The sequence below is a fragment of the Odontesthes bonariensis genome, chromosome 11 (assembly GCF_027942865.1).
Source record: "Odontesthes bonariensis isolate fOdoBon6 chromosome 11, fOdoBon6.hap1, whole genome shotgun sequence".
NCBI lineage: Eukaryota > Metazoa > Chordata > Actinopteri > Atheriniformes > Atherinopsidae > Odontesthes > Odontesthes bonariensis.
In genome coordinates, this window is record NC_134516.1 from 24,294,100 (window position 1) to 24,366,188 (window position 72,089).

At 43.1% G+C, this 72,089-nt stretch overlaps 2 protein-coding genes and 2 long non-coding RNA genes across 4 annotated transcripts; 3 read left to right on the top strand and 1 right to left on the bottom strand.

The window, feature by feature from the left end:
* The first annotated feature begins 32,030 nt into the window (after nt 1–32,030).
* Nucleotides 32,031–32,794, top strand: LOC142391880 (uncharacterized). The gene is made up of 3 exons (XR_012770614.1): nt 32,031–32,087; nt 32,357–32,630; nt 32,718–32,794. It is a non-coding gene; the product is annotated as an uncharacterized LOC142391880 (long non-coding RNA).
* Nucleotides 32,795–33,173: 379 nt separating this feature from the next.
* LOC142391877 (uncharacterized) lies at nt 33,174–35,423 on the top strand. Its single transcript, XM_075478065.1, has 6 exons — nt 33,174–33,273; nt 33,379–33,559; nt 34,040–34,288; nt 34,412–34,583; nt 34,672–34,820; nt 34,967–35,423. Exons 1-6 carry the CDS (start codon nt 33,226–33,228, stop codon nt 35,143–35,145), a joined length of 978 nt encoding a protein of 325 aa, XP_075334180.1. The 5' UTR covers nt 33,174–33,225; the 3' UTR covers nt 35,146–35,423.
* LOC142391879 (uncharacterized) lies at nt 33,998–36,552 on the bottom strand. The gene is made up of 3 exons (XR_012770613.1): nt 35,758–36,552; nt 35,505–35,659; nt 33,998–35,288 (listed from the first exon to the last, which is right to left on the bottom strand). It is a non-coding gene; the product is annotated as an uncharacterized LOC142391879 (long non-coding RNA).
* A 17,207-nt stretch (nt 36,553–53,759) lies between these two features.
* LOC142391217 (cystatin-C-like) lies at nt 53,760–58,067 on the top strand. The gene is made up of 4 exons (XM_075476993.1): nt 53,760–53,917; nt 54,218–54,341; nt 57,385–57,495; nt 57,690–58,067. The coding sequence occupies exons 1-4, from the start codon at nt 53,760–53,762 to the stop codon at nt 57,762–57,764; spliced, it is 468 nt and encodes a 155-aa protein (XP_075333108.1). The 3' UTR covers nt 57,765–58,067.
* Nucleotides 58,068–72,089: the final 14,022 nt, after the last annotated feature.

The window sequence follows — 72,089 nt, forward strand, 5'->3', positions numbered from 1 at the left end:
GGATAGCAGCACACCCACTATGCGCTTGGTAATCACAAAGAGTGACGCCACACTTGTGCTGACAGAGGAAGTGTGCTTATGGAAGATGAGCCAGATGCAGACAGATGTTTTCTACCTGTGGACACGTAATCAGAACCAGAATTTATTGCCAAGTAGGTTTGCACTTACAAGGAATCTGACTTGGTGTCGTTGGTGCAGACGATATAGATATATATACAGAATCTATCTATCTATCTATCTATCTATCTATCTATCTATCTATCTATCTATCTATCTAGATCTATATAAAAGGTTGGACCTCCCAAAACCTGCTCTCCAGTCATCGACCCACACAAACCCCTGATCAAGGATCTGTCGATGCTACTGCTACATGCTAAGTCATGGACAGAAACTGCGACATTTTTCAGTAAAACTGACCAACATGAATAACGGATTCATTCTCTGGAAAATCAATAACGGAGTGAAATAATGTTTTCAGTTCCACAATTGTGTGATGACAACAGCACAGAAATCTTATGACATCACAAAAGCAATATTCACAAGATGGAATGTCATAGATGACATCACAGCGATGTCATCAGTGACATCAATGTGATGTTATCATAGATGACATCACTGTGATGTTATCATAGATGACATCACAAAATGATATCTCCAGAGTTTATAAATAGAACCCCCTCCTCAAGATGTATACTAGCTTGCCTGCTTGCTTGCCCGCTTGTTCGCCCGCTTAGTTGTAGCTTGCTCGCACGCTTGAGCTTGCCCGCTTGCTCGCCCGCTTGCTCGCCCGCTTGCTCGCCCGCTTGCTCGCCCGCATGGTCGCCCGCTTGAGCTCGCCCGCTTGGTTGCCCGCTTGCTCGCCCGCTTGTTCGCCTGCTTTGCTCGCACGCTTTGCCGCTTGTTCGCCCGCTTGCTCGCTCGCTCGCTCACTACTTGTTAGTAATTTGTCCTAACAAGTAGACGTTACGTGATCGAGATTCATGCTGCACAATCTTTCCAACAGTCATGGTATCTCTTTTGTTAGTAACAGTTAGTAAGATGGCGCCAGTGTGTGAGGCGCTCTGTCAGCCGTTCCGACTTTTGTGTGTTTTTATACTGTTTGTACTATGTGTTACACATCATGTTGACTGCCTGACGGTGTATAGTCGCCAAACGTTGCTTGAACTGAGAATTTCCGCCAAAGATTGGCGCAATTCAGATCGCGATGGCCATCAAAATCTGCCTCCTTTCCATTCCATTAAAAAGCAGGCAGCATAAAGTTAAACCAGAGCCCTGGTTGAATGAAACAACTCGCAATGCGAGACAGGTGTGTCGCAGAGCTGAGCGCAAGTGGAATAAGGATAAACTGGAAGTGTCTCTGCAAATATTGGGTGACTGTTGGCGTCGATATCAGTCCTCTGTGAAAGAGGCCAAAAGAAAATATTTCTCTGATCTTATTGCTTCAAATTCCCACAAACCTCTTGTGTTTTTTAAAGTTTTAAATTCTGAGTTTTCTGAGTGTTTTATTTGACATTTTGTACTGGATGTTCGTTGATACTACTCCGCCACCGCTAAGAAAATAGTGCGAGCGTGGACGAGCTGCCAAATAAAACACGACAGAAGCAACTTTTCGCAACGAAATTTGATTTGGATTACCAGTGCACACCAGTAACCACTCCGGTGAGTTGATTATTTTGAAAACGGACGTTTATGGCAAACAGTCAAGACAGCCCCTCAGGCATCGCCAACATTACAGGCACGACTACAGGAGAAGACAAACTCAGAAATGGACATGAAGAAACCATTGAAGGACCGAAAGGATCCTTCTGCTGAAGGACTTGCAGATACTTCTGACCAAAAGGATCCTTTTCTCTCTATCTCCTCAGCATTAAAGTTGGGAACCTGCGCACCCTGGTAGGTTTAAAGGCATCAAAGTGGACAGAGTTTTTTTGGCATGGGACCTTCCCCTGAAGGCTGTTGGCGGTCCCTGTACAAACCTCCTGTTGACAAACGGACAGGAGACATCCAGTGGAGGATCGTACATGGGGCCATAGCTACAAACAGGTATCTGGTGCACCTCGATCCTGGCACAGGGGATGGCTGTCCGTTCTGCCCTCGGTCAGAGACAGTCTACCACCTCTTTGTCCAATGTCCCAGACTGGAGGCGCTGTTCAGACAGCTGCAGAGGTGGTTTCAGGGGTTAAGTGAGGGTTTCTCCTCCAGCCTGTTCATCTTTGGGCCACATTATTGTGCAAGGAGGAAGGCTGTACTTCAGTTGATTAAAGGGATAATCCGGAGTAAAATGCACTTTAGATCCATTTACGGGATGTTGGGAGTACATATGTTGAGTTGACATCAAAATCATGTCATTCGGATGTGTTCTGAGAATTTCGATTTGACCGTTTTTAGCCAAAAGTCGTTAGCCTGGAAGTGAGAGAGGGATATCATGTCACCGCTACAAAACACTATTTTTATACCTCTTCTACAGCTCCAAACAACATAACACTTACGTGGTAGTGAGTAGAGGGTCCCTAAAGCCAAACCGAAGTGTCCCGAGGTCTTCATGTGGTCGGATATAGAGTCCAGAATGAATTTAATCAAGCCAGTACCTTTCCGGAAATGTTGCTGCTGCAGCTGCTGCTGAAGACCGTGGTGAAGTTGGTTTGATATTGGATATTGGACAGATATTCAAAATAAGGAAATAAGGTGTCTTTTTTTTCAAACCTGCTTTTAAACATGTATAGCACTTTGTGCTACATGTTAATGTATGAAAAGTGCTTTATAAATAAAGTTTGATTTGATTTTGACCAGAGGCCCTACGGGTGGGTCGAGAAGCCTGTCTGCGTCTGCGTCTTCTAGAATAGAAAAATACTTTATCCATCCCCCAATGGGGGAAATTTAAATGAGTCAAGTAGCTCAAAAAGAAATGATTATTATTTACAATGATTGTATATAAAAATATTATATATAATACTAGATTCTCCGAAATGTTGGGTATGCATCATGAGGTTACTACTCATATTCAAACTACCCAAGATGCAACGTAACGTGACGTCGCTGATCGGTCTCACTTAGCATGTAGCAGTAGCATCAACAGATCCCTGATCAGGGTTTTGTGAGTCCGGGACTGCAGAGCTGTAGCTTCAGCTTCAAACATTCAGGCAGGTTTACTCTGCAAAGATTCCCTTTCTTTCCTTCAGCTGCTTTGATGTTTTAAATCATCAGGCTTTTTCTCTTAACGATTCCCTGTTATATTTTGGTGGGATAGCAGCACACCCACTATGCGCTTGGTAATCACAAAGAGTGACGCCACACTTGTGCTGACAGAGGAAGTGTGCTTATGGAAGATGAGCCAGATGCAGACAGATGTTTTCTACCTGTGGACACGTAATCAGAACCAGAATTTATTGCCAAGTAGGTTTGCACTTACAAGGAATCTGACTTGGTGTCGTTGGTGCAGACGATATAGATATATATACAGAATCTATCTATCTATCTATCTATCTATCTATCTATCTATCTATCTATCTATCTATCTATCTATCTAGATCTATATAAAAGGTTGGACCTCCCAAAACCTGCTCTCCAGTCATCGACCCACACAAACCCCTGATCAAGGATCTGTCGATGCTACTGCTACATGCTAAGTCATGGACAGAAACTGCGACATTTTTCAGTAAAACTGACCAACATGAATAACGGATTCATTCTCTGGAAAATCAATAACGGAGTGAAATAATGTTTTCAGTTCCACAATTGTGTGATGACAACAGCACAGAAATCTTATGACATCACAAAAGCAATATTCACAAGATGGAATGTCATAGATGACATCACAGCGATGTCATCAGTGACATCAATGTGATGTTATCATAGATGACATCACTGTGATGTTATCATAGATGACATCACAAAATGATATCTCCAGAGTTTATAAATAGAACCCCCTCCTCAAGATGTATACTAGCTTGCCTGCTTGCTTGCCCGCTTGTTCGCCCGCTTAGTTGTAGCTTGCTCGCACGCTTGAGCTTGCCCGCTTGCTCGCCCGCTTGCTCGCCCGCTTGCTCGCCCGCTTGCTCGCCCGCATGGTCGCCCGCTTGAGCTCGCCCGCTTGGTTGCCCGCTTGCTCGCCCGCTTGTTCGCCTGCTTTGCTCGCACGCTTTGCCGCTTGTTCGCCCGCTTGCTCGCTCGCTCGCTCACTACTTGTTAGTAATTTGTCCTAACAAGTAGACGTTACGTGATCGAGATTCATGCTGCACAATCTTTCCAACAGTCATGGTATCTCTTTTGTTAGTAACAGTTAGTAAGATGGCGCCAGTGTGTGAGGCGCTCTGTCAGCCGTTCCGACTTTTGTGTGTTTTTATACTGTTTGTACTATGTGTTGCACATCATGTTGACTGCCTGACGGTGTATAGTCGCCAAACGTTGCTTGAACTGAGAATTTCCGCCAAAGATTGGCGCAATTCAGATCGCGATGGCCATCAAAATCTGCCTCCTTTCCATTCCATTAAAAAGCAGGCAGCATAAAGTTAAACCAGAGCCCTGGTTGAATGAAACAACTCGCAATGCGAGACAGGTGTGTCGCAGAGCTGAGCGCAAGTGGAATAAGGATAAACTGGAAGTGTCTCTGCAAATATTGGGTGACTGTTGGCGTCGATATCAGTCCTCTGTGAAAGAGGCCAAAAGAAAATATTTCTCTGATCTTATTGCTTCAAATTCCCACAAACCTCTTGTGTTTTTTAAAGTTTTAAATTCTGAGTTTTCTGAGTGTTTTATTTGACATTTTGTACTGGATGTTCGTTGATACTACTCCGCCACCGCTAAGAAAATAGTGCGAGCGTGGACGAGCTGCCAAATAAAACACGACAGAAGCAACTTTTCGCAACGAAATTTGATTTGGATTACCAGTGCACACCAGTAACCACTCCGGTGAGTTGATTATTTTGAAAACGGACGTTTATGGCAAACAGTCAAGACAGCCCCTCAGGCATCGCCAACATTACAGGCACGACTACAGGAGAAGACAAACTCAGAAATGGACATGAAGAAACCATTGAAGGACCGAAAGGATCCTTCTGCTGAAGGACTTGCAGATACTTCTGACCAAAAGGATCCTTTTCTCTCTATCTCCTCAGCATTAAAGTTGGGAACCTGCGCACCCTGGTAGGTTTAAAGGCATCAAAGTGGACAGAGTTTTTTGGCATGGGACCTTCCCCTAAAGGCTGTTGGCGGTCCCTGTACAAACCTCCTGTTGACAAACGGACAGGAGACATCCAGTGGAGGATCGTACATGGGGCCATAGCTACAAACAGGTATCTGGTGCACCTCGATCCTGGCACAGGGGATGGCTGTCTGTTCTGCCCTCGGTCAGAGACAGTCTACCACCTCTTTGTCCAATGTCCCAGACTGGAGGCGCTGTTCAGACAGCTGCAGAGGTGGTTTCAGGGGTTAAGTGAGGGTTTCTCCTCCAGCCTGTTCATCTTTGGGCCACATTATTGTGCAAGGAGGAAGGCTGTACTTCAGTTGATTAAAGGGATAATCCGGAGTAAAATGCACTTTAGATCCATTTACGGGATGTTGGGAGTACATATGTTGAGTTGACATCAAAATCATGTCATTCGGATGTGTTCTGAGAATTTCGATTTGACCGTTTTTAGCCAAAAGTCGTTAGCCTGGAAGTGAGAGAGGGATATCATGTCACCGCTACAAAACACTATTTTTATACCTCTTCTACAGCTCCAAACAACATAACACTTACGTGGTAGTGAGTAGAGGGTCCCTAAAGCCAAACCGAAGTGTCCCGAGGTCTTCATGTGGTCGGATATAGAGTCCAGAATGAATTTAATCAAGCCAGTACCTTTCCGGAAATGTTGCTGCTGCAGCTGCTGCTGAAGACCGTGGTGAAGTTGGTTTGATATTGGATATTGGACAGATATTCAAAATAAGGAAATAAGGTGTCTTTTTTTTCAAACCTGCTTTTAAACATGTATAGCACTTTGTGCTACATGTTAATGTATGAAAAGTGCTTTATAAATAAAGTTTGATTTGATTTTGACCAGAGGCCCTACGGGTGGGGCGAGAAGCCTGTCTGCGTCTGCGTCTTCTAGAATAGAAAAATACTTTATCCATCCCCCAATGGGGGAAATTTAAATGAGTCAAGTAGCTCAAAAAGAAATGATTATTATTTACAATGATTGTATATAAAAATATTATATATAATACTAGATTCTCCGAAATGTTGGGTATGCATCATGAGGTTACTACTCATATTCAAACTACCCAAGATGCAACGTAACGTGACGTCGCTGATCGGTCTCACTTAGCATGTAGCAGTAGCATCAACAGATCCCTGATCAGGGTTTTGTGAGTCCGGGACTGCAGAGCTGTAGCTTCAGCTTCAGACATTCAGGCAGGTTTACTCTGCAAAGATTCCCTTTCTTTCCTTCAGCTGCTTTGATGTTTTAAATCATCAGGCTTTTTCTCTTAACGATTCCCTGTTATATTTTGGTGGGATAGCAGCACACCCACTATGCGCTTGGTAATCACAAAGAGTGACGCCACACTTGTGCTGACAGAGGAAGTGTGCTTATGGAAGATGAGCCAGATGCAGACAGATGTTTTCTACCTGTGGACACGTAATCAGAACCAGAATTTATTGCCAAGTAGGTTTGCACTTATAAGGAATCTGACTTGGTGTCGTTGGTGCAGACGATATAGATATATATACAGAATCTATCTATCTATCTATCTATCTATCTATCTATCTATCTATCTATCTATCTATCTATCTATCTATCTAGATCTATATAAAAGGTTGGACCTCCCAAAACCTGCTCTCCAGTCATCGACCCACACAAACCCCTGATCAAGGATCTGTCGATGCTACTGCTACATGCTAAGTCATGGACAGAAACTGCGACATTTTTCAGTAAAACTGACCAACATGAATAACGGATTCATTCTCTGGAAAATCAATAACGGAGTGAAATAATGTTTTCAGTTCCACAATTGTGTGATGACAACAGCACAGAAATGTTATGACATCACAAAAGCAATATTCACAAGATGGAATGTCATAGATGACATCACAGCGATGTCATCAGTGACATCAATGTGATGTTATCATAGATGACATCACTGTGATGTTATCATAGATGACATCACAAAATGATATCTCCAGAGTTTATAAATAGAACCCCCTCCTCAAGATGTATACTAGCTTGCCTGCTTGCTTGCCCGCTTGTTCGCCCGCTTAGTTGTAGCTTGCTCGCACGCTTGAGCTTGCCCGCTTGCTCGCCCGCTTGCTCGCCTGCTTGCTCGCCCGCATGGTCGCCCGCTTGAGCTCGCCCGCTTGGTTGCCCGCTTGCTCGCCCGCTTGTTCGCCTGCTTGAGCTCGCACGCTTTGCCGCTTGTTCGCCCGCTTGCTCGCTCGCTCGCTCACTACTTGTTAGTAATTTGTCCTAACAAGTAGACGTTACGTGATCGAGATTCATGCTGCACAATCTTTCCAACAGTCATGGTATCTCTTTTGTTAGTAACAGTTAGTAAGATGGCGCCAGTGTGTGAGGCGCTCTGTCAGCCGTTCCGACTTTTGTGTGTTTTTATACTGTTTGTACTATGTGTTACACATCATGTTGACTGCCTGATGGTGTATAGTCACCAAACGTTGCTTGAACTGAGAATTTCCGCCAAAGATTGGCGCAATTCAGATCGCGATGGCCATCAAAATCTGCCTCCTTTCCATTCCATTAAAAAGCAGGCAGCATAAAGTTAAACCAGAGCCCTGGTTGAATGAAACAACTCGCAATGCGAGACAGGTGTGTCGCAGAGCTGAGCGCAAGTGGAATAAGGATAAACTGGAAGTGTCTCTGCAAATATTGGGTGACTGTTGGCGTCGATATCAGTCCTCTGTGAAAGAGGCCAAAAGAAAATATTTCTCTGATCTTATTGCTTCAAATTCCCACAAACCTCTTGTGTTTTTTTAAAGTTTTAAATTCCGAGTTTTCTGAGTGTTTTATTTGACATTTTGTACTGGATGTTCGTTGATACTACTCCGCCACCGCTAAGAAAATAGTGCGAGCGTGAACGAGCTGCCAAATAAAACACGACAGAAGCAACTTTTCGCAACGAAATTTGATTTGGATTACCAGTGCACACCAGTAACCACTCCGGTGAGTTGATTATTTTGAAAACGGACGTTTATGGCAAACAGTCAAGACAGCCCCTCAGGCATCGCCAACATTACAGGCACGACTACAGGAGAAGACAAACTCAGAAATGGACATGAAGAAACCATTGAAGGACCGAAAGGATCCTTCTGCTGAAGGACTGGCAGATACTTCTGACCAAAAGGATCCTTTTCTCTCTATCTCCTCAGCATTAAAGTTGGGAACCTGCGCACCCTGGTAGGTTTAAAGGCATCAAAGTGGACGGAGTTTTTTGGCATGGGACCTTCCCCTGAAGGCTGTTGGCGGTCCCTGTACAAACCTCCTGTTGACAAACGGACAGGAGACATCCAGTGGAGGATCGTACATGGGGCCATAGCTACAAACAGGTATCTGGTGCACCTCGATCCTGGCACAGGGGATGGCTGTCCGTTCTGCCCTCGGTCAGAGACAGTCTACCACCTCGTTGTCCAAAATACCAGACTGGAGGCGCTGTTCAGACAGCTGCAGAGGTGGTTTCAGGGGTTAAGTGAGGGTTTCTCCTCCAGCCTGTTCATCTTTGGGCCACATTATTGTGCAAGGAGGAAGGCTGTACTTCAGTTGATTAAAGGGATAATCCGGAGTAAAATGCACTTTAGATCCATTTACGGGATGTTGGGAGTACATATGTTGAGTTGACATCAAAATCATGTCATTCGGATGTGTTCTGAGAATTTCGATTTGACCGTTTTTAGCCAAAAGTCGTTAGCCTGGAAGTGAGAGAGGCATATCATGTCACCGCTACAAAACACTATTTTTATACCTCTTCTACAGCTCCAAACAACATAACACTTACGTGGTAGTGAGTAGAGGGTCCCTAAAGCCAAACCGAAGTGTCCCGAGGTCTTCATGTGGTCGGATATAGAGTCCAGAATGAATTTAATCAAGCCAGTACCTTTCCGGAAATGTTGCTGCTGCAGCTGCTGCTGAAGACCGTGGTGAAGTTGGTTTGATATTGGATATTGGACAGATATTCAAAATAAGGAAATAAGGTGTCTTTTTTTTCAAACCTGCTTTTAAACATGTATAGCACTTTGTGCTACATGTTAATGTATGAAAAGTGCTTTATAAATAAAGTTTGATTTGATTTTGACCAGAGGCCCTACGGGTGGGGCAAGAAGCCTGTCTGCGTCTGCGTCTTCTAGAATAGAAAAATACTTTATCCATCCCCCAATGGGGGAAATTTAAATGAGTCAAGTAGCTCAAAAAGAAATGATTATTATTTACAATGATTGTATATCAAAATATTATATATAATACTAGATTCTCCGAAATGTTGGGTATGCATCATGAGGTTACTACTCATATTCAAACTACCCAAGATGCAACGTAACGTGACGTCGCTGATCGGTCTCACTTAGCATGTAGCAGTAGCATCAACAGATCCCTGATCAGGGTTTTGTGAGTCCGGGACTGCAGAGCTGTAGCTTCAGCTTCAGACATTCAGGCAGGTTTACTCTGCAAAGATTCCCTTTCTTTCCTTCAGCTGCTTTGATGTTTTAAATCATCAGGCTTTTTCTCTTAACGATTCCCTGTTATATTTTGGTGGGATAGCAGCACACCCACTATGCGCTTGGTAATCACAAAGAGTGACGCCACACTTGTGCTGACAGAGGAAGTGTGCTTATGGAAGATGAGCCAGATGCAGACAGATGTTTTCTACCTGTGGACACGTAATCAGAACCAGAATTTATTGCCAAGTAGGTTTGCACTTACAATGAATCTGACTTGGTGTCGTTGGTGCAGACGATATAGATATATATACAGAATCTATCTATCTATCTATCTATCTATCTATCTATCTATCTATCTATCTATCTATCTATCTATCTATCTATCTAGATCTATATAAAAGGTTGGACCTCCCAAAACCTGCTCTCCAGTCATCGACCCACACAAACCCCTGATCAAGGATCTGTTGATGCTACTGCTACATGCTAAGTCATGGACAGAAACTGCGACATTTTTCAGTAAAACTGACCAACATGAATAACGGATTCATTCTCTGGAAAATCAATAACGGAGTGAAATAATGTTTTCAGTTCCACAATTGTGTGATGACAACAGCACAGAAATCTTATGACATCACAAAAGCAATATTCACAAGATGGAATGTCATAGATGACATCACAGCGATGTCATCAGTGACATCAATGTGATGTTATCATAGATGACATCACTGTGATGTTATCATAGATGACATCACAAAATGATATCTCCAGAGTTTATAAATAGAACCCCCTCCTCAAGATGTATACTAGCTTGCCTGCTTGCTTGCCCGCTTGTTCGCCCGCTTAGTTGTAGCTTGCTCGCACGCTTGAGCTCGCCCGCTTGCTCGCCCGCTTGCTCGCCCGCTTGCTCGCCCGCATGGTCGCCCGCTTGAGCTCGCCCGCTTGGTTGCCCGCTTGCTCGCCCGCTTGTTCGCCTGCTTTGCTCGCACGCTTTGCCGCTTGTTCGCCCGCTTGCTCGCTCGCTCGCTCACTACTTGTTAGTAATTTGTCCTAACAAGTAGACGTTACGTGATCGAGATTCATGCTGCACAATCTTTCCAACAGTCATGGTATCTCTTTTGTTAGTAACAGTTAGTAAGATGGCGCCAGTGTGTGAGGCGCTCTGTCAGCCGTTCCGACTTTTGTGTGTTTTTATACTGTTTGTACTATGTGTTACACATCATGTTGACTGCCTGACGGTGTATAGTCGCCAAACGTTGCTTGAACTGAGAATTTCCGCCAAAGATTGGCGCAATTCAGATCGCGATGGCCATCAAAATCTGCCTCCTTTCCATTCCATTAAAAAGCAGGCAGCATAAAGTTAAACCAGAGCCCTGGTTGAATGAAACAACTCGCAATGCGAGACAGGTGTGTCGCAGAGCTGAGCGCAAGTGGAATAAGGATAAACTGGAAGTGTCTCTGCAAATATTGGGTGACTGTTGGCGTCGATATCAGTCCTCTGTGAAAGAGGCCAAAAGAAAATATTTCTCTGATCTTATTGCTTCAAATTCCCACAAACCTCTTGTGTTTTTTAAAGTTTTAAATTCTGAGTTTTCTGAGTGTTTTATTTGACATTTTGTACTGGATGTTCGTTGATACTACTCCGCCACCGCTAAGAAAATAGTGCGAGCGTGGACGAGCTGCCAAATAAAACACGACAGAAGCAACTTTTCGCAACGAAATTTGATTTGGATTACCAGTGCACACCAGTAACCACTCCGGTGAGTTGATTATTTTGAAAACGGACGTTTATGGCAAACAGTCAAGACAGCCCCTCAGGCATCGCCAACATTACAGGCACGACTACAGGAGAAGACAAACTCAGAAATGGACATGAAGAAACCATTGAAGGACCGAAAGGATCCTTCTGCTGAAGGACTTGCAGATACTTCTGACCAAAAGGATCCTTTTCTCTCTATCTCCTCAGCATTAAAGTTGGGAACCTGCGCACCCTGGTAGGTTTAAAGGCATCAAAGTGGACAGAGTTTTTTGGCATGGGACCTTCCCCTGAAGGCTGTTGGCGGTCCCTGTACAAACCTCCTGTTGACAAACGGACAGGAGACATCCAGTGGAGGATCGTACATGGGGCCATAGCTACAAACAGGTATCTGGTGCACCTCGATCCTGGCACAGGGGATGGCTGTCTGTTCTGCCCTCGGTCAGAGACAGTCTACCACCTCTTTGTCCAATGTCCCAGACTGGAGGCGCTGTTCAGACAGCTGCAGAGGTGGTTTCAGGGGTTAAGTGAGGGTTTCTCCTCCAGCCTGTTCATCTTTGGGCCACATTATTGTGCAAGGAGGAAGGCTGTACTTCAGTTGATTAAAGGGATAATCCGGAGTAAAATGCATTTTAGATCCATTTACGGGATGTTGGGAGTACATATGTTGAGTTGACATCAAAATCATGTCATTCGGATGTGTTCTGAGAATTTCGATTTGACCGTTTTTAGCCAAAAGTCGTTAGCCTGGAAGTGAGAGAGGGATATCATGTCACCGCTACAAAACACTATTTTTATACCTCTTCTACAGCTCCAAACAACATAACACTTACGTGGTAGTGAGTAGAGGGTCCCTAAAGCCAAACCGAAGTGTCCCGAGGTCTTCATGTGGTCGGATATAGAGTCCAGAATGAATTTAATCAAGCCAGTACCTTTCCGGAAATGTTGCTGCTGCAGCTGCTGCTGAAGACCGTGGTGAAGTTGGTTTGATATTGGATATTGGACAGATATTCAAAATAAGGAAATAAGGTGTCTTTTTTTTCAAACCTGCTTTTAAACATGTATAGCACTTTGTGCTACATGTTAATGTATGAAAAGTGCTTTATAAATAAAGTTTGATTTGATTTTGACCAGAGGCCCTACGGGTGGGTCGAGAAGCCTGTCTGCGTCTGCGTCTTCTAGAATAGAAAAATACTTTATCCATCCCCCAATGGGGGAAATTTAAATGAGTCAAGTAGCTCAAAAAGAAATGATTATTATTTACAATGATTGTATATAAAAATATTATATATAATACTAGATTCTCCGAAATGTTGGGTATGCATCATGAGGTTACTACTCATATTCAAACTACCCAAGATGCAACGTAACGTGACGTCGCTGATCGGTCTCACTTAGCATGTAGCAGTAGCATCAACAGATCCCTGATCAGGGTTTTGTGAGTCCGGGACTGCAGAGCTGTAGCTTCAGCTTCAGACATTCAGGCAGGTTTACTCTGCAAAGATTCCCTTTCTTTCCTTCAGCTGCTTTGATGTTTTAAATCATCAGGCTTTTTCTCTTAACGATTCCCTGTTATATTTTGGTGGGATAGCAGCACACCCACTATGCGCTTGGTAATCACAAAGAGTGACGCCACACTTGTGCTGACAGAGGAAGTGTGCTTATGGAAGATGAGCCAGATGCAGACAGATGTTTTCTACCTGTGGACACGTAATCAGAACCAGAATTTATTGCCAAGTAGGTTTGCACTTACAAGGAATCTGACTTGGTGTCGTTGGTGCAGACGATATAGATATATATACAGAATCTATCTATCTATCTATCTATCTATCTATCTATCTATCTATCTAGATCTATATAAAAGGTTGGACCTCCCAAAACCTGCTCTCCAGTCATCGACCCACACAAACCCCTGATCAAGGATCTGTCGATGCTACTGCTACATGCTAAGTCATGGACAGAAACTGCGACATTTTTCAGTAAAACTGACCAACATGAATAACGGATTCATTCTCTGGAAAATCAATAACGGAGTGAAATAATGTTTTCAGTTCCACAATTGTGTGATGACAACAGCACAGAAATGTTATGACATCACAAAAGCAATATTCACAAGATGGAATGTCATAGATGACATCACAGCGATGTCATCAGTGACATCAATGTGATGTTATCATAGATGACATCACAAAATGATATCTCCAGAGTTTATAAATAGAACCCCCTCCTCAAGATGTATACTAGCTTGCCTGCTTGCTTGCCCGCTTGTTCGCCCGCTTAGTTGTAGCTTGCTCGCACGCTTGAGCTTGCCCGCTTGCTCGCCCGCTTGCTCGCCTGCTTGCTCGCCCGCATGGTCGCCCGCTTGAGCTCGCCCGCTTGGTTGCCCGCTTGCTCGCCCGCTTGTTCGCCTGCTTGAGCTCGCACGCTTTGCCGCTTGTTCGCCCGCTTGCTCGCTCGCTCGCTCACTACTTGTTAGTAATTTGTCCTAACAAGTAGACGTTACGTGATCGAGATTCATGCTGCACAATCTTTCCAACAGTCATGGTATCTCTTTTGTTAGTAACAGTTAGTAAGATGGCGCCAGTGTGTGAGGCGCTCTGTCAGCCGTTCCGACTTTTGTGTGTTTTTATACTGTTTGTACTATGTGTTACACATCATGTTGACTGCCTGATGGTGTATAGTCACCAAACGTTGCTTGAACTGAGAATTTCCGCCAAAGATTGGCGCAATTCAGATCGCGATGGCCATCAAAATCTGCCTCCTTTCCATTCCATTAAAAAGCAGGCAGCATAAAGTTAAACCAGAGCCCTGGTTGAATGAAACAACTCGCAATGCGAGACAGGTGTGTCGCAGAGCTGAGCGCAAGTGGAATAAGGATAAACTGGAAGTGTCTCTGCAAATATTGGGTGACTGTTGGCGTCGATATCAGTCCTCTGTGAAAGAGGCCAAAAGAAAATATTTCTCTGATCTTATTGCTTCAAATTCCCACAAACCTCTTGTGTTTTTTAAAGTTTTAAATTCTGAGTTTTCTGAGTGTTTTATTTGACATTTTGTACTGGATGTTCGTTGATACTACTCCGCCACCGCTAAGAAAATAGTGCGAGCGTGAACGAGCTGCCAAATAAAACACGACAGAAGCAACTTTTCGCAACGAAATTTGATTTGGATTACCAGTGCACACCAGTAACCACTCCGGTGAGTTGATTATTTTGAAAACGGACGTTTATGGCAAACAGTCAAGACAGCCCCTCAGGCATCGCCAACATTACAGGCACGACTACAGGAGAAGACAAACTCAGAAATGGACATGAAGAAACCATTGAAGGACCGAAAGGATCCTTCCGCTGAAGGACTGGCAGATACTTCTGACCAAAAGGATCCTTTTCTCTCTATCTCCTCAGCATTAAAGTTGGGAACCTGCGCACCCTGGTAGGTTTAAAGGCATCAAAGTGGAAGGAGTTTTTTGGCATGGGACCTTCCCCTGAAGGCTGTTGGCGGTCCCTGTACAAACCTCCTGTTGACAAACGGACAGGAAACATCCAGTGGAGGATCGTACATGGGGCCATAGCTACAAACAGGTATCTGGTGCACCTCGATCCTGGCACAGGGGATGGCTGTCCGTTCTGCCCTCGGTCAGAGACAGTCTACCACCTCTTTGTCCAATGTCCCAGAATGGAGGCGCTGTTCAGACAGCTGCAGAGGTGGTTTCAGGGGTTAAGTGAGGGTTTCTCCTCCAGCCTGTTCATCTTTGGGCCACATTATTGTGCAAGGAGGAAGGCTGTACTTCAGTTGATTAAAGGGATAATCCGGAGTAAAATGCACTTTAGATCCATTTACGGGATGTTGGGAGTACATATGTTGAGTTGACATCAAAATCATGTCATTTGGATGTGTTCTGAGAATTTCGATTTGACCGTTTTTAGCCAAAAGTCGTTAGCCTGGAAGTGAGAGAGGCATATCATAGCCGCTTTCGGACTGTAGGAACCTTTGGGAGTTCTAATAACCTTTTAATCCGCGGGGCCGTTTTCTCCCGTGTTCGGACATACAGGAACTCGGGGCTTTCTCCCTTAGTTCCTATAACTATTTAGCTCCTTCTCCGAGGTCGGGTCTTTTCATAGTTCTATAGAACTAATCTAAGGGAGGTGTTAGGTGGTTGGTAGCTACGCCCCATGTCATGCTATCACGGCTGAAATGTTTCCTCATAGACACAGACACAACCAGCGGGTGTTTAATAAGTTAAACTTACACTGGTCTCATTTGTCTGCAGCGCTCTGCTCTCCTTTCTTCCTTCATGAAATAAAAAAGTATCTCCTGAGTCCTGACTCTCTCTGTGAGCTCTTCCAGCCTCGATAATAGACGCCTGATGTGATTGTCCATGATTAATATCACCATCATGCAGACCATAAACACGGTGGCCTCCCCGCTCTCCATATTAGCTTCTTGGTGGTGTTTTTTCTACTCTCCTTACTTTTACCGTTTTGTTTTGTGTTTGAATGTAGCGCTAACGGCTAACGGCTAACACGTCACTGAAGCAGACGGCTGCGTGCGGCGCATCAGTCCCTATCAGGAATGCAGACTGAAACAGTTCCGCCGGGGAAGGATAGTTATCAGAACGAAATTCGAGGAGGGTAGTTCTGATAACTACTTTCTTAGAACTGTCTGTCCGAAAGCGGCTCATGTCACCGCTACAAAACGCTATTTTTATACCTCTTCTACAGCTCTAAACAACATAACAGGCTGCTCTGATTGGCTGTCGCAGGATCAAACATCTTCAGGCTGCTCTGATTGGCTGTCGCAGGATTAAAGGTCTTCAGGCTGCTCTGATTGGCTGTCGCAGGATCAAAGGTCTTCAGGCTGCTCTGATTGGCTGTCGCAGGATCTAACATCTTCAGGCTGCTCTGATTGGCTGTCGCAGGATTAAAGGTCTTCAGGCTGCTCTGATTGGCTGTCGCAGGATCAAAGGTCTTCAGGCTGCTCTGATTGGCTGTCGCAGGATCAAAGGTCTTCAGGCTGATCTGATTGGCTGTCGCAGGATCAAAGGTCTTCAGGCTGCTCTTATTGGCTGTCGCAGGATCAAAGGTCTTCAGGCTGATCTGATTGGCTGTCGCAGGATCAAAGGTCTTCAGGCTACTCTGATTGGCTGTCGCAGGATCAAAGTTCTTCAGGCTACTCTGATTGGCTGTCGGGTCCGGGTACCAAAGTATAATCCGTTTTTCTGTCAAAACGAAAAAATGAAAAAACGGAAATAGCTGTCCTTTTTCCTTTTTTCGTTTTAAACCAAAAACGGATTTTTCTGTCTTCCTAAAAAAACGAAAAACCAAAATCAAATAACGGACAAAATTTGTTTTTTGGAAATTACTTTTTTCATTTTTCGTTTCTTACATTCGAACATGACGGCGGGCAGACCGGAAGCGGAAGTAACGCCAAAATAAAAGTAGCGTGCTTATTTAATATCAAACATATTTCCGCTTTTTATACACCCATTGTAGGTAGTAGACTGCATTTATTTTAGTTAAGTGGAACTACAACAGCTGGTTGTTTGGGAGAACATAATAGGCTATATAAATTATGATAGGCTACAAAAAAGTGATCACAGCCAAATATGACAAAAGATTAGGCTAGCCTTTCATTTCTGACAGCTGAACATTGCACATCTACTAACCTTAAAACTAAATAAACGAGAGCAACAACCGTCTTTTTTTTTCTTCTTAAAAGATGTTTTATGTTATTTTCATATAATTTGCTGATGGCAATTATAGAATGTGAGTGCTTGTGTTATATTGAAAGCGAGGCTGGGTGTGTCTATGAATATAGACAACAGTGAGGTTTTTTTTTTAGGTGCTGTACAAGCAAATCATAGCGTCTCTGTACAATGACAGAGGACTTTAGGTAACACTTCACAATACTGACTGTGTATTAGAGTGTACATTCCGTTCACTTATTTCCTACTTTGCCCGGACTTCCAGTGTAGCCTAACTCCTGGCCAATTCCCACCTTCTCCAGTCTTACAACATAACTCGCCGCGACACTTACCATGTAATACGCGAAACTCCCCCCAACTTTTGCTCTTTGCTCATGGCAGTTGTGTATGTATACATGTCAGCGGACAAGCTTCACCCTTATTCCAGGCATTTATTATGTTTGTCTTACAGCCTTGTATGATTGGGAATAAGAATATTTTGAGAAATGGACAAAACAAATTGTCCCTGACATAAAATAACAGAGTTCCACTGATTTTTCTTATTCATGTTGTTCCTTCATTTAGCTAATACTACTACTGCTTTGATTACCACTGAAGCCTCTTCCTGTCTGCCTCAGTGCAGGTCCCAGCGGGCTCTCAATACAAGGTCTTCATCAGTTTGGTGTCTAGATTGTTCAATCTGGACAATGTGGTGGTCCTCCTCACTGTTGGGCCCATGTCAGGATTGCTGGAGATTACAGTAAAATACACCCTGACATAGCCTACAGTTAAGAGTGAACATGTCAGACCCTGTAATGTGACCTTGCATTTTGCTCCTTTGGAGCCAAAATGTTGCAGGTGTGCGAACAGAGTGGAGTACCATTTTAATGGTTTGAATGTGTTAAAACAAAATAACTCATGTCTGTGTGGCATGTGTTTAACTAATAGAACTAGCACTTGAACCCAAACGCACAACTCAGGAACCAAAGGAGTACCCAGTAAACAAAATAGTACAAACAACAAAAAACACTTTTTTCAAAACACGTTCTCAACAGAACTATATAACATGCACACACATTGGTAGCAATTCAAACATTCCCTTTCATAACTATAACTAACTTAACTAACTAACTAACAGAATAACCACAAAAAGAAACCATTAACAATTATGAACCAAAAAAGAAAATATTTTCAGTTAACTAATCACGTCATCATGTGATTGGCTGTTGCAGAATCTAACGTCTTCAGGATGCTCTGATTGGCTGTCGCAGGATCGAACGTCTTCAGGCTTCTCTGATTGGCTGTCGCAGGATCAAAGGTCTTCAGGCTGCTCTGATTGGCTGTAGCAGGATCAAACGTCTTCAGGCTGCTCTGATTGGCTGTCGCAGGATCAAAGGTCTTCAGGCTGCTCTGATTGGCTGTCGCAGGATCTAACGTCTTCAGGCTGCTCTGATTGGCTGTCGCAGGATCAAAGGTCTTCAGGCTGCTCTGATTTGCTGTTGCAGGATCAAACATCTTCAGGCTGCTCTGATTGGCTGTCGCAGGATTAAAGGTCTTCAGGCTGCTCTGATTGGCTGTCGCAGGATCAAAGGTCTTCAGGCTGCTCTGATTGGCTGTCGCAGAATCTAATGTCTTCAGGCTGCTCTGATTGGCTGTCGCAGGATCAAAGGTCTTCAGGCTGATCTGAATGGCTGTCGCAGGATCAAAGGTCTTCAGGCTGATCTGATTGGCTGTCGCAGGATCAAAGGTCTTCAGGCTACTCTGATTGGCTGTCGCAAGATCAAAGGTCTTCAGGCTGCCCTTATTGGCTGTCGCAGGATCAAAGGTCTTCAGGCTACTCTGATTGGCTGTCGGGTCCGGGTACCAAAGTATAATCCGTTTTTCTGTCAAAACGACAAAATGAAAAAACGGAAATAGGTGTCCATTTTCCATTTTTCGTTTTAAACCAAAAACGGATTTTTCTGTCTTCCTAAAAAAACCAAAAACCAAAATCAAATAACGGACAAAATTTGTTTTTGGAAATTACTTTTTTCATTTTTCGTTTCTTACATTCGAACATGACGGCGGGCAGACCGGAAGCGGAAGTAACGCCAAAATAAAAGTAGCGTGCTAATTTAATATCAAACATATTTTCCGCTTTTTATACACCCATTGTAGGTAGTAGACTGCATTTATTTTAGTTAAGTGAAACTACAACAGCTGGTTGTTTGGGAGATCGTCCTAGGCTATATAAATTATGATAGGCTACAAAAAAGTGATCACAGCCAAATATGACAAAAGATTAGGCTAGCCTATAATTTCTGACAGCTGAACATTGCACATCTACTAACCTTATAACAAAATAAACGAGAGCAACAACCGTCTTTTTTTTTCTTCTTAAAAGATGTTTTATGTTATTTTCATATAATTTGCTGATGGCAATTACAGAATGTGAGTGCTTGTGTTATATTGAAAGCGAGGCTGGGTGTGTCTATGAATATAGACAACAGTGAGGTTTTTTTTAGGTGCTGTACAAGCAAATCATGGCATCTCTGTACAATGACAGAGGCCTTTAGGTAACACTTCACAATACTGACTGTGTATTAGAGTGTACATTCCGTTCACTTATTTCCTACTTTGCTCGGACTTCCAGTGAAGCCTAACTCCTGGCCAATTCCCACCTTCTCCAGTCTTACATTATAACTCGCCGCGACACTTACCATGTAATACGCGAAACTACCCCAACTTTTTGCTCATGGCGGTTGTGTATGTATACATGTCAGCGGACAAGCTTCACCCTTATTCCAGGCATTTATTATGTTTGTCTTACAGCCTTGTATGATTGGGAATAAGAATATGTTGAGAAATGGACAAAACAAAGTATCCCTGACATAAAATAACAGAGTTCCACTGATTTTTCTTATTCATGTTGTTCCTTCATTTAGCTAATACTACTACTGCTTTGATTACCCACTGAAGCCTCTTCCTGTCTGCCTCAGTGCAGGTCCCAGCGGGCTCTCAATACAAGGTCTTCAGCAGTTTGGTGTCTAGATTGTTCAATCTGGACAATGTGGTGGTCCTCCTCACTGTTGGGCCCATGTCAGGATTGCTGGAGATTACAGTAAAATACACCCTGACATAGCCTACAGTTAAGAGTGAACATGTCAGACCCTGTAATGTGACCTTGCATTTTGCTCCTTTGAAACCAAAATGTTGCAGGTGTGCGGACAAAGTGGAGTACCATTTTAATGGTTTGAATGTGTTAAAACAAAACAACTCATGTCTGTGTGGCATGTGTTTAACTAATAGAACTAGCACTTGAACCCAAACGCACAACTCAGGAACCAAAGGAGTACCCAGTAAACAAAATAGTACAAACTACAAAAAACACTTTATACAAAACACATTCTCAACAGAACTATATAACACGCACACACACTGGTAGCAATTCAAACATTCCCTTTCATAACTATAACTAACTTAACTAACTAACTAACAGAATAACCACAAAAAGAAACCATTAACAATTATGAACCAAAAAAGAAAATATTTTCATTTAACTAATCACGTCATCATGTGATTGGCTGTTGCAGAATCAAACGTCTTCAGGCTGCTCTGATTGGCTGTCGCAGGATCGAACGTCTTCAGGCTACTCTGATTGGCTGTTGCAGAATCAAACGTCTTCAGGCTGCTCTGATTGGCTGTCGCAGGATCAAAGGTCTTCAGGCTGCTCTGATTGGCTGTCGCAGGATCAAAGGTCTTCAGGCTACTCTGATTGGCTGTCGCAGGATCAAACATATTCAGGCTGCTCTGATTGGCTGTTGCAGGATCAAAGGTCTTCAGGCTGCTCTGATTGGCTGTTGCAGGATCAAACATCTTCAGGCTGCTCTGATTGGCTGTCGCAGGATTAAAGGTCTTCAGGCTGCTCTGATTGGTTGTCGCAGGATCAAAGGTCTTCAGGCTGCTCTGATTGGCTGTCGCAGGATCTAACGTCTTCAGGCTGCTCTGATTTGCTGTCGCAGGATCAAATGTCTTCAGGCTGCTCTGATTGGCTGTCGCAGGATCAAAGGTCTTCAGGCTGCCCTTATTGGCTGTCGCAGGATCAAAGGTCTTCAGGCTACTCTGATTGGCTGTCGGGTCCGGGTACCAAAGTATAATCCGTTTTTCTGTCAAAACGAAAAAATGAAAAAACGGAAATAGCTGTCCTTTTTCCACTTTTTTGTTTTAAACCAAAAACAGATTTTTCTGTCTTCCTAAAAAAACCAAAAACCAAAATCAAAATAATGGACAAAATTTGTTTTTGGAAATTACTTTTTTCATTTTTCGTGTCTTACATTCGAACATGACGGCGGGCAGACCGGAAACGGAAGTAACGCCAAAATAAAAGTAGCGTGCTAATTTAATGTCAAACATATTTTCCACTTTTTATACACCCATTGTAGGTAGTAGACTGCATTTATTTTAGTTAAGTGAAACTACAACAGCTGGTTGTTTGGGAGAACGTCATAGGCTATATAAATTATGATAGGCTACAAAAAAGTGATCACAGCCAAATATGACAAAAGATTAGGCTAGCCTTTCATTTCTGACAGCTGAACATTGCACATCTACTAACCTTAAAACAAAATAAACGAGAGCAACAACCGTCTTGTTTTTTCTTCTTAAAAGATGTTTTATATTATTTTCATATAATTTGCTGATGGCAATTATAGAATGTGAGTGCTTGTGTTATATTGAAAACGAGGCTGGGTGTGTCTATGAATATAGACAACAGTGAGGTTTTTTTTTTAGGTGCTGTACAAGCAAATCATAGCGTCTCTGTACAATGACAGAGGCCTTTAGGTAACACTTCACAATACTGACTGTGTATTAGAGTGTACATTCCGTTCACTTATTTCCTACTTTGCTCGGACTTCCAGTGTAGCCTAACTCCTGGCCAATTCCCACCTTCACCAGTCTTACAGCATAACTCGCCGCGACACTTACCATGTAATACGCGAAACTACCCCAACTTTTGCTCTTTGCTCATGGCGGTTGTGTATGTATACATGTCAGCGGACAAGCTTCACCCTTATTCCAGGGATATATTATGTTTGTCTTACAGCCTTGTATGATTGGGAATAAGAATATGAAAAAACAAAGTGTCCCTGACATAAAATAACAGAGTTCCACAGATTTTTCTTATTCATGTTGTTCCTTCGTTTAGCTAATACTACTACTGCCTTTATTACCCACTGAAGCCTCTTCCTGTCTGCCTCAGTGCAGGTCCCAGCGGGCTCTCAATACAAGGTCTTCAGCAGTTTGGTGTGTAGATTGTTCAATCTGGACAATGTGGTGGTCCTCTTCACTGTTGGGCCCATGTCAGGATTGCTGTAGATTACAGTAAAATACACCCTGACATAGCCTACAGTTAAGAGTGAACATGTCAGACCCTGTAATGTGACCTTGCATTTTGCTCCTTTGGAGCCAAAATGTTGCAGGTGTGCGGACAAAGTGGAGTACCATTTTAATGGTTTGAATGTGTTAAAACAAAACAACTCATGTCTGTGTGGCATGTGTTTAACTAATAGAACTAGCACTTGAACCATACGCACAACTCAGGAACCAAAGGAGTACCCAGTAAACAAAATAGTACAAACTACAAAAAACACTTTATACAAAACACATTCTCAACAGAACTATATAACACGCACACACACTGGTAGCAATTCAAACATTCCCTTTCATAACTATAACTAACTTAACTAACTAACTAACAGAATAACCACAAAAAGAAACCATTAACAATTATGAACCAAAAAAGAAAATATTTTCAGTTAACTAATCACGTCATCATGTGATTGGCTGTTGCAGAATCAAACGTCTTCAGGCTGCTCTGATTGGCTGTCGCAGGATCGAACGTCTTCAGGCTGCTCTGATTGGCTGTTGCAGAATCAAACGTCTTCAGGCTGCTCTGATTGGCTGTCGCAGGATCGAACGTCTTCAGGCTGCTCTGATTGGCTGTTGCAGAATCAAACGTCTTCAGGCTGCTCTGATTGGCTGTCGCAGGATCAAAGGTCTTCAGGCTGCTCTGATTGGCTGTCGCAGGATCGAACGTCTTCAGGCTACTCTGATTGGCTGTTGCAGAATCAAACGTCTTCAGGCTACTCTGATTGGCTGTCGGGTCCGGGTACCAAAGTATAATCCGTTTTTCTGTCAAAACGAAAAAATGAAAAAACGGAAATAGCTGTCCTTTTTCCACTTTTTTGTTTTAAACCAAAAACAGATTTTTCTGTCTTCCTAAAAAAAACAAAAACCAAAATCAAAATAATGGACAAAATTTGTTTTTGGAAATTACTTTTTTCATTTTTCGTGTCTTACATTCGAACATGACGGCGGGCAGACCGGAAACGGAAGTAACGCCAAAATAAAAGTAGCGTGCTAATTTAATGTCAAACATATTTTCCACTTTTTATACACCCATTGTAGGTAGTAGACTGCATTTATTTTAGTTAAGTGAAACTACAACAGCTGGTTGTTTGGGAGAACGTCATAGGCTATATAAATTATGATAGGCTACAAAAAAGTGATCACAGCCAAATATGACAAAAGATTAGGCTAGCCTTTCATTTCTGACAGCTGAACATTGCACATCTACTAACCTTAAAACAAAATAAACGAGAGCAACAACCGTCTTGTTTTTTCTTCTTAAAAGATGTTTTATATTATTTTCATATAATTTGCTGATGGCAATTATAGAATGTGAGTGCTTGTGTTATATTGAAAACGAGGCTGGGTGTGTCTATGAATATAGACAACAGTGAGGTTTTTTTTTTAGGTGCTGTACAAGCAAATCATAGCGTCTCTGTACAATGACAGAGGCCTTTAGGTAACACTTCACAATACTGACTGTGTATCAGAGTGTACATTCCGTTCACTTATTTCCTACTTTGCTCGGACTTCCAGTGTAGCCTAACTCCTGGCCAATTCCCACCTTCACCAGTCTTACAGCATAACTCGCCGCGACACTTACCATGTAATACGCGAAACTACCCCAACTTTTGCTCTTTGCTCATGGCGGTTGTGTATGTATACATGTCAGCGGACAAGCTTCACCCCTATTCCAGGGATATATTATGTTTGTCTTACAGCCTTGTATGATTGGGAATAAGAATATGAAAAAACAAAGTGTCCCTGACATAAAATAACAGAGTTCCACAGATTTTTCTTATTCATGTTGTTCCTTCGTTTAGCTAATACTACTACTGCTTTGATTACCCACTGAAGCCTCTTCCTGTCTGCCTCAGTGCAGGTCCCAGCGGGCTCTCAATACAAGGTCTTCAGCAGTTTGGTGTGTAGATTGTTCAATCTGGACAATGTGGTGGTCCTCTTCACTGTTGGGCCCATGTCAGGATTGCTGTAGATTACAGTAAAATACACCCTGACATAGCCTACAGTTAAGAGTGAACATGTCAGACCCTGTAATGTGACCTTGCATTTTGCTCCTTTGGAGCCAAAATGTTGCAGGTGTGCGGACAAAGTGGAGTACCATTTTAATGGTTTGAATGTGTTAAAACAAAACAACTCATGTCTGTGTGGCATGTGTTTAACTAATAGAACTAGCACTTGAACCCAAACGCACAACTCAGGAACCAAAGGAGTACCCAGTAAACAAAATAGTACAAACTACAAAAAACACTTTATACAAAACACATTCTCAACAGAACTATAGAACACGCACACACACTGGTAGCAATTCAAACATTCCCTTTCATAACTATAACTAACTTAACTAACTAACTAACAGAATAACCACAAAAAGAAACCATTAACAATTATGAACCAAAAAAGAAAATATTTTCAGTTAACTAATCACGTCATCATGTGATTGGCTGTTGCAGAATCAAACGTCTTCAGGCTGCTCTGATTGGCTGTCGCAGGATCGAACGTCTTCAGGCTGCTCTGATTGGCTGTTGCAGAATCAAACGTCTTCAGGCTGCTCTGATTGGCTGTCGCAGGATCAAAGGTCTTCAGGCTGCTCTGATTGGCTGTCGCAGGATCGAACGTCTTCAGGCTACTCTGATTGGCTGTTGCAGAATCAAACGTCTTCAGGCTGCTCTGATTGGCTGTCGCAGGATCAAAGGTCTTCAGGCTGCTCTGATTGGCTGTCGCAGGATCAAAGGTCTTCAGGCTGCTCTGATTGGCTGTCGCAGGATCAAACATATTCAGGCTGCTCTGATTGGCTGTTGCAGGATCAAAGGTCTTCAGGCTGCTCTGATTGGCTGTTGCAGGATCAAACATCTTCAGGCTGCTCTGATTGGCTGTCGCAGGATTAAAGGTCTTCAGGCTGCTCTGATTGGTTGTCGCAGGATCAAAGGTCTTCAGGCTGCCCTTATTGGCTGTCGCAGGATCAAAGGTCTTCAGGCTACTCTGATTGGCTGTCGGGTCCGGGTACCAAAGTATAATCCGTTTTTCTGTCAAAACGAAAAAATGAAAAAACGGAAATAGCTGTCCTTTTTCCACTTTTTTGTTTTAAACCAAAAACGGATTTTTCTGTCTTCCTAAAAAAAATCAAAAACCAAAATCAAAATAATGGACAAAATTTGTTTTTGGAAATTACTTTTTTCATTTTTCGTGTCTTACATTCGAACATGACGGCGGGCAGACCGGAAACGGAAGTAACGCCAAAATAAAAGTAGCGTGCTAATTTAATGTCAAACATATTTTCCACTTTTTATACACCCATTGTAGGTAGTAGACTGCATTTATTTTAGTTAAGTGAAACTACAACAGCTGGTTGTTTGGGAGAACGTCATAGGCTATATAAATTATGATAGGCTACAAAAAAGTGATCACAGCCAAATATGACAAAAGATTAGGCTAGCCTTTCATTTCTGACAGCTGAACATTGCACATCTACTAACCTTAAAACAAAATAAACGAGAGCAACAACCGTCTTGTTTTTTCTTCTTAAAAGATGTTTTATATTATTTTCATATAATTTGCTGATGGCAATTATAGAATGTGAGTGCTTGTGTTATATTGAAAACGAGGCTGGGTGTGTCTATGAATATAGACAACAGTGAGGTTTTTTTTTTAGGTGCTGTACAAGCAAATCATAGCGTCTCTGTACAATGACAGAGGACTTTAGGTAACACTTCACAATACTGACTGTGTATTAGAGTTTACATTCCGTTCACTTATTTCCTACTTTGCCCGGACTTCCAGTGTAACCTAACTCCTGGCCAATTCCCACCTTCACCAGTCTTACAGCATAACTCGCCGCAACACTTACCATGTAATACGCGAAACTACCCCAACTTTTGCTCTTTGCTCATGGCGGTTGTGTATGTATACATGTCAGCGGACAAGCTTCACCCCTATTCCAGGGATATATTATGTTTGTCTTACAGCCTTGTATGATTGGGAATAAGAATATGAAAAAACAAAGTGTCCCTGACATAAAATAACAGAGTTCCACAGATTTTTCTTATTCATGTTGTTCCTTCGTTTAGCTAATACTACTACTGCTTTGATTACCACTGAAGCCTCTTCCTGTCTGCCTCAGTGCAGGTCCCAGCGGGCTCTCAATACAAGGTCTTCAGCAGTTTGGTGTCTAGATTGTTCAATCTGGACAATGTGGTGGTCCTCCTCACTGTTGGGCCATGTCAGGATTGCTGGAGATTACAGTAAAATACACCCTGACATAGCCTACAGTTAAGAGTGAACATGTCAGACCCTGTAATGTGACCTTGCATTTTGCTCCTTTGGAGCCAAAATGTTGCAGGTGTGCGGACAAAGTGGAGTACCATTTTAATGGTTTGAATGTGTTAAAACAAAACAACTCATGTCTGTGTGGCTTGTGTTTAACTAATAGAACTAGCACTTGAACCCAAACGCACAACTCAGGAACCAAAGGAGTACCCAGTAAACAAAATAGTACAAACAACAAAAAACACTTTTTTCAAAACACATTCTCAACAGAACTACAAAACATGCACACACACTGGTAGCAATTCAAACATTCCCTTTCATAACTATAACTAACTTAACTAACTAAATAACAGAATAACCACAAAAAGAAACCATTAACAATTATGAACCAAAAAAGAAAATATTTTCAGTTAACTAATCACGTCATCGTGTGATTGGCTGTTGCAGAATCAAACGTCTTCAGGCTGCTCTGATTGGCTGTCGCAGGATCAAAGGTCTTCAGGCTGCTCTGATTGGCTGTTGCATAATAAAACATCTTCAGGCTGCTCTGATTGGCTGTCGCAGGATCAAACATCTTCAGGCTGCTCTGATTGGCTGTCGCAGGATCTAACGTCTTCAGGCTGCTCTGATTGGCTGTCGCAGGATCTAACGTCTTCAGGCTGCTCTGATTGGCTGTCGCAGGATCAAAGGTCTTCAGGCTGCCCTTATTGGCTGTCGCAGGATCAAAGGTCTTCAGGCTACTCTGATTGGCTGTCGGGTCCGGGTACCAAAGTATAATCCGTTTTTCTGTCAAAACGAAAAAATGAAAAAACGGAAATAGCTGTCTTTTTTCCATTTTTCGTTTTAAACCAAAAACGGATTTTTCTGTCTTCCTAAAAAAACGAAAAACCCAAATCAAATAACGGACAAAATTTTTTTTTTGGAAATTACTTTTTTCATTTTTCGTTTCTTACATTCGAACATGACGGCGGGCAGACCGGAAGCGGAAGTAACGCCAAAATAAAAGTAGCGTGCTAATTTAATATCAAACATATTTTCCGCTTTTTATACACCCATTGTAGGTAGTAGACTGCATTTATTTTAGTTAAGTGAAACTACAACAGCTGGTTGTTTGGGAGAACGTCATAGCCTATATAAATTATGATAGGCTACAAAAAAGTGATCACAGCCAAATATGACAAAAGATTAGGCTAGCCTTTCATTTCTGACAGCTGAACATTGCACATCTACTAACCTTAAAACAAAATAAACGAGAGCAACAACCGTCTTTTTTTTTCTTCTTAAAAGATGTTTTATATTATTTTCATATAATTTGCTGATGGCAATTATAGAATGTGAGTGCTTGTGTTATATTGAAAGCGAGGCTGGGTGTGTCTATGAATATAGACAACAGTGAGGGTTTTTTTTAGGTGCTGTACAAGCAAATCATAGCGTCTCTGTACAATGACAGAGGACTTTAGGTAACACTTCACAATACTGACTGTGTATTAGAGTGTACATTCCGTTCACTTATTTCCTACTTTGCCCGGACTTCCAGTGTAGCCTAACTCCTGGCCAATTCCCACCTTCTCCAGTCTTACAGCATAACTCGCCGCGACACTTACCATGTAATACGCGAAACTACCCCAACTTTTGCTCTTTGCTCATGGCGGTTGTGTATGTATACATGTCAGCGGACAAGCTTCACCCTTATTCCAGGCATTTATTATGTTTGTCTTAAAGCCTTGTATGATTGGGAATAAGAATATGTTGAGAAATGGACAAAACAAAGTGTCCCTGACATAAAATAACAGAGTTGCACTGATTTTTCTTATTCATGTTGTTCCTTCATTTAGCTAATACTACTACTGCTTTGATTACCCACTGAAGCCTCTTCCTGTCTGCCTCAGTGCAGGTCCCAGCGGGCTCTCAATACAAGGTCTTCAGCAGTTTGGTGTCTAGATTGTTCAATCTGGACAATGTGTTGGTCCTCCTCACTGTTGGGCCCATGTCAGGATTGCTGGAGATTACAGTAAAATACACCCTGACATAGCCTACAGTTAAGAGTGAACATGTCAGACCCTGTAATGTGACCTTGCATTTTGCTCCTTTGGAGCCAAAATGTTGCAGGTGTGCGAACAAAGTGGAGTACCATTTTAATGGTTTGAATGTGTTAAAACAAAACAACTCATGTCTGTGTGGCATGTGTTTAACTAATAGAACTAGCACTTGAACCCAAACGCACAACTCAGGAACCAAAGGAGTACCCAGTAAACAAAATAGTACAAACAACTACAAACACTTTATTCAAAACACATTCTTAACAGAACTATATAACACGCACACACACTGGTAGCAATTCAAACATTCCCTTTCATAACTATAACTAACTTAACTAACTAACAAACAAAATAACCACTAAAAGAAACCATTAACAATTATGAACCAAACAAGAAAATATTTTCAGTTTACTAATCACGTCATCATGTGATTGGCTGTTGCAGAATCAAACGTCTTCAGGCTGCTCTGATTGGCTGTCGCAGGATCAAAGGTCTTCAGGCTGCTCTGATTGGCTGTCGCAGGATCAAACATCTTCCGACTGCTGTTATTGGCTGTCGCAGAATCAAAGGTCTTCAGGCTGCTCTGATTGGCTGTCGCAGGATCAAACATCTTCCGACTGCTCTGATTGGCTGTCGCAGGATCAAAGGTCTTCAGGCTGCTCTGATTGGCTGTCGCAGGATCAAAGGTCTTCAGGCTGCTCGGTCTGTGTATCATCCGATCATTCAACTATTCCATTGAATCTGGCAAACGAAAAACTAAATAACGACTCCATATTTTGTTTTCCCGTTTTTCTGTATGACCAAAAAAAGGGAATTGGTGTTTGTTCTCCCTTTTTCCAACACAAAACAGAACATTTAATAAACAGGGAAACTAAAACGAAATAATAAATCTAATTTACGTTCTTGGGTTATTGGTTTCCCGGTCATCCGCTCCACTCAGTGCAATCTGGCTGGCTGGTGCAATGAAGTGTCAGCTCATCAATCATAACTCGCTTGAATACAAAACTGATTTTCACGGGGGTTTTGTTTCTGCAAAATTCATATATGTAGGCATGATACGAGACACATGATTCAGCGTATTTTAATATTCATAGTAGGCTTAACAGTAATATAATATCCTGGTAACATATGTGATGTAAAATAGGTTATTTTGCAAAAGACATACGATATATAAAATATAATACATACGATAACGTGGAGGTGCGTCACTTACTTAAAGGTCCCATGGCATGAAATTTTCACTTTTTAAGGTTGTTTAACATTAATATGAGTTCCTCTAGCCTGCCTGCGGTCCCCCAGTGTCTAAAAATGACGATAGACCTAAACCATGCACTGGAAATTATTCTCTGCCTTTGGAAATGTGACCATGCAGAAGGCCTGATCGAGAAAGCCGCCGCTTATGACGTGTGCCCGCTTATGACGTGGAGGTTGTTTCCACCCAGAGCCAATAAACTGCCTTTCCCCGCCCACAGCTCTTTGGCCAGCTCATTGTAAAATCAGTTGAAAGTCTGCGCAACGCCATCTTGATTTTTCTGCGTAGGATATCTAACACACCATGGCTGATCGAAAGCATAACATTTGCTCTGTACATGGATGTACAACGGATCTAAAAAATCTTTTTAAAGCTCCTGCATCAGAACCCCTAAAGAGCCAGTGGTCAGATTTTGTTTTTTCTGGGAAAGTGACAAAAGAACAGAAGAGATTTGTGTATGTGTGCGCCAAACATTTCACGGAGGATTGTTTCCAAAACTTGGGCCAATACCGAGCTGGCCTTGCCGATCGTCTTAAAATGAACCCTGGATCAGTACCAACTCTCTTTGGCCCAACTACAGACCTCGGACAAGTAAGTAATTTAACGCTCTATAATTGTCTTGCTTTTATGTATGTACAGTATAGTTAAATAGCTTGTTACCACAAGAAAGTGTCCTGAAAGTATCGTTAGCTCTGCAGCTAATAGCTAATGCAGCTACTGTCGCTAATGTAACAGTAAATAGCATGAGGTATGCGAGTGGACACCTCATTTACTGTAACGCCAGTGTTGTGTACTTATTTGTTGTTTTGATAGCCGTCCTGCTGTTGGTGTTATGGCGCGCACGATATCTGCCTTTCCCCTGATTAAAATGACTAGCGCTACGTCCATCTTTGCAAACCAGAGCAATCAGCTGAGAATGTCAAAATCGCGATTAGCATAGGGCTAAGTCTTCAAACTTGCATTTGGAAGATATACAAAGTAATAACTTGTACTAATTTGACCTTGTTGTATCTACACAGGCCAGCACATCAAGTGCTTTTATTCAGCTGCCTCTCTCAAGGGATGTTGCCTGCCAGACAGACCAACTGGAAACACATACTGTAGCCACACAGCTATCCTTTAGGACTTTGAAGGCCCACATCAGAAGTGAAGGTATTTTGACCCTGTATTTATTTTGCTTGAGAAAACAACAGAACAAAACTTTACTAAAGACCAGTGTTATATTTTGCATGTCTTACTAATGATCGCAAGAAAAATTATTACAATGCGTTGGATGCAGCCTGAGCCTCATACAGTGGCTCAATGGAGACAGAGGTGTAATCAAGTCCAAGTGATGGAAAATATGACTGCCATTCTACAGTTAAAATTACCCCTTTTCCTTAGGAGATGGACACCTGTCATTCTTTATATTGGTTAAGCATATAATTGTATAAGACGAATGTAACATAAGCTTGCAATCAAGGTGAACCTTTTTTTTTCTAATGTATTTTTATTTTAATTTTATTTTAATTTTCAATTTTATTTGTATATGTGTGTTTTATGTATAATATTGTTATTATTATTATTTGTCTGTTTCTGTGTGGTGTGTTTGTTTGTATTGCCTATACGTTATTGGCAATAAAGTAAAAAAAAGAAAGAAGTGAAGGTATGTTCTAGCCACCTTCAATAAGATGAGATTAACTTTATTGTCCCACATGTGAAATTGGGTTAGAAGAGTGCTGTCACTGTATGAATACATCATATGTCATACACATGAATGACTTGACATATCAAACAAACATACATCCTGACGGTACAATGGTGATATTTGTTGCAGGTGTCCAGGCAACTGTCTCCTGCAAAGACTTTGGTGTTGGGACGTCCAATGTAGACCCTTTGTTCCTGTCATCAACACCAGTAAAGAGACCATCCAAAAGACCTCGATTGGATCTTGAGGAGGAGCAGGAAGATGATGCATTGGAGGGAAGCTCTTTAGTGGATACCCCAAAGGGACAGGGTTCCACTTATGACCCTGCAGACTCTGTCACAGCGTCCGAAAACTCTACACTGAGGCTGTAAGTTATCATTATCTGTGTGTGAGTGTGAAGAAAATGTAGGGATTGTGAGAACTTTCATAATTTTTTTTTAATTGTATGGCATTCCAACATGAAGGATTGGTCTCAGCGAGACTGTTGTTGTTTATAGCATCACTTTTAGGATTATTTATGTGCATACAGATTATTCATCCGGCTTCAAGGAGTGTGCTGGTTTAAAGTACTGTCCAGATGAAAGCTCAATCTGATCAACTCAAAATGTGTTTTGCTTTCTTTGTGGTTTTATATAGAGAGGAGTCCTCCACTTCCACACACATCAAGAAGTACATAGTGTACGAGAACTGCATCATGCAGTTGTTTAATGCATGTCCGGTCTGCACACGGGCATGTGATGTGAAGACTCAAAGGCTGGGGACATTCCTGTCTGTGAAGCAGCGGTGTCCCCACTGCACATTTAGAAGACAATGGAATAGCCAGCCTATCCTGGGTAGCACGCCAGCTGGAAACCTGCACCTTTCTGCCGCTGTGTACCTGAGTGGTGCATCTTTCATACAAATAGAAAAGGTAAAGTATGTGCAACTGTAGATACCGTAACTGAAATACTTGTATTTATATCAAATTACATGTATTATTTCTCCCCTCCACACCCAGGTCTTCAAGGCAATGAAGCTGGAGTTGTTTCGGTATGAAACATTTCGCCGGCATGCCAGAGCCTTCATTGAACCTGCGGTTATTCACCACTGGAAAGTCACACAGGATGTGAATCTGCAGCGGCTTACTCGGGAGGAAAAAGTCATACTCGGTGGTGACACGAGGGCTGATTCTCCAGGTATTGTTACTTGACTGAAGTATTGTATTTTGTACAGTGATATTGTTTGAAGTTCAAAGGAATGACAGCAGGCAGGGGGTGGTTTTATCAAGGTCTTTAGCTCCAACTATCTGTAGCCAAAGGCCAGCAATCAGAGTGTAATAGTGCTGGCTCTGAGACACACAAAAGCCAGGGACCAGGTCTGATGGCTCTAAGCAGTGTGTTGTTATGTGAAGTTATGAATTGCACCTAAATATAAGAATACATAATATGTATTGAATAGTGATTCCAAGTGTCATTATTTAAACCCAATTTTTAACAGGTCACTCTGCAAAATATGGGAGTTACACCATGATGGATCTCCAAACTAACACCGTTGTGGACATTCAGTTGGTCCAGGTGAGTTGTTGAAATTGACTCTGTAAAGGGGTTATTTGTTGTAATTTAAAAATCAAGGTCCATAATACATTGTCTACTAATGTGTTTTTTTTTCTGTGGTGACAGAGCAACGAGGTTGGTGGTAGCTGCTATATGGAGAAAGAGGGCCTGACGAGGAGTCTGGCCTTGCTCGAGTCGCGTGACGTCAAACTGGATTGCATTGTCACCGATCGTCATCCTCAAGTTCAAAAGTTCCTCAGGGAGAGAAACATCACCCAGTACTACGATGTGTGGCACTTCGCAAAAGGTAACTATTCAGGTTTTCAGGTAACCTAAAGTACTTATGGCATCTGAGGTGGAAAAGACGCTGGCGTTCACCAGTGAATCAACATGTTTGGTCAAAGTCAGATGTTCAGAAATATCAACACCAAGATCTACTCTTTCCACCTCAGAGTCGTTAATCTGGACTGGTTGGTAGACTTTCTGCTGATATTGCCTGAAATCTATATATATCTCCTTAGTCTTGGTAACAATAGGAGTAGGTTGTTGTCTTGGCAACAGTTTGAAAGTCTATCTACCTCATTCAAGTAAGCCTGCTCATTGTTCTTAGAAATTAGGTCAACTACTGCTGTGTCATCAGAAAAATTGACAGCAGTGATGTTGGACAGTCAAATGCTGACATTATGAGTCAATATTATCAAATGCTTTGAAATTGTTTTTGAATTGCTACAGCATAGTTGTCACTCTTACTCTTTACTAAGTGGAATGTTGTTTGCTTTCATTTTAGGAATTTCAAAGAAACTGGAAGTCCTATGTAAGATGAAAGACTGTGAGAAACTGAACAAGTGGATGAAAAGCATCAACAACCACATATACTGGACTGCAGCTAATTCAACCTCAGGGCCAGAGAGAATTGCCAAGTGGAACGCGATCCTCAACCATGTGCAAGATATCCACACGCATGAGAATCCTCTTTACCCCAAGTGTGAGCATGCAATCCGCACAACAACGGACAAAAAGAAATGGCTCCAAGCAGGTATCTCAACCAATATGCAGGCAAAATGTTAAAACAGCAAACAGACAAGCAAACAACGAGGTCATTGCTGTGATATTTGTTACTGTATTGTTTTCTAATAAGATATTTTGTTATTGTTTGCAGCAACTCCAGCTTTCTACAAGTTGGAGTCTCTGCTGACAAAGAAAAGAACGCTGAAGGATGTGGAAAAACTGAGCCCCCACCACCAAACGTCATCTTTGGAGGCTTTCCATGCAGTCATCCTTCGTTTTGCTCCAAAAAATGTAGTGTTTCCCTTTATTGGAATGCTGTGCAGGTAAAACAAATCTTTACTCAATACTTTTAGGAATTTTAGTTTAAAATATCTGTCAATATGAACAAATATTTTTATCTTGTACTTCCAGACTCTACCTGGCTGCTATGCATTTCAATGAAAATGCGGATCGACCACAGGCCGAAACGGAGGAAGGTGTACCCCTCTTTAAACTCTCCTTTCCAAAGTCTCGGAAGGGAGAGTGCAGAGCTAAACCAGTAAAGACGAAGGCGACCTTTGGTAATGGTTCAAATCAATTAAAATGACACATTGTTTGGAATTTTAACATTTATTTCTCTCGAAGAAAAATGGATTACATACAAATGCACAGTAAAAACAAAACTCAACCAATTAAATGGAGATATTGCTTGTGCTTTATGATACAGGTTATGTTTCTGACATGATGGACCTAATCTTCGATGAAGTCTTTTTTAACCCGACACCATACAACGATGCGCTGTTGGCCATCTCTGTCCCAGAAAACTTATCAGCGCAGTATGAGAGGCCGGACAAGGAGGAGGTCATTGCCAGCTTTGTTTCAAGGTTCAAACAGGGGGCCGTTTAAACCCAACATAGTGGCCTTCCTCATCAGGAAACTCCGAGCGGATGCGCAGGACCACACAGGCTGGAATTACAACCCGGATTCTGCGTCCCAAGAAGCCCCAGCACCAGCTCACAAAACTGCGACAGGACAGATACCTGTAGCGACTGAACAATTGATTCAGAAATTTTAGATATTAAATTCTGAATGTATCATTGTGTGTGTGAAAAAATAATTCTATGCACCAATGGATCATATTCGGTCTGTTTTGTGTCCCCCCCCCCCACCCCATCCCTCGCTGTACAAAAATAAATAAATTATTGGAATACAAAGTCAAAACTCTAAACTTCTGTTATTAACTTATCTAACAATGCACAATTTACCGGTGTATTTCTCTGAACTGTAGAGGACCATAGTCTGCTCTGTATATTTGGCTGGCATTTTGAAGTGAGTAGACATTTAGGCAGACAGGCTCCAATCCAGGATGGTCTACCATGCATGGGAGCTGTTCTTCGACCTCCCGAAGTCGTGTAGTAACCTTTTTTAGAATTAGAAATGGTAAGTGACATTTATTAGCAAAATTAGTTGCCGAAAGAAGAGACAAATTATTTTCCAGTGAGGTGGTGAGAATGTTACCTGTGGTATCTCAAGGCAGCAAATATTCTCCACTTCTGTGGGCATAGTTGCACATTTTCCACAATGGCACCTATGTAAAAAATGTAGGTGGATATAAACAACATAAAAAGGTATAATGGCTTGTTAGTGTCTAGCTTGTGGCTGTTGAGTAAGTAAACATCAAATGTGCTCTGGAGTAAATCAAATATTATTTTTCATACGGTGAACATTTATCTTCAGGAATAAATCATGAGTAATGTGCAACATGATTTACATGGATGTGAAGGCTGCATAGCTCTTTTTTATGACAAAGATTACTGATATAACTAGACATACAACTACTTCAGCATAGGTAGCTAAGCCCACATGATAATATCTGTAACAACACATAAGCAAAACAAACTAAATTAACGGCGAAATACTTAACTAACCATTCAGAGACGTCCTGCTGTAGTCGCTGATTTTCAACTTCTTCAACTTCTTCTCCATCTGGATCAGACTCTGGGTCAAATTGAAAAGCTTGAACGACTGCTGTTCTACGTGCCATAGCGATTCACAACGCATTTGCGCATGGTACCAAGGGCGGAAGTAAGGCCACACCCCCACCCTCCGCTTTGCCCCGTCTTTCTCCTCCTAATTTGCATTTAAAGCTGCAGGCCCTAAACAGCTCATTCTGAGGATCCTAAGAAAAACTCATTTTGGGACTGGCTGTAATTCTGCACCAAGGCAGAATGTTGCCTATATACAGTATAATACAGTATAAGGGGACCACTAAAGCCTCTAAAAATATATAAAAGCCTCCATTTATTTTCATGTCATAGGATCTTTAAAAAAATCCGGGTTACTGTCATTTTGAATTTTAGCCGAATGAATGAATAGGCAGCAGGTCTGTGGGCTGTCTGTGGTAGTAGCACGAGGATGACGTCAGTAACACCCACTTTACGACAAAAAATCTAAATTACAACTTCCTACTTCTTCCTCATATCTTTGTCTTTGGGAAACCTTCAAAATATAAACGTGAGATTCGACAAAGTCAACACAAAAACATTTTAAAAAGGAGGTCAAGCTTATGTTCTTCCTTCTTCTGCCTTCACATTTCTTAAGAGGGTTAGGGTCATCAAACTGTTGATAATAAACCAAAGCTGCTGAAAGTGTTAGTAAGCTTGTTTGCAAACTATTCTACAGTCAGATGTTGTGTTGTCTGTATTTTTAAGTAAGTGGGGTGGGTGTGAGACATGAGAGGTATCTTACTCTTGTTAGGATAAAAGAATTACATGTGAACAATTCAGCCTGTGTCAGCTGTAAAATTTGCTGGTCAATGTTATACCACCAATATTTGCATTATTTCTACAATAGTATTCTTGTGTCAGTTGTAATCTAAGCCTGTGTTATGGAATTTATGATTTATAAAGTCTCCGTTGGCCTAATAGCCGGGTGAACACCGGCTATAACCATAGCTTAGCTTAATGTTTGCTGGCTACGATTTCGCTGGCGGACATAAGTACAGTACAATAATATTTTATTCACAAAATACAACCAATAATAATGTTGAATCTTACTTGTGAAAAGTAATCCCCCGACCCTGTTCGCAATCGTCTGCCGATTTGCACAGGAATACGCCGCACAGTGCTCTGGCATGTTGAATACTTTATGGGTGTCTATGGGTAGGATGGCCGCTCCAAGAATGCAAGCAGTCTCCGGACACTGCTCTTAGAGCATCCCCGCTGGACACCCATTTCTTGCCATTTCTGTGAGATATCATGATGTGTCTCTCCATTCATGAACATATCATTGATTATATGGATGTATGGCTGGAGTGAGGCCATTATAACGTGCTCTGGACCATACCGTGGAACTTTCTGTAGCTTCCACTTTTGGTGCGAGGACCGGTCTGTTTCATCTTTCCCCATGGTAACTGTCGCTGAGGATCATGGGAACGCTAATACAGCCTTCATGCACGTATGCGCAGAATGTGCGCACGCAACCAGAGAATGTCTAAGACACCGCGGGAAATGGGGAAACCAATAACCCAACAAGGCAGGAGCTCCTGGTCTTGTTGGCCAAGTTTTTGCCCCAAAAGTGTATTTTATTTCCTAAACATGATGCTTTTCTAACTTTAACCCGGTACTTTTAATGTTTTACACCTTTCGACCAAGTAGTTCTGGAAAAAAGATCAAAATAAGGAGAAAATGAATGAAGGAAACAACAGGTAAACTTGAACAGCAGTTCAAAGACTGGTCTTAACATTTACCACATTTCACTGACAGGCTTGTTCTGACCTGGTTATAGCTCCCCATCTTCCGTGGGTGTTCTGATGTGGAGTGAAGTCCTGGAATGTGCAACACTTTAGTGGATTCTCTGCTCATCTCTTTGTAATTCTGGCCCACTGAGTTGGAGCTCATATATATTGCATTCTGATGGACACTTGTTGCTTGCTTATATGACCCTGAATGGTTCTTTGGTATTTGTGTGATTTGTAAATATTAAAGTGTGTATAAAAACTGTTTTGCAGGACTTGCAGTATTTAGTGTGTAATAGGCCCTGATCTACATTTCTTGTGTTCCTCCAACTCCAGTTTCTGACTGATTGTTTTGCATTAAAGGGGAAGTTTTTTTTTTTCTTTAAACCTGGACCTTATTTCTGGCATAGAATACGTTCATCTACTCACCGATAACAGTTTGGTGAAAGTCGGCATCCTTCGGAAGAGTATTAGATATCCATATAACGGGAGAGAACGGGGCATAGACAATACAATCAATCAATCAATCAAACTTTATTTATATAGCCCTTTACAATAGCCAACTGGTACTCAAAGTGCTTTACAACAGGATAAAAACAACAATACATAAAACAAAACATAAAACACGATTCAGAAATGGTAAAAGTGCTAAAAGTGCTGCAGGGCATTAAAAGCCTTCCACAAGTGCAATAAAATGGATTGAATAAACTTTGTGTAAAATTACTATAATTAAAAAAGAGCGGATAGAATGGATGCATTGTGGCCCTAATCAGAGTTCGAACGCCAGTCTAAAAAGGTGGGTCTTAAGCTTCGATTTAAAAAAGGCCGAGATCAGTGATGGTGCGGATGCCAGGGGGCAGTTTGTTCCACAGTCTATGGCAAAGGAACGATCACCCCACTGTTTAGATCTCGACCTTGGGATCTCTAAAAGAAGTCTCTTTATTTCACTATGGTCACGCCATCTGCGCTTCGGAGAGGCACGGTCTCGCTATCTACACTTTAAAATCGAATCAGAGACGGACAAAGTTCCTACTGGCTCCTGAAGCCGGTGTAGCGGAAGTGGTTCTGGAGGCAGCAGCGACACTTGTAATGTTCACAGCTTCTGTCTGACACCTCAGAGTTTATAAAACACATACAACACTATCAGAACACATTGTCACCATAGGAACCTTTATAAGTTCAGGCTTTCTAAAGTAACGGGACACACACACATCAGTCCAATCCAGATGTTTTTCTCATCTTTTCATAGTTTCCTGTTTTGCCTTCATAACTCAGATGGAATCAGTCAGTGAAAAACACAGCAGGCTGTGAGAGAAAGTAAAGGTGTTCACCAGACCAACCCAGGCTGAACCTGAGGGATGTATCACTGAAATTACTGAGCACACCATCAGACAGGAGAAGAAGAAGCCCATTTTCACTGATATCAGCATCAGACAGCAGACCTGGAGGTGCTTTTCTCTCTACAGCTGGCCTTCACTCCTCTGTGTCTTCTCTCCAGCCATCTTTGTCCCAACCATTGCATCTGTGGTGTTCAGCACATCTGCAGCATCAGGCCCGCTGGCTCCGTTCTGCTCGTCTTCTGCAGACGGAGCTTTTTCATGGCAGGAAACCATCCAGTGAGTCAGGATTCTGCAGGAACCACTGGAAGACTTTCACTTCCTCCTTTAGTTGAACGCTTCATCAAACTGACATCATGCAGTTCCTCTACTCACCACCAGAGGGAGACGCATCTCCATCAATGCAGAGTCCCGCTCAGTATTACTGACAGTACTTCACAGCCACTGAGAGGACACATTTAAATCAGTAACATACAAAGAAATGATTTCTATATTTGAGCCAGGCTTCCACCTCCATATAAGACACACACTGTGTCCTCATACAACAAGCAGCTCTCCTGTCTGAGCTTCACATCTTTACAGTTAGCATCAGCACACACAGCATGTTGATGAAGATTCTCACTCATCCAGGTCATGGTAATCCTAAGAGCTCACATCCTCTGGCCTAAAAGGCCTCTAGCAAAGAGCCAGATAAGACCAGAGCCACCCACTCTCCAGATAAAGTGCCTTACGAGCTGCTGAAGTTCTTCAGGTAAATAAGTTTATATTAGTTTCTCTTTTGGTCCGAGGCTCTGGTGCTCTGGAGTTACACCAAGTGTTTCTGAATGTTAGCTGCAACACCTTTAAAACCTGTTTTATCTCCATGCAAACAACAGATAATCCTAACTGTCCTGTAGTTCGTAATGTGTCAGATCTCCATTTATTCCATCTCTTTCGCTGCAGTTTTAAAACTTCATTACATTTGTTTTGTTGTTGAACCACCAAACCAGCTCAGAAGACACAGTATTTAATGGCTATCAGGTTGAGTGGAGCATGTAAATGAACAAGTGGTTCACTTCAAGGCAAGTAAGAACATTCATCTTGAAAATCAACAGATATCAGCTTGCTGCACTTTTGCATGAAAGGATAACAAATCCAAGCCTGCAATTGTTATTAAGTTTTAAACAAGAGGCACAAGACTGAAGCGTTGGAACAGACAATTATAGCAGATAATAAAACACGTGTGATCTGTGGTGATTTCAACATGGACCTCTTAAAGGTACATACTCCTAAACAAACTTGTGATTTCTTGGCTGCGTTATACGGTAGAGGCTTGTATCCACTGATCACAAAGCCGAGCAGAGGAGCCACAGATAGTGCAACATTAACTGACAACATTTTTACACATTCCTTGGACACTGGTATAAATAGTGGTTTGGTAATAAGTGATGTAAGTGATCATTTAGCTGTATTTGCAACATTTAATGATCAACTACAGAGGAAGAAAACAGAAAAGCGTAGATATGAAAGGGTAAGGACTGTTAAAGCAATTAATGCTTCAGAAATGAGCTTTAAAACAAGAGTGGAATGAGTTTCATACAGATGAAGTAAACACTGCAGACAATTCATTCTTCAACTGTTATTTATCTCTCTATGATAAACACTGTCCAACAGGTTTATGTTCACATAAGCATAGTTATGCTGAGAAACCTCGGATAACAAAGGCATTAAAAAATGCATGTAAGAAGAAAAATAAACTTTATGGAGACTTTATCAAAACTAGAACAGAGGTTGCTGAAAAACGCTAAGATGTACAAAAACAGGCTGACCAACATGTTGAGGCAAGCAAAGAAGCAACATTATGATAAAATGTTACAAATAAATCAAAATAATATGAAGCGCACATGGAACATCCTAAATAATGTAATGGTGAATAAGCCTTGATCACCAGATCAACCTAAGTGTTTCATAAAGGACAATAAGGTGTTTGGCAATCTGACTGAAGCGGCTGATGAATGTAACTCAGTACAGCGGCTCGTGAATCCTCTGGTGCACGTTGAGCATCGTCATGCTCTTGAATTCCTTCCTGCAGTCGTCACATTTCATGAGGTCCCTCATTTCCACGAGGTTCTCCTGGTGCTCCTTCAGGGCGGACGGGTACTGGAAGTGTTTGCCGCAGTTTGAGCACCACACGGGTATCTTCAGCGACGACCCCTGTTGGTGGTCGGTGCCGCTCACTTCTGCTCTTGACTCTTTTCTCCAAAACAAACGGGTGCTCTTCTTCTGGCAAATGGCTTAAATCTGGTGTCTTTTCAGCCGTGCATGTGTTTAAAATGCTTGTTGCAGTGGATGCAGTGATAGGGCCGATCGTCCTTGTGGCACTGTATGTGTCTGTTCAGTGTTCTGACACAATCAAATGCTTTAGAGCTAACGGGGCACACTTTGAGGGCTTTCTTTGCCACGTTTTGAACAGGTGCAGATGGGCTCTCCTCAGACGTCCCAGGAGGTGTTTCTAAATGAGCTTCCTTTGTGTCGCTGTCACAGTTCTGAGCGTCAGCGCCTGCCAGAATCTGCTCCAGCGTCTTGCTCTGCAGTGTGTCCTTAAAACATTTGAGGAAACTGGACAAGTGGAGGACAAAAGAAGAAGTGTCAGACCTAAAAAACTATCTACAGCAGATGAACAATATCTGAAAGTGATGTCCTGAAGAAAGAGGAAAAAATCCAGCAAAGACCTGACACAGGAGCTGAGAGATGCATCTGGACCTTCAGCTGATCCATCGGCTGTTGGCCCGAGCCTCATCAGAGATGGGCTCCATGGAAGGGTGGCTGTCAAGAAGCTGTTCTGACTATTTAAGATAGTAATTAGGTGTTTTTTAGGCGATGTGAAAACCGTTTGCTGTGACTTTCAAATCTGCTTCAAAACCTGGACGTGTTTCTTCAGATAAACTCCTGACCAACTGTGAAAAAGCAGTGAAAATGTCTGGCCTGTATAAACTTTGTGATGTCAAACAAGATCAGAGATGACATGGATTGTGATGTCACTACAGTGATGACATCACAGCTTTGTGAAGGCTTCTGTTCTGTCTCTTCTGGTCTGTGGTTCCAACCACAGATTCTGGATGGAAGTGAAGTCCGGATTCCAGAATGTTGATTTGTGTTCTCTGTTAATCTCTGGACGACTTCAGCTGATTACTTCCTGTCACTGTCACGTTGGAAGGTCCACTTCTGCCAGTTTTTCAGCAGCCAGTATCATGTTTTCCACCAGCAGTGTTTCCCAAGACAGAATAATGTCAGTTTGTTTAAAATGTTGCCAAAATAAACTATTACAATTACAACAAATGTCATCTCAGGGCACTTCAGTAATAAAGTCCAATTCAGGCCAATTTGAGTTCAGTTCATTATAATTATAATCCAATTATTCAATTCAGAATGAATCCAATTCATTCATACAGAGCAATTCAAAAACTATTTCCTCGCTAAGGAAACCAACAGATGGCACCGAACTTGCACTAGTTCTAATTAGATAGAACTTTTTAATAGTTCTAAGATCATATCTTTCTGGCTTTATTTGCATTTTACAAAGAGTCCCAAATAATTATGAAAGTGGGGTTTTAATTAGAAGAAAAAGCCTCAAAATAAAGTGATTTTTAGGAGTATGCAGGGATTCATTTCCATCTAATGAACAGGTCAGTTATATTAAACAGTGGGCCGTGTGAGCAGCAATCAGGGGAGTAAGGAGTTCACAGATCATAGACAGAGGCAACCGTCCAACTATTCAAAGCTTTTAAAATGAGTAATAAAATCTGACAGGTAACCAGGGAAGGAAGGACAAGAGGCAGGGAGGTGGTCAACCACTGTGTGGCCTGGTGTGGGAATAATCACCTCAGCTGCTGATTTTAGGAGGAGCACCAATAAGCCAAACAGCGTCTCCATCCCAGGAGAAGAGGTGGCTGAGGAACACCTGGGAGTTTACCTGGGCAGCAGACTGTACTGGATATGCAACACTGAAGCTGTCTAAAAAAAGGACAGACCAGACTGTGCACCGCCCATCTCTAGTTCGATGCACAAGTACCGAGGTGTTTTTCAGTGGACCTCCACCAACAGTTTGGAAAGGAGATGAGAGATTCAGCAGACTGATGATGCTAAACAGATAGATCAAAGACATGTGTGCTGCTCATTCAATGAACTTTATTGACAATTTCAACATCTTTTGGGGACGCAGGCACCTCTTTAAGGCAGATGGATTTCACCTTAACAAGTCAGGAGTTCAGTTGCTAAGCTCCAACATTTTTTACTCTCTGCGTCACACACCAGCAGCCCCTATCAAGGACGAGACAGGACAAAATGATCCAAAAGGACAGATAGGACAATGCTCTGGTGAGGGCGCTGAGACAAGGACTGACCATGGAGGACAGCAGATCCAGAAAGAACCTGCAACGTCATCATCCTCACCCCGAGATAAGGAGTCTGCAACGTCATCAGCCTCACCCCGAGATAAGGAGTCTTCACCAGCCCCGGCAGTCCAACAGGTGGAGTCTCCCCCAGCCCCAGTGGGAAACCCCCAGCCTTCGCCCCCACCCCCCCAGACCCCACCCAACCCCCAGCACTCTCCACTCAGTGAATCTGAATCATCATATCTGTGAGTCTGTCTGATATGTGCCGGGTCCAGGCTGTAATACTGATATCAAGAATGCTCTTCCCCAGATAAAGTCAGGGCCCTATGGAGTTCAGACAGCCTTTTCAATCCCTGTGATGACAGGTAACAGAAAAGTGGTCAAACTGGTGAGAAATAAAAAAGGTTCAGTTAAATCTACCAATCTATTGAATATAGTGTGTCAACCCCGAAACGCACCAGTATCATCTGTTGTCTCCACGAGATTAGCCCTACTCAATATCAGATCACTAGCCAACAAATCCCTCTTAGTAAATGACATGATCATGACCTATAGTCTAGACTTTTTATTTCTTAGTGAAACATGGCTGACTGAATGTAGCTGTGATACCATTCTCAATGAGGCAGCACCAACAAATTTCAGTTTTATCATTAAGTGTCGAAGTGGTAAGAAGGGCGGGGGAGTTGCCGCCATTTTTAAATCAGTCTTTCAGTGCAAAGAAATTTTACTTGGTGATTTTAGCTCGTTTGAATATCTCTGTTTTTTAGTAAAGGGGGATCCAAAAGTTATCTTCCTAATCATTTATAGACCACCAAGATACCCAGGAACTTTCTTTGATGAGTTTGCTGAACTGCTGTCAGTTATCTGCACTGACTATAACTTTTTGACACTACTTGACACTTTTGGCCTCCTTCAACATGTGAATGGACCCACACATACTCGAGGCCACACACTGGATCTGGTTATCTCTAAAGGTGTTGACGTTTCTTCTGTTGATTTCAAGGACTTGGCGTTCTCTGATCATTTCTGTGTGTTCTCTGACTTACAGTTAACTCCAAACATTCAGTTAACCCGTGTGTCTGTCAGAAAAAGGTATATAAATGAGAATACCAGTGCTAAGTTTATGGAAGTTATAGCTATGTCATCAACTGCGAGTGCAGAGACAGTTGATGAACTCTTAGATAACTTTAACTTGAAAATCTCAAATGTCATGGATACTGTTGCACCTGTTAAAAATAAGATGATCTTGAGCAGAAAGCGAACACCATGGAGGAACACTATGATGGTAAAGGCCTTGAAAACAGAATGCAGGAAAGCAGAGCGTAAATGGCGAAAAACTAAACTTCAAATTCACCATGACCTCTACAAACAAAGTCTTTGTAATTTTAACCACCGGTTACTCCGCGCTAGACAGCAACACTTATCTCAAATGATTAATAAGAACATCAACAACACTCGTGCTTTGTTTGCTATGGTTGATAAGCTGATAACCCCCCCAAAACATATAGTTTCAGAACTCTGTTCCACAGAAAAATGCAATGAATTTGCTTGTTTTTTCAATGAAAAAATCAAATCTATAAGGCTAAAAATCAACTTAAATCAGCAAGATAATAAAATGGCGCAATCCTTTAAACCACCTGGGAATCAATCAACTATGATGTCAGAATTCAATACAGTTGACCAAAAAACCATAGAAGAAACCGTCCAGCATCTTAAACCATCGACATCCTGTCTTGACACAATGCCATCTGACTTCTTTAAAACTATTGTAAGCTCTGTCCAAACAGATTTGCAGCAAATAATAAACTGCTCACTTCAATCAGGCACGTTTCCTAAACCCTTAAAAGTACCTGCCATCAAGCCACTCCTAAAAAAGACAACATTGGATGCTTCCATTTTAACCAACTACAGACCCATCTCAAATCTTCCTTTCATAGCCAAGATTGTTGAGAAAGTGGTTTTTAATCAACTCAGTAACTTCTTGAACTCCAGTGAATGTTTTTGTCTGACTGAAATTTGTCAAGGAGTCCTCCTTGACAAATTTCAGTCAGGCTTCCGACCTCACCACAGTACAGAAACGGCTCTTATTAAAGTGTTAAATGACATAAGGTTGAACACTGACTCAGACAAGGTGTCAGTTCTGGTATTGTTGGATCTCAGTGCTGCATTTGACACTGTGGATCACAGTTTACTGCTGAACAGGTTGGAAACCTGGGCAGGACTCAGCGGGACAGTCCTAGAATGGTTCAGGTCCTACTTGGAGGAGCGGAGTTATTTTGTGACCATTGGAAGTAATCAATCTGATCGAGTGGCTATGACATGTGGAGTTCCTCAGGGGTCAGTTCTTGGACCCCTTCTGTTCACTCTATACATGCTGCCTCTGGGTCAAATTCTGAAGAACTCTAAAGTCAACTACCACAGCTATGCAGATGACACACAGATATATCTCGCACTGTCTCCAGATGACTGCAGTCCTATAGAGTCATTGTGCGACTGCTTAGAGCAAGTCAAAAAATGGATGAACCAAAATTTCCTTCAGTTAAATCAAGAAAAAACTGAGGTCATTGTGTTTGGCAACAAAGAGAAGAGGTTTGCTGTCAGTAAACATCTTGAGTCACTGTCTCTAGAAACTAAAGACCAAGTCCGGAACCTCGGCGTGCTGATAGACTCAGACCTGACCTTCAACAATCATGTCAAATCAGTCACCAAATCAGCCTTTTATCAACTTAAGAACATATCCAGAATTAAGGGTTTCACGTCCCAAATAGATCAGGAGAAGCTGATTCATGCTTTCATCTCCAGCAGACTTGACTACTGTAACGGTCTTCTGACTGGACTCCCCCAAAAGAGTCTCAAACAGCTGCAGCTCATTCAGAACGCTGAAGCCCGAGTTTTAACCAGAACAAAGAGATCACATCACATCACCCCAGTTCTCAAGTCTTTACATTGGCTCCCGGTCAGATACAGAATAGATTTTGAAGTTCTGCTACTTGTCTACAAATCACGGAATGGTTTAGGTCCAGAATACATGAATGACATGCTAGCTGAGTATAAACCCAGCAGAGCTCTGAGATCTGCTGACTCAGGTCAGATAGTGGAGCCCAGAGTTCAAACTAGACATGGTGAAGCAGCTTTTAGCTGTTATACTGCACACAACTGGAACAAACTACCAGCAGAACTGAAATCAGCCCCAACTGTAGCACTTTTAAATCCAGGTTAAAAACATTTCTCTTTCGGTGTGCTCATGGTTGAGTTTATAATTTTCTTTTTCCCCTCTTCTTTGATTGCTTTTAATTTTTATTCTATGCTTTATGCTGTTCTTTTAAATGGCTTGTCTTTATGTAAAGCACAATGGGCCTCATGCAAGAACATTTTTGTATTTTTATTCTAAATTTCTCTCACTTTTTTCGTAAGGTCTTGTACGAACACGCCACGTCAGATTCAACAAGCGCTCTTAACTTCGGAAAAAGTGTGTAAAGGACCTGCGTAAATGATGAATCCCACTCATGCGTATCAAAGTTCACGTGCACGAGGATAGTAAATTTGCATACTCCACGCCCAAAATGATACCATATAAGGCAGTGCTTCCTCGCTCCTGAGCCAGGAAGTGTTGAGTGTTGAGTCATGAGAAAGGCATCAAGGCACAAAAAGAACAACTTTACGGGCTCTGAGATTGAAGTTCTGCTTTCAGAACTTCAATCTCTGTCATTTTTAGCAGTGTCAGCAGTGGAATTACAGAACCTGCTAAAGCGAAGAAATGGGAAGCATTTACGAGTGCTGTTAATACCATGTCACTGAAATAAATTAAAAAAATGGTTTCGCCCTGGGCAGGCGATCGATGACTGTAACTAAAGCCGTGCAATCAGTTGTTGCCTCATCATGATGGCACTTTGATGGGGTGGTCCATGAGGGGGGTCTTCTGGCAGCACAGCTTCTTGTCTGCCTGGGCTGGTTCAGGTGGAGACCCTCGTTCATGGCAATATTGCATGAACCTGTGCATTGCATATTCCAGGAACGAGGTATCGAGACACACCCACCTGGCCTTCAGCTCAGTGCGCTCCACAACAGCACGGGTGCTTTGATGCGTATATGTGTCTCGTGCTCCAATTATGATTGGTAGTCCAGCCACGGCATGAAAGCCCCTCTTAATTTGTACTTGTTGGACAGCGGCGTATGGGAATTTGATGTACCATAGGTGATAAACTGATGAGAGCTTTGATGACCAAGGGGAGCGCACAGCTCACAGTGGACTGGGACACCCCCGATCTGTCTCCAATCTCCCTCTGAAAGGTTCCCGTGGCCAAAAATCCAAGGGTGGTGAGGACCTGGGCGTTTGGTGGACCTGGGCACTGAAGGTCTTACCAGTTCAGTTGATTGAAGGAAACAAGTCAGCTGTGCTGTCGCAGGGTTGTAACAAAAACCTGCACCCACACGGCCCTTTCATGGACCAGTTTGACACCCCTGCTCTAAGCAATCTGCACAATGACTCTATAGGACTGCAGTCATCTGGAGACAGTGCAAGATATATCTGTGAGTCATCTGCATAGCTGTGGTAGTTGACTTTAGAGTTCTTCAGAATTTGACCCAGAGGCAGCATGTATAGAGTGAACAGAAGGGGTCCAAGAACTGACCCCTGAGGAACTCCACATGTCATAGCCACTCGATCAGATTGATTACTTCCAATGGTCACAAAATAACTCCGCTCCTCCAAGTAGGACCTGAACCATTCTAGGATTGTCCCGCTGAGTCCTGCCCAGGTTTCCAACCTGTTCAGCAGTAAACTGTGATCCACAGTGTCAAATGCAGCACTGAGATCCAACAATACCAGAACTGACACCTTGTCTGAGTCAGTGTTCAACCTTATGTCATTTAACACTTTAATAAGAGCCGTTTCTGTACTGTGGTGAGGTCGGAAGCCTGACTGAAATTTGTCAAGGAGTCCACTGGAGTTCAAGAAGTTACTGAGTTGATTAAAAACCACTTTCTCAACAATCTTGGCTATAAAAGGAAGATTTGAGATGGGTCTGTAGTTGGTTAAAATGGAAGCATCCAATGTTCTCTTTTTTAGGAGTGGCTTGATGGCAGGTACTTTTAAGGGTTTAGGAAACGTGCCTGATTGAAGTGAGCAGTTTATTATTTGCTGGAAATCTGTTTGGAGAGAGCTTACAATAGTTTTAAAGAAGTCATATGGCATTGTGTCAAGACAGGATGTCGATGGTTTAAGATGCTGGACTGTTTCTTCTATGGTTTTTTGGTCAACTGTATCGAATTCTGACATCATAGTTGATTGATTCCAAGGTGGTTTTAAGGATTGCGTCATTTTATTATTTTGCTGATTTAAGTTGATATTTAGCCTTATAGATTTGATTTTTTCATTGAAAAAACAAGCAAATTCATTGCATTTTTCTGTGGAACAGAGTTCTGAAACTATCTGTTTTGGGGGGGTTATCAGCTTATCAACCATAGCAAACAAAGCACGAGTGTTGTTGATGTTCTTATTAATCATTTCAGATAAGTGTTGCTGTCTAGCACGGAGTAACCCGTGGTTAAAATTACAAAGACTTTGTTTGTAGAGGTCATGGTGAATTTGAAGTTTAGTTTTTCGCCATTTACGCTCTGTTTTCCTGCATTCTGTTTTCAAGGCCTTTATCATCATAGTGTTCCTCCATGGTGTTCGCTTTCTGCTCAAGATCATCTTATTTTTAACAGGTGCAACAGTATCCATGACATTTGAGATTTGAATGGTATCACAGCTACATTCAGTCAGCCATGTTTCACTAAGAAATAAAAAGTCTAGACTATAGGTCATGATCATGTCATTTACTAAGAGGGATTTGTTGGCTAGTGATCTGATATTGAGTAGGGCTAATCTCGTGGAGACAACAGGTGATACTGGTGTGTTTCAGGGTTGACACACTATATTCAATAGATTGGTAGATTTAACTGAACCTTTTTTATTTCTCACCAGTTTGACCACTTTTCTGTTACCTGTCATCACAGGGATTGAAAAGGCTGTCTGAACTCCATAGGGCCCTGACTTTATCTGGGGAAGAGCATTCTTGATATCAGTATTACAGCCTGGACCCGGCACATATCAGACAGACTCACAGATATTATGATTCAGAGGAGGTGGGGGGGCTTGGTGACTTTTGTTTGAGGGCTGTTTCCAACGTGATGGACGTGGTGGAATGGGAGGGGCTGGATGAGGTGGGATGTTAGGGGGGTTTCCCACTGGGGCTGGGGGAGACTCCGCCTGTTGGACTGCCGGGGCTGGTGAAGACTCCTTATCTCGGGGTGAGGCTGATGACGTTGCAGACTCCTTATCTCGGGGTGAGGCTGATGACGTTGCAGACTCCTTATCTCGGGGTGAGGATGATGACGTTGCAGGTTCTTTCTGGATCTGCTGTCCTCCATGGTCAGTCCTTGTCTCAGCGCCCTCACCAGAGCATTGTCCTATCTGTCCTTTTGGATCGTTTTGTCCTGTCTCGTCCTTGATAGGGGCTGCTGGTGTGTGACGCAGAGAGTAAAAAATGTTGGAGCTTAGCAACTGAACTCCTGACTTGTTAAGGTGAAATCCATCTGCCTTAAAGAGGTGCCTGCGTCCCCAAAAGATGTTGAAATTGTCAATAAAGTTCATTGAATGAGCAGCACACATGTCTTTGAGCCATCTGTTTAGCATCATCAGTCTGCTGAATCTCTCATGTCCTTTCCAAACTGTTGGTGGAGGTCCACTGAAAAACACCTCAGTACTTGTGCATCGAACCTTCACAAACTGAAGCTCCCGTTTGTGTTTCTACTCTTCCGGGTCACGGACTCCCTATCCGAGTCCGTCTGCGGAGGGAAAGTGAGCCCAAAAGGTTCTGGCCAGATCCTGGATCCGGTCGCAGCCGGCATGTTTTCTGAGCTCCTCCACCCGGCCGAAGGAGTCAGAGGAGGTCATGGCCCAGTTTGGGACGTCACGCTTCTGTCGGCCCTCTGCAGAGGAAATGAAACGGCTTTAAGCAGAACCACGTGTGCTTCCTATGCTTCATAGCTTCACTGTCCTTCCACACACAGTTTGCTGCTTCTTTGCATTTTGTAAAGTTAATATATGACCAAGATGAGACAATTTACCCAAAACAGCTCAAATCTAATCTGCTGATATTTGTTATAGTTCTTTTTTACAACCAAATACTCAGACTCAGCTGTGTGGACCCCACTCTCCTCTGCACCTAAACACGGCAGCACAAGCATCAGTTCCTCCTCTTTAGATCCAGTTACTGGGATGAAAATGCGATGCTGACTGTCAATCTTTCAGTCAAGATATGATGTGTCACAACTGCAAGAAGTACGTCTGGTTCTATAAGTTGTAAATGAAGCAGGGAGGATCCAAGCTTCCTAAAGTAACTCAGGAGTCCACAAACTCAGGGACGTCATGACCATGAACATACACCTGGCCTCAGTTTGGCTCTTCCAGCACATAAATGCTGAACAACACCACTCCCTGTTTGCCTGTTGAAGTTGACTCTATTAGCCTCAGGCCTCTGAACTGCTTTAAAGTCAAATTTCTTGCCATCATTAGTTTCACAAATGTTTACAATAGACTGAATTACAGGTTAAAGTCACTGGACGTTATCCAACAAAAAGAATGTCACAATGACTGATCTTATAAGAGGTTTCATTTTCTTTTATACACCAGCCTGCCTCTTGGATATTACCCAGATACATCTCCAGCAGCAGAAATACAAAAAAAAAGTACAGTCTGGTCTGTCCTTTTTTAAGACAGCTTCAGTGTTGCATATCCAGTACAGTCTGCTGCCCAGGTAAACTCCCAGGTGTTCCTCAGCCACCTCTTCTCCTGGGATGGAGACGCTGTTTGGCTTATTGGGGCTCCTCCTAAAATCAGCAGCTGAGGTGATTATTCCCACACCAGGCCACACAGTGGCTGCCCACCTCCCTGCCTCTTGTCCTTCCTTCCCTGGTTACCTGTCAGATTTTATTACTCATTTGACCGTAGTCCAAGCTGAGAGGCGTTTACATTTATTTAGAATGATCTACCTTTTTTATGAGGGGCTTCTGAGAAGCCGTAGCCAGGGAGAGATGGGATTATGACCTCAAACGCTACGCTATCATGGTTTTGTGTCAGAAGTGGTAGGATCCTGTAGAACTCATAAAAGGAGCCTGGCCAGCCGTGAACATGCATGAGTGGCAGAACCCTCTGATTCCCACTGGAAGGTGGGCGTACATGGATGAAGTGCACGTCCAGTCCTGCACCACAACAAAGGCAGAAAAACATGTGGGGCCATTCTTGGCCAATTCTTAACATGAAACTTTTTTTGGTTTATTCCTCAAGGAGCTTCACCTTCGATTTTGGTTTTGAAGTGTGGATATTTGTTAAGCACCGCCACCTGCTTTTTCCAGTCCTCCAATAGGACACCACTTTCTTGAGATAAGTGGAGTTGAAGCCATACTGGAAGCAGCTGTCTTCTAAAGGGTCGCTGTAGCGGGTTCTGTCAATGCGCTCATGGAGGTCCTGTTAGAACAAAAAAAAAAAAAACAAGTGCCGACTGCTTCACATGGCAGAATTAGAGACTTTCTATTGTCATATCTAAAAGGTAATCAAGTTAGTTTAAACGTAAAAGCACCTCCATCTCTTTATCTGAGGTGTGCACTGTAAATGGATATATTTTATCATCCTCTGACTGTGGCTTTTCTCCTGATCCCCACCACCCTTCCCCAAAGGGATCGTTTTCGGCCTGCTCCTCCTGTGCACTGCATAAGCCAGTATTCCCCCTGCTGCCACAGCAGACCCGATTAGAAGCTGTTGTTGCACAACGTCCAGGCCAAAGAAAGTGTCCCTGCAGAGTGTGGAGGGGGGTACTAATTAGGAAAAATCTCATTGTGTGCCATTACATCTGTTTAAGTCGCTCTAAAAGTTGAGTATGACTGGTAAAAACACTTCTTACTTCAAAAGCTGGAGCCTCTGCATCGTGCCATTCAGAGCAATGTGAGAGCTCACGGGTGACTTTTGACCCGCTCTAATTGGACAGAGGTTGGGAAAAGTTTAATCTCCTAAACAGTGCTTCGACAGTTTTTGTTACGGTGCGTTTAGACGTACCTTCGCTGTCACGCTTGACGTGTCTGTTGGGTCTCGAGCTGGTGTTTCCGAACCTAACCTCAGTCAAAACGCCAAATATGAGTGATCCAACCGGGAAAAGGTGCAGAAAGAAAAGGAGGGGGGGGGGGGGGGGATCTCTCTGCCGGTTGTGCCAAAAAGTGATTGTCTGTCTGCTACAAAATGCACTTCTTTTGGCCACAGTTGTAATAATTACGGAACAACGAACGTTGAACTTTGAAGACACGTGCTTTTGCTATAATTACATTAGAATGCAGTTGTGTGTATCTCCATATTATGACCGTTTAACCCAGAGAAAAGCAGACGCTTTTGCGCTACCGCTCAATGGGCTGCTGTGCGCGCTCCCGCGGCCGGGAATCAGATTCTGGCAGACAATAACTTTTTGGCACAACACCTGTCATCTGTTGCAGACATTGGTGATTGGCTGTGAGACACACCACTCCCGCGTGCCGAGCCGCCGTGACGTCGTTGTTTTCAATAAAAACTGCGCCGTCGTCGGGTGTGATTTAGTTGTTCCTGTTGTTTGGTGTTTAGTGTCCGTAAAGTTTTACCCGCAGAAAGATGCAGTGGACTCTTGTTTTCCCCCTTCTTGCGGCCGTTTTTGCAGTTGTGTGGAGCGGTATCCCGGGGGGCATAGAGCTTGAAAGTCCCGCCTCCTTGACGTCATTCAACTTCCTCCCCTCGGGACCACGGAAGTGTAATAATTTGCAATTCAAGTCAATGACGGAGCCAAGACGGAATAAAACTATTTTTTGCGCTTGATGGAATTGAGTCTTGCATTTCACATATGTTGTGTAGGACATTTTTTAATATTTTTTCATACCAGTAGTGTAACAGTTTAGCGGGCATAAGTGCTTCATTGTTAAGTTATTTTTCTGAGCATTTCTCGAACTACAGCATGTAGCGTTTGGCACGGAAAATAAACGTCATCACGTTTGGGCGCGCGGAGGAGTGGAAGAATGGCGCTGTTGTTGGCCAGTTTCACTCAGTTTTTCGAGGGCGAACGAAAATTTGTGAGCCGAGGAGAGAACCACTACCAGTCGGGGCACGTGGAGAGCTTCTGCTATGCTGGTGGTGATATGTCTGGCTTCGTCCATGCCAGCCAGCGAGACCGCCGGTATACAGTTAATGTGGGATCAGTGACGTAGCATATGCGACGCAATGTAGTCTTTTTACCCTAACTTTTTTTTACAACGTTTAACCAGGCACTCCTACGACATTTCGCCAATGTTTTTGCATGAACTCATCCATATTTAACCCCAGAACATCATGCGTGTACTGTAAAAAGGCATATAATGACTGGGAACAGAAGACATCATCCTGCCCGTGTCAATAGATCCAGGCATGAGGTCCCATGGGGACGACGGAAGTAGGAAGAAGAAGCAAAAAAGGGGGCGGGACTTTCAAGCTCTATTAGCGACGCAGATATCAACGACGAAGGGGTCAAATATGCTCTGAACTTCGCCGTGGTCCAACACAACAGACGCCTTAACGACATTTACCTCCACAATGTCGTAGAGGTGGTCAGGGCTCAGTCCCAGGTAGGTCCCGCTTTGAACTGTGGATGTATTTTTGATTTAACAGAGTGTTTCCTACGGTGGCCGAGAAGGGCAAAACAAAATTACAAACTCTGAAACACTTTTACATTTTGGAAAACAAAATAACATTTCCCAAAACAAATTAACATTTCCCAAAACAAATTAACATTTCAGAAAACAAAATTACATTTCGCGAAACACTTTTACAAGTTCCGAAACAAATTAACATTTGTTTCACAAAACACTTTTATAAAGTCGACAATATTACGGAAAGGGTGATGACACTACCTTATTTTTAAAGGACGCGAATCAAATCCCCTTAGCCATCAATGAAATTAGCATTTTCTCTAAAGCTTCTGGTCTTTATCTTAACCTTAAGAAATGTGAAATAATGGCTCTTAAGGACTGTTCCAAAACCTCAATTGAGAGCATACCAGTTAAAGATGAGGTCGTCTATCTAGGTATAACCATCACAAAGGATCAGAAAAAAAGAAGCTCTCTGATCTTTGACCCTCTTATTCTAAAGACTAGAAAAAGACTCAATCAGTGGTTAGTAAGAGATCTTTCACTGCGTGGTCGTATTCTGCTTACTAAGGCCCAAGGCATTTCCAGGCTTACTTATGCTGCGCAGGCGTTAGAAGTTGTCAATAAAGCTGAGAAAGAAATTGACAAGTTATTATTTAATTTTGTCTGGAAAAATAGGACCCACTATATTAAGAAATCTACTCTAATGAACTCGTATGAAAACGGAGGACTGAACTGTTTATCATTCTCCATTTTGAATAACACCTTTAAGATAAAGTGGATTCGTCAATTTTTTAAATCTCCAGCCTCAATTTGGAACATTATACCTCTCCATATTTTTTCTAAATTCGGCGGTTTGAATTTCTTTTTGGTTTGTAACTTTGATATACAGAAGCTTCCAATCAAACTCTCTAATTTTCACCGTCAGGCCTTTTTATCATGGTTACTTATCTACAAGCACAATTTCTCTCCTCATCGATACATCATATGGAATAATAAGGACATTTTATTTAAGAAGGAAACTTTGTTTTTGGATACCTGGTTTAATCATAACATTATTCTGGTAGATCAACTGTTTAACAGTACTGGAATGTTACTAAGTTATGAGGATTTCCTATCTAAATTTAATTTTCCCATTTCTCATGGAGAATACGCAAAAGTTTTCGAGGCTATTTCTACAAAGATTTGCATGTTATTCAAACAGAGGACAAGACTCAGTTATCTTCATTCTCCAACTCTTACTCCTCTACATTCTCCTGTTGGTAAAATATGCTTCAACCCTCTTCTTCGTAACAACAACAAATCAATCAGATCCTTGTTTCAGAAGGAGACGACTTCTACTCCTGCTGTCTTTCAATTTTGGAATCGTTTTCGATCTGATATATCTTGGAAATCTACCTGGTTGCTCCCAAATCATTTTATTCTCACCAACAAGGTAAAAGAAGTGTTCTATAAACTCATTCACAGGATCTACCCTGCTAAAGACTACCTGAAGAAATTCAACTCAAACATTAATGTGAACTGTACCTTCAGTGATCTTTGCCCCGAGTCCATCACTCATTTGTTCTGGTTATGTCCTCATTCTAAAGAGTTCTGGCAACATTTTTGTAATTCTATTGATTTAAAAATTTTTGCAAGCTTTCAGTTGTTCTGGGAACATGTCCTATTTGGCTATCAACAAAGTGCTAAAATGAATCCAAAGATTTTCTTTATTAATCTACTTCTTTTTAAAGCTAAATTTCACATACACAAACACAAATTTTTGAAAAGAAAACCTCTTTTTTGTATATTTGGTTGAATTAAAGCAATACCTTCTTACAATTAGACCTTTAACTAATAAAAAAGCAAAAACAACTATATGGGCCTGTTCCCAACTTGGGATTTTGGACGAACTGTTGTCATAATCCCTAATTTTTTTATTTTTTATTTTATTTTTATTTTTTTGTTACAAGAGATTCCTTGGCACATATGTCTTTGTGTTCATTAGCTTTTTTTGTGTAAGTGCATCATGAAGGTCATCTTCTTCGTTTTATTATTATTCCTATGCTCCTCCTGGCTATCTTCTTTTTGGCGTTATGTTCACTTTTGTAAATTGTTATTTTATTGTATTACTAATAAAGATTAAAAAAAAATATATATTACGGAAAGGGAGGTTCCAAACCTCCAAGCTCCGAGGTTGACCCGGAAGTTATAACGGAAGCCTTCGATTTGATATAGCAGCGTTTTGAAACGCTGCTATATCGCTGTTCATCTTGGATCACTATGAATTCAAATCGAAGGCTTCCGTTATAACTTCCGGGTCAACCTCGGAGCTTGGAGGTTTGGAACCTCCCTTTCCGTAATATTGTCGACTTTGTAAAAATGTTTTCTGAAATGTTAATTTGTTTTGGGAAATGTTAATTTGTTTCGGAACTTGTAAAAATGTTTTCTGAAATGTTAATTTGTTTTGGGAAATGTTAATTTGTTTCGGAACTTGTAAAAATGTTTTCTGAAATGTTAATTTGTTTTGGGAAATGTTATTTTGTTTTCCAAAATGTAAAAGTGTTTCAGAGTTTGTAATTTTGTTTTGCCCTTCTCGGCCACCGTAGTTTCCCACATGAATCAAAGAATGTCAAACACAGTTAGACGTGCAGTCAGTGCAACTCCTTAAGGCTTTTCGCTCAACCACCGTATTTTATAAAATAGCCAAAGGTATGCCATTTTTATCCATATTTAGTTAAACATGCCCGTTCATCTTGACTGGTTGTCAGGGGTTACGTAACAGTTTGGCCTTTTGCATACAAAAATCATAATCCACTCAAGTCTTTTAGCCTGTTGAAGCAAATCCGCCCTGAAATTAAATAACATAAAAAGAAGCACTTATTTAGATTGAGTCATTTCCGGCTCGGTCACCCCACCCAGACATCTAAAGTCACACTTGGCCACGCATATTTGACTTGAAATCCACCAGAGTATCACTGTAGTGCCTCATTAATGAATTGTGACACATTCTGCATTTCTGTGTGTCGCCTTCTCCTTACAGGTGGTTGCTGGGACGAATTACGTCATAACTGTGAAACTGGTAAAAACCGGCTGCAGAAAGGACGCTGTCAATGAAGAGTGTAACCTCACCTCAAGCCCGGTGAAAGCACAGGTAAATGACCTCATAAAGAGGCTCAGACTTGAGCTCTTGGAAGAGTAATTCCCATGTATTCTGTCACTAGAGCAGACCTCGTGTTGAGCGGTCATACTGTTGAGTTGTCTAATTTTATTCTAAATCTATCAATATCTGTACCATTATTAATGTAATCTCAGTCCCATTAATTGTGTTCTGAATGTCTCTTTCAGCCTTACCAGTGCACGTTTACTGTGTGGAGCCGCCCATGGTTGAGCGATATCAGGCTGTTGGACACCAAATGCTAGAAAGAAAGCTTTGTGGAAAATCACCTAGATTGGCATGGTTTGCAGAATAAATTTCAGCCATAGTCAAATGTATTTTCCTGCAGATGAACCACAAAGTGTTGCATCCTTTTTCCTCCTCTGTTAGTTCCCTGTAAGCAGAATAACATGTTTCAAACTTTACACTATGCAATAAAGAGATGTACTGTCTTTAGGAGGAACAGCTCCTCTGTAATGCCTTTAGAACTAATCAAGGTGAATGAGAGAACACCCTGTATCAAATTGTTGATTATTGCTCATTAAAACCTGCACAATTTCAAAATGAAAGTTTCTTGTGAGCTTTTATGAATGCATCCATGTCCATCCATCCATCCATCCATTATCTTCCGCTGGTCCGGGGATCGGGTCGCGGGGGCAGCAGCTTGAGCAAAGAGACCCAGACGTCCCTGTCCCCGGCCACTTCCTCCAGCTCTTCTGGGGGGACCCCGAGGCGTTCCCAGGCCAGCCGAGAGACATAGTCTCTCCAACGTGTCCTGGGTCTTCCCCGGGGTCTCCTCCCAGTGGGACGGGCCCGGAACACCTCACCGGGGAGGCGTCCAGGAGGCATTCTCACCAGATGCCCGAGCCACCTCATCTGACTCCTCTCGATGCGGAGGAGCAGCGGTTCTACTCCGAGCCCCTCCCGGATGACCGAGCTTCTCACCCTATCTCTAAGGGAGAGCCCAGACACCCTGCGGAGGAAACTCATTTCGGCCGCTTGTATTCGCGATCTCGTTCTTTCGGTCACTACCCACAGCTCGTGACCATAGGTGAGGGTAGGAACATAGATTGACCGGTAAATCGAGAGCTTCGCCTTCTGGCTCAGCTCCTTCTTCACCACGACGGGCCGGTGCAGAGCCCGCATCACTGCAGACGCCGCACCAATCCGTCTGTCAATCTCCTGTTCCATTCGTCCCTCACTCGTGAACAAGACCCCGAGATACTTGAACTCCTCCACTTGGGGAAGGATCTCATTCCCGACCCGGAGAGAGCATTCCACCCTTTTCCGGCCGAAGACCATGGTCTCAGATTTGGAGGTGCTGATGGTCATCCCAGCCGCTTCACACTCGGCTGCGAACCGCTCCAGTGAGAGCTGAAGGTCACGGCCTGACGACGCCAACAGAACCAAATCATCCGCAAAAAGCAGAGACCCGATTCTGAGGTCGCCAAACCGGACCCCCTCGACGCCCTGGCTGCGCCTAGAAATTCTGTCCATAAAAATTATGAACAGAATCGGTGACAAAGGGCAGCCCTGACGGAGTCCAACCCTCACAGGAAACATGTCCGACTTACTGCCGGCAATGCGGACCAGACTCTGACACCGGTCATACAGGGACCGAACAGCCCATATCAAGGAGTCCGGCACTCCATACTCCCGGAGCACCCCCCACAAGAGTCCCCGAGGGACACGGTCGAACGCCTTCTCCAAGTCCACAAAACACATGTAGACAGGTTGGGCGAACTCCCATGCTCCCTCCAGGATCCTGCGGAGGGTGAAGAGCTGGTCCACTGTTCCACGGCCAGGACGAAAACCACACTGCACCTCCTGAATCCGAGATTCGACTATCCGGCGGATCCTCCTCTCCAGTACCCCCGAAAAGACCTTACCAGGGAGGCTGAGGAGTGTGATCCCCCTATAGTTGGAACACACCCTCCGGTCCCCCTTTTTAAAGAGGGGGACCACCACCCCGATCTGCCAGTCCAGAGGCACTGCCCCCGATGTCCACGCGATGCTGCAGAGGCGTGTCAACCAAGACAGCCCCACAACATCCAGAGCCTTGAGGAACTCAGGACGGACCTCATCCACCCCCGGGGCCTTGCCACCGAGGAGTTTTTTGACCACCTCGGCAACCTCAGCCCCAGAAATGGGAGGTCCCACGTCCGAGCCCCCCAACTCTGCTTCCTCATCGGAAGGCGTGTCGGTAGGATTGAGGAGGCCCTCGAAGTACTCCCCCCACCGACTCACGACGTCCCTAGTTGAAGTCAGCAGAGCCCCGCCCTCACCATACACGGTGTTGACGGTGCACCGCTTCCCCCCCCTGAGCCGCCGGATGGTGGACCAGAATCTCCTCGAGGCCGTCCGGAAATCGTTCTCCATGGCCTCCCCGAACTCCTCCCAAGCCCGAGTTTTTGCCTCAGCAACCGCCGAGGCTGCGTTCCGCTTGGCCTGTCGGTACCCATCAGCTGCTTCCAGAGTCCCACTGGCCAAAAAGGCCCGATAGGACTCCTTCTTCAGCTTGACGGCCTCCCTCACCACTGGGGTCCACCAGCGGGTTCGGGGATTGCCGCCACGACAGGCACCGACCACCTTGCGGCCACAGCTCCGGTCGGCCGCCTCAACAATGGAGGCACGGAACATGGCCCATTCGGGCTCAATGTCCCCCACCTCCCCCGGGACATGGTTGAAGCTCTGCCGGAGGTGGGAGTTGAAACTCCTCCTTACAGGGGATTCCGCCAGCCGTTCCCAGCAGACCCTCACAATACGTTTGGGCCTGCCAGGTCTGACCGGCTTCCTCCCCCACCAGCGGAGCCAACTCACCACCAGGTGGTGATCAGTTGACAGCTCCGCCCCTCTCTTCACCCGAGTGTCCAGGACATACGGCCGCAAGTCCGATGATACGACTACAAAGTCGATCATCGAGCTGCGGCCTAGGGTGTCCTGGTGCCAAGTGCACATATGGACACCCTTATGCCTGAACATGGTGTTCGTTATGGACAATCCGTGATGAGCACAGAAGTCCAACAACAAAACACCACTCTGATTCAGATCGGGGGGGCCGTTCCTCCCAATCACGCCCCTCCAGGTCTCACTGTCATTGCCCACGTGAGCATTGAAGTCCCCCAGCAGGACGAGGGAGTCTCCCGGAGGAGCACTCTCTAGTGCCTCCTCCAGGGACTCCAAAAAGGGTGGGTACTCTGAACTGCCGTTCGGTGCATAAGCACAAACAACAGTCAGGACCCGTCCCCCCACCCTAAGGCGGAGGGAGGCTACCCTCTCGTCTACCGGGGTGAACCCCAATGTACAGGCGCACAGCCGGGGGGCAATAAGTATGCCTACACCTGCTTTACGCCTCTCACCGCGGGCAACTCCAGAGTGGAAGAGAGTCCAACCCCTCTCGAGGAGGCTGGTTCCGGAGCCCAAGCCATGCGTCGAGGTGAGTCCGACTATATCTAGCCGGAACCGCTCAGCCTCGCGCACCAGCTCAGGCTCCTTCCCCAGCAGAGAGGTGACGTTCCACGTCCCAAGAGCCAGCTTCAGTAGCCGAGGATCAGACCGCCAAGGTCCCTGCCTTCGGCTGCCGCCCAGCTCACATTGCACCCGACCCCCATGGCCCCTCCCACGGGTGGTGAGCCCGTAGGAAGGGGGACCCGTGTCGTTTCTTCGGGCTGTGCCCGACCGAGCCCCACGGGCACAGACCCGGCCACCAGGCGCTCGCCGGCGGGCCCCACCCCTGGGCCTGGCTCCAGGGGGAGGCCCCGGTGACCCGCATCCGGGCAAGGGAACACGGCGTCCAAAAGTATCACTCATCATAGGGGTCTTGTGAGCTGTTCTTTGTCTGGTCCCTCATCTAGGATCTGTTTGCCATGGGTGACCCTACCAGGGGCTTAAAGCCCCAGACAACATAGCTCCCAGACTCATTGGGGCACGCAAACCCCCCCACCACGGTAAGGTGACAGCTCAAGGGGGAGCTTCTTGTGAGCTTTTATGAATGCATCCATGTCACATATGTAAATCCGGTATTCAGCTTTTGCTCTGCTCTATTATTGTGTGATTTCACCAACATTGGTCAGCAATTCAGGTTGGGGAAATTCTTTCTTACCACAAGTCATGTGTTAAGTTCCTACAAAAAGTAAGGCAGGTCCTGGAGAGTCAGCTGAATAGGGGAAAAACAAAGTCTGAGTCAACAACACACACCCTGTCAAGTCTTCAGGTATCCCAATGGTTTAATAATCTGGCCAAAGAAAAAGATGGAGGCCACTGACATCAAGGCCAGGAAGCTCCTCGCAATGCGTGGAGGGTGTCACCCCAAGTCCAGCACTGATAACCTGATTTAAGATGCACTAAGCAGAAGGAGGGATGCCAGGGGCGAGCGAGCGTGAGATCCACTAACCAGGATGAAACGGCAAAGATCCGGAAATACACGAGGACGTTGGCCCCTAGTGATGAACTGCTGAGTTAGTCTCAAACAGGTTCAACCCAGGGAAGGGGAAGAGGAACTATCATGGAAGGATACACTTCTGCACTGGTGTGAAAGACAGTACAGCGGCACTAATCATGGCCGCTCAAGAGCAAGAGAGGCCAGGGTCTACTGGAGCAGACAGGACCCCAAGTGTGAGCAAAGCGGCTCCTGAGAAAGTCCAGCACAAGGCAGCAGGGCGTAAGATGCAGGCAGGTACGTGGAACACAGTAACTACAGAGGAAGGCAGCAGTGAAGCTTTGAATAGTTGGACGGTTGCCTCTGTCTATGATCTGTGAACTCCTTACTCCCCTGATTGCTGCTCACACGGCCCACTGTTTAATATAACTGACCTGTTCATTAGATGGAGATGAATCCCTGCATACTCCTAAAAATCACTTTATTTTGAGGCTTTTTCTTCAAATTAAAACCCCACTTTCATAATTACTCGGGACTCTTTGTAAAATGCAAATAAAACCAGAAAGATATGATCATAGAACTATTTAAAAGTTCTATCTAATTAGAAATAGTGCAAGTTCGGTGCTATCTGTTGGTTTCCTTAGCTAGGAAATAGTTTTTGAATTGCTCTGTATGAATGAATTGGATTCATTCTGAATTGAATTAATTTAATTATAATTACAATAAATTGAACTCCAATTAGCCTGAATTGGACTTTATTACTGAAGTGCCCTGAGATGACATTTGTTGTAATTGTAATAGTTTATTTTGGCAACATTTTAAACAAACTGACATTATTCTGTCTTGGGAAACACTGCTGGTGGAAAACATGATACTGGCTGCTGAAAAACTGGCAGAAGTGGACCTTCCAACGTGACAGTGACAGGAAGTAATCAGCTGAAGTCGTCCAGAGATTAACAGAGAACACAAATCAACATTCTGGAATCCGGACTTCACTTCCATCCAGAATCTGTGGTTGGAACCACAGACCAGAAGAGACAGAACAGAAGCCTTCACAAAGCTGTGATGTCATCACTGTAGTGACATCACAATCGATGTCATCTCTGATCTTGTTTGACATCACAAAGTTTATACAGGCCAGACATTTTCACTGCTTTTTCACAGTTGGTCAGGAGTTTATCTGAAGAAACACGTCCAGTTTCTGAAGCATATTTGAAAGTCACAGCAAACGGTTTTCACATCGCCTAAAAAACACTTAATTACTATCTTAAATAATCATTTTAACAAGCGCTTAGAAACAACGCTTACTTACTATCTTAAAAAGTCATTTTGATTTTAAGTACTTAAAAACAACAAGCAAAATGAGTCAAACTAAGAAACCATCTCCTCCACTTCAGTGGTGTGACATGGCAGACGACGAGTTGCCCGAGGGTTTCTACACGTGTCCCATTACTTTTGGCAGTAAGGAAAGTTATGAGGAACCCAGCAACTGTTGGAAAAAGAACAATCCCAGGTCTCTGCTGCAGCTGGGACTCCTCACTCAGAGGAAATATGTTGTTTGGCTGCTCTCACTGAGCATTCTTATCTTTTTTTTAACTCTTGTTTCTATAACATGCATCAGTTGTGTCCAGGAGCGTCTTGCTGTCCCTCTGTTCCCAGCTGCCTCTGGCCTCCACCTCAGATCCACTCATTTCTGTCCTCATTTCTGATCCTTCTTTCTGAGCACAACACGCAGTGTGGACACATCATGGCTGGGACAGCAGCAGCAGCCACAAACACGTCCAAACTTTCTGTATTCAGCAGATGTGGAGAGGGCTCCTCAGGAATATAGCTGATGGATCACTTTTTAAAGAAAGTCCACCAAAACTTTGGACACATTCTGAGTCTCCACAAAAGAAGAAGAAATGTTGTTGAAAAGTCAGTTTGTCATTTTATCGAGGTCTCTCTGCTCTTTGTGTAACTTAGATATTCTACATCTGAAATGATTCTTTATAAAGTATTTTATTCAAATAAAACGATAACCTCTGATCTGAAGACAGCTGATTTAGTGCCGGTCACATGATCACATCATTTATAGGATTAAAAACATGTTAGATTTGTACAAAAGAGCCTCAGATTACCAACACTGATTATTTTAGATCTAAAGAATTGAATGATCACTTTTCTTTGTGGGACACGTTTCCATCAAAGTGTGAGACGATATGAATGAATGAATGAGTTCAGAGATGGTTCAAACAGCTCTTCAACATGTTGAACTCATCAGTTACAGAGGAGACGGAGAGTTCATTTAAGGGCTGTAAATCATCTTTAATGGTGTCACATGTGTCCAGTTTGTCTTTATTACCATAACTGGACAAACACTGATGATCAGGACTGAATAAATGTTACTGATCCATGTTCAGTTCAGCTCTAATGTAACTCATATCTGCTGGAACTGTGACGGAAGGGGACTCTTCATTTATGGTGATACGCCCTCTTGTGGTGTAAATATAAACTGCATGATGTCAGTTTAGCCTCTCGGACTGCAGAAACTCCATATTTTTACTGAACTGCCACAAAAAGGACAGATCTGTCAAAGATGAAGAAAATAAATGTGGAAATATAAAGACTTTTCTCATCTTCTTGTTGAAGCTCCAACCTCCATCATATCATAAAGGTCTCCTTTTCCTGTTCCTGCTGCACACACCTGTTGTAGTATAAGCAGCAGGATATCAGAGTCTCCTGAGGTGACACCACAGTCTGTAATACAGATGTTGGTAAATTGTTCAGAACAACATACTCACACTCACACACGCACCAAATGAAGCACAAGCTGTGTTTGTGGAACCAACAGGAGGCCGTTGATGTCTGCAGTGATTTTAGTGGCATTAAGACTCATTAGAGCGGAGTTATTGAATATTTCTGGAGCAGGTGTTGCAGCCGGCTGCACATGGAGACTAATGTTATTTTCCTGCTCCAAGGACAGCTTATTTGGATTCAAATGAGCTTATTGTTTATCTCGCCACAGATGGAGAGAGGTGGGATTTGATCTGGAACCAGCGCCGGCGCCACGGGGGGGCACTCGCGGGCATTGCCCCCCCATCCACGCCGGTGTGCCCCCCCTGGGTTCACTTTGATGTTTGACCGGAGATTGCCTCAAACACTGCAGTGCATGAGGGGACACGATCTAAAAGTCTTAAATAAAAAATTTCCTGTTAGCTGAAACATTTCAGAGTTCTCCTCAGACTGGATTCAGTGGGCATAAAGGTGTCTTTAACAGAGGGAACGAGGATTTATCTCTGTGCTTCACCCCGGCAGAAGCAGCCAGCGAGGGGGCGGGGCTTGTTCCAAACGCTCAGCTGCTCTCCCATTGGTTATTACATATGACGTCAGAGACGGACAAAGTTCCTACTGGCTCCTGAAGCCGGTGTAGCGGAAGTGGTTCTGGAGGCAGCAGCGACACTTGTAATGTTCACAGCTTCTGTTTGACACCTCAGAGTTTATAAAACTCATACAACACTATCAGAACACATGGTCACCATAGGAACCTTTATAAGTTCAGGCTTTCTGGAGTAACGGGACACACACACATCAGTCCAATCCAGATGTTTTTCTCATCTTTTCATAGTTTCCTGTTTTGCCTTCATAACTCAGATGGAATCAGTCAGTGAAAAACACAGCAGGCTGTGAGAGAAAGTAAAGGTGTTCACCAGACCAACCAAGCCTGAACCTGAGGGATGTATCACTGAAATTACTGAGCACATCATCAGACAGGAGAAGAAGAAGCCCATTTTCACTGATATCAGCATCAGACAGCAGATCTGGAGGTGCTTTTCTTTCTACAGCTGGCCTTCACTCCTCTGTGTCTTCTCTCCAACCATCTTTGTCCCAACCATTGCATCTGTGGTGTTCAGCACATCTGCAGCATCAGGCCCGCTGGCTCCGTTCTGCTCGTCTTCTGCAGACGGAGCTTTTTCATGGCAGGAAACCATCCAGTGAGTCAGGATTCTGCAGGAACCACTGGAAGACTTTCACTTCCTCCTTTAGTTGAACGCTTCATCAAACTGACATCATGCAGTTCCTCTATTCGCCACCAGAGGGAGACACATCTCCATCAATGCAGAGTCCCGCTCAGTATTACTGACAGTACTTCACAGCCACTGAGAGGACACATTTAAATCAGTAACATACAAAGAAATGATTTCTATATTTGAGCCAGGCTTCCACCTCCATATAAGACACACACTGTGTCCTCATACAACAAGCAGCTCTCCTGTCTGAGCTTCACATCTTTACAGTTAGCATCAGCACACACAGCATGTTGATGAAGATTCTCACTCATCCAGGTCATGGTAATCCTAAGAGCTCACATCCTCTGGCCTAAAAGGCCTCTAGCAAAGAGCCAGATAAGACCAGAGCCACCCACTCTCCAGATAAAGGGCCTTATGAGCTGCTGAAGTTCTTCAGGTAAATAAGTTTATATTAGTTTCTCTTTTGGTCAGAGGCTCTGGTGCTCTGGAGTTACACCAAGTGTTTCTGAATGTTAGCTGCAACACCTTTAAAACCTGTTTTATCATCATGCAAACAACAGATAATCCTAACTGTCCTGTAGTTCGTAATGTGTCAGATCTCCATTTATTCCATCTCTTTCGCTGCAGTTTTAAAACTTCATTACATTTGTTTTGTTGTTGAACCACCAAACCAGCTCAGAAGACACAGTATTTAATGGCTATCAGGTTGAGTGGAGGATGTAAATGAACAAGTGGTTCACTTCAAGGCAAGTAAGGACATTCATCTTGAAAATCAACAGATATCAGCTTGCTGCACTTTTGCATGAAAGGATAACAAATCCAAGCCTCCAATTGTTATTAAGTTTTAAACAAGAGGCACAAGACTGAAGCGTTGAAACAGACAATTATAGCAGATAATAAAACACGTGTGATCTGTGGTGAGTTCAACATGGACCTCTTAAAGGTACATACTCCTAAACAAACTTGTGATTTCTTGGCTGCGTTATACGGTAGAGGGTTGTATCCACTGATCACAAAGCCGAGCAGAGGAGCCACAGATAGTGCAACATTAACTGACAACATTTTTACACATTCCTTGGACACTGGTTTAAATAGTGGTTTGGTAATAAGTGATGTAAGTGATCATTTAGCTGTATTTGCAACATTTAATGATCAACTACAGAGGAAGAAAACAGAAAAGCGTCGATATGAAAGGGTAAGGACTGTTAAAGCAATTAATGCTTCAGAAATGAGCTTTAAAACAAGAGTGGAATGAGTTTCATACAGATGAAGTAAACACTGCAGACAATTCATTCTTCAGCTGTTATTTATCTCTCTATGATAAACACTGTCCAACAGGTTTATGTTCACATAAGCATAGTTATGTTGAGAAACCTCGGATAACAAAGGCATTAAAAAATACATGTAAGAAGAAAAATAAACTTTATGGAGACTTTATCAAAACTAGAACAGAGGTTGCTGAAAAACGCTGAGATGTACAAAAACAGGCTGACCAACATGTTGAGGCAAGCAAAGAAGCAACATTATGATAAAATGTTACAAATAAATCAAAATAATATGAAACGCACATGGAACATCCTAAATAATGTAATGGTGAATAAGCCTTGATCACCAGATCAACCTAAGTGTTTCATAAAGGACAATAAGGTGTTTGGCAATCTGACTGAAGCGGCTGATGAATGTAACTCAGTACAGCGGCTCGTGAATCCTCTGGTGCACGTTGAGCATCGTCATGCTCTTGAATTCCTTCCCGCAGTCGTCACATTTCATGAGGTCCCTCATTTCCACAAGGTTCTCCTGGTGCTCCTTCAGGGCGGACGGGTACTGGAAGTGTTTGCCGCAGTTTGAGCACCACACGGGTATCTTCAGCGACGACCCCTGTTGGTGGTCGGTGCCGCTCACTTCTGCTCTTGACTCTTTTCTCCAAAACAAACGGGTGCTCTTCTTCTGGCAAATGGCGTAAATCTGTGGTCCGTTTCACGTAGCAGGTTCAACCAACTCTGAGTCTATTCCTGATCTCTGAGTTGATCTACTCTGAGATAGAAAACTCTGAGTTTTCGGTTCCAGAAACGCTGATTTGAGTGAGGTTAATCAACTCTGAGTAAGTTCACCTTGAGTTTAGCGCGTGCACCACAACTTTAAAAAGCCAGCATCAATGGAGCCCCGATTCGACGAGTCACCTTGGCAACGGGGAAGAGGAGGGGCTACGTTTTTCACCAACCTCGAATTGGAAATCTTAATGCACTCATACGGCGAGTTTCAATACGTTTTTAGAAATAAGTGCAACACCGCTGCAGCTGCAAAAGTGTAAGTTTAACTGTAGTCCTTTGCAATCACAATAATATTACAGGGAAACTGCTTGAATGGTAGCCCATTCCTTTATTTCATTTAGGTGCAATCCCGCAGGGGAGAAGCGCACTTGGCAGCAGTTTAAGATGAAATATAAAAACATTGTTCAAACAGGTGAGACCTCAGCATGGAGGTACCTCATTTTGATCATTTTTACACTGTAAAATAAATATTAAGTGGCTATTTGACTGTGCAGTTATTTTATTTCCAACATAATGCTGTTTTCACACACATAAACTATGTCTTCTCATCATCCGTCATATATCATCCATCCATCCATTATCTATACCGCTGAATCCGTCAGTCGGGTTGCGGGGGGGGGGGCTGGAGCCTATCTCAGCAGTCAATGGGCAAGAGGCGGGGTACAGCCTGGACAGGCCGCCAGTCCATCACAGGGCCACATAGAGACAAACGAGACAAACAACCACACACACTCACACTCACTCCTAAGGACAATTTAGAGTCATCATCTATATCATGTTCTGTTAAATAATTAAGCCTATTTAAACTAACACAGACTTCTACTGAGCCAACAGAAAGAAGGCAGATGCCCGTAAAACGGGTGGTGGCCACCACCTCTAACGGGAGGGCAGTGGCTGAGGGAATCCACCCCCAAGACACGAGTGCCTTTATAAAATATAATAGGCCTATATATATCTTTTTTAAGCCTATTCATACAAATATTTATTTGTCTTTTATGTCTTTTTTTCTTTTGTCCCAACACATTCTGATGGTGCCGCTCAAAAAGATAATTGTCTGTAAATGCAAAAATCTATGCGCGGTCTGATAACCTCCCGACGAATATTTATTTCTCTACACAGTAATGCTGCACCTTCATCCACGGGATCGTTGTCAAAAGGACATGTTCGTGAAAAAAGTCGCCTCCTACTGTGCCTAATGCATGGGCGTCGCACCCGTGGGGGCTGGGGGGGGGGGGGGGGGGGGGTTTCGACACCCCCACTTTTACAGCAAGATGATTTCACCCCCCTACATTTTCCATAGGTAAACCCGTTTGCCCCATGGATGTATTTTATTAACGGTTTGCCCACCCTCGTAGTGCACCAACATACAATGTGTTTTAAAGACCCTGTACCCTCTTTTGAATAATTATATCCAGATTAGAGCAGTCTAACCATTGTAGTTTCCATTCAGGACCTAGTTTAGGGTGATCAAAATGCAGTGAAATGACCCTTTATGCCCATCCATTTAATTTGCGAATCGGATGCCAACTTCAGCGTCGTGTCTATGGGCTTGGTGTGGCGCTCATGTGCCACCCCTTGAACACCCCCACATTTAAAATCACTGCTCCCCCCCTGGAATGACTTCTAGAAGTAGAAGCACTCGCTCTGCTGACTGAATGAATGAGGAAATCAAATGGCGTGTGTGGCTGAAAAAGGGCGGAGCCAGAAAGAAACTCAAGGTTTCTTGATTAAAAACTGGTCCCGACCAGGTTAGGTTCAGAGAGTCTGTTACTCCGGTAACTGACCGAGAGGTCAATTTACCTCTCTTTGTGAAACAGGCTAGTTACCCCTCTTTCTCGGGGTTGAGTTACCTCCCTTTGTGAAACGGAAAACTCAGAGTTTCCCTCATTTCAGGGTTAACATACTCAGAGTTTTCACTAAACCTGCTACGTGAAACGGACCTCTGGTGTCTTTTCAGCACGTGCATGTGTTTAAAATGCTTGTTGCAGTGGATGCAGTGATAGGGCCGATCGTCCGTGTGGCACTGTATGTGTCTGTTCAGTGTTCTGACACAATCAAATGCTTTAGAGCTAACGGGGCACACTTTGAGGGCTTTCTTTGCCACGTTTTGAACAGGTGCAGATGGGCTCTCCTCAGACGTCCCAGGAGGTGTTTCTAAATGAGCTTCCTTTGTGTCGCTGTCACAGTTCTGAGCGCCAGCGCCTGCCAGAATCTGCTCCAGCGTCTTGCTCTGCAGTGTGTCCTTAAAACATTTGAGGAAACTGGACAAGTGGAGGACAAAAGAAGAAGTGTCAGACCTAAAAAACTATCTACAGAAGATGAACAATAACTGAAAGTGATGTCCTTAAGAAAGAGGAAAAAATCCAGCAAAGACCTGACACAGGAGCTGAGAGATGCATCTGGACCTTCAGCTGATCCATCGGCTGCTGGCCCGAGCCTCATCAGAGATGGGCTCCATGGAAGGGTGGCTGTCAGGAAGCCGTTCTTAAGGAAGGGAAACATTAAGCGTTGTTTCTAAGTGCTTGTTAAAATGATTATTTTAGATATTAATTATTGTTTTTTAGGCGATGTGAAAACCGTTTGCTGTGACTTTCAAATCTGCTTCAAAAACTGGACGTGTTTCTTCAGATAAACTCCTGACCAGCTGTGAAAAAGCAGTGAAAATGTCTGGCCTGTATAAACTTTGTGATGTCATACAAGATCAGAGATGACATCGATTGTGATGTCACTACAGTGATGACATCACAGCTTTGTGAAGGCTTCTGTTCTGTCTCTTCTGGTCTGTGGTTCCAACCACAGATTCTGGATGGAAGTGAAGTCCGGATTCCAGAATGTTGATTTGTGTTCTCTGTTAATCTCTGGACGACTTCAGCTGATTACTTCCTGTCACTGTCACGTTGGAAGGTCCACTTCTGCCAGTTTTTCAGCAGCCAGTATCATGTTTTCCACCAGCAGTGTTTCCCAAGACAGAATAATGTCAGTTTGTTTAAAATGTTGCCAAAATAAACTATTACAATTACAACAAATGTCATCCCAGGGCACTTCAGTAATAAAGTCCAATTCAGGCCAATTGGAGTTCAGTTCATTGTAATTATAATCCAATTAATTCAATTCAGAATGAATCCAATTCATTCATACAGAGCAATTCAAAAACTATTTCCTCGCTAAGGAAACCAACAGATGGCACCGAACTTGCACTATTTCTAATTAGATAGAACTTTTTAATAGTTCTAAGATCATATCTTTCTGGCTTTATTTGCATTTTACAAAGAGTCCTGAGTAATTATGAAAGTGGGGTTTTAATTTGAAGAAAAAGCCTCAAAATAAAGTGATTTTTAGGAGTATGCAGGGATCCATTTCCATCTAATGAACAGCTCAGTTATATTAAACAGTGGGCCGTGTGAGCAGCAATCAGGGGAGTAAGGAGTTCACAGATCATAGACAGAGGCAACCGTCCAACTATTCAAAGCTTTTAAATGAGTAATAAAATCTGACAGGTAACCAGGGAAGGAAGGACAAGAGGCAGGGAGGTGGTCAACCACTGTGTGGCCTGGTGTGGGAATAATCACCTCAGCTGCTGATTTTAGGAGGAGCACCAATAAGCCAAACAGCGTCTCCATCCCAGGAGAAGAGGTGGCTGAGGAACACCTGGGAGGTTACCTGGGCAGCAGACTGTACTGGATATGCAACACTGAAGCTGTCTTAAAAAAGGACAGACCAGACTGTACTTTTTTTTTGTATTTCTGCTGCTGGAGATGTATCTGGGTAATATCCAAGAGGCAGGCTGGTGTATAAAAGAAAATGAAACCTCTTATAAGATCAGTCATTGTGACATTCTTTTTGTTGGATAACGTCCAGTGACTTTAACCTGTAATTCAGTCTATTGTAAACATTTGTGAAACTAATGATGGCAAGAAATTTGACTTTCAACCAGTTCAGAGGCCTGAGTCAAGTTCAACAGGCAAACAGGGAGTGGTGTTGTTCAGCATTTATGTGCTGGAAGGGCCAAACTGAGGCCAGGTGTATGTTCATCCAGGATCTGGCCCTGACCCGGAAGAGTAGAAGCACAAACGGGAGCTTCAGTTTGTGAAGGTTCGATGCACAAGTACCGAGGTATTTTTCAGTGGACCTCCACCAACAGTTTGGAAAGGA

Bases quoted from the DNA above. Each gene is read 5' to 3' on its own strand.
- LOC142391877 (XM_075478065.1), top strand. From the start codon at position 33,226: ATGATGGATCTCCAAACTAACACCGTTGTGGACATTCAGTTGGTCCAG. The intron at 33,274-33,378 runs GTGAGTTGTTGA...CTGTGGTGACAG, and splicing joins TGGACATTCAGTTGGTCCAG to AGCAACGAGGTTGGTGGTAG. The intron at 34,584-34,671 runs GTAAAACAAATC...TTGTACTTCCAG, and splicing joins TTTATTGGAATGCTGTGCAG to ACTCTACCTGGCTGCTATGC.
- LOC142391217 (XM_075476993.1), top strand. From the start codon at position 53,760: ATGGCGCTGTTGTTGGCCAGTTTCACTCAGTTTTTCGAGGGCGAACGA. The intron at 53,918-54,217 runs GTATACAGTTAA...AAGCTCTATTAG, and splicing joins GCCAGCCAGCGAGACCGCCG to CGACGCAGATATCAACGACG. The intron at 57,496-57,689 runs GTAAATGACCTC...TGTCTCTTTCAG, and splicing joins CAAGCCCGGTGAAAGCACAG to CCTTACCAGTGCACGTTTAC.